This window comes from Orycteropus afer, unplaced genomic scaffold (genome assembly GCF_000298275.1).
Source record: "Orycteropus afer afer isolate SDZICR_OR568_19922 unplaced genomic scaffold, OryAfe1.0 scaffold00036, whole genome shotgun sequence".
In the NCBI taxonomy this organism is placed as follows: Eukaryota; Metazoa; Chordata; class Mammalia; order Tubulidentata; family Orycteropodidae; genus Orycteropus; species Orycteropus afer.
Genome location: NW_006921623.1, coordinates 12,126,902 through 12,193,727, shown reverse-complemented (window position 1 = coordinate 12,193,727; position 66,826 = coordinate 12,126,902). Strand labels below are relative to the sequence as shown.

At 39.0% G+C, this 66,826-nt stretch overlaps 5 protein-coding genes across 5 annotated transcripts in view; 3 read left to right on the top strand and 2 right to left on the bottom strand.

The window, feature by feature from the left end:
* DLAT (dihydrolipoamide S-acetyltransferase) overlaps nt 1–3,095 on the top strand; it is a 29,178-nt gene extending 26,083 nt beyond the window's left edge. Inside the window, exons 12-14 of the mRNA XM_007936548.2 lie at nt 1,818–1,980; nt 2,206–2,342; nt 2,966–3,095. Of these exons, the coding sequence (XP_007934739.1) occupies nt 1,818–1,980; nt 2,206–2,342; nt 2,966–3,095 (430 nt within the window). The remainder of the gene's footprint in view (nt 1–1,817; nt 1,981–2,205; nt 2,343–2,965) is intronic.
* A 4,858-nt stretch (nt 3,096–7,953) lies between these two features.
* On the bottom strand, nt 7,954–16,466 carry PIH1D2 (PIH1 domain containing 2). The gene is made up of 5 exons (XM_007936547.2): nt 16,290–16,466; nt 13,715–13,838; nt 12,875–13,120; nt 10,577–10,842; nt 7,954–8,112 (listed from the first exon to the last, which is right to left on the bottom strand). Exons 1-5 carry the CDS (start codon nt 16,464–16,466, stop codon nt 7,954–7,956), a joined length of 972 nt encoding a protein of 323 aa, XP_007934738.2.
* Nucleotides 16,467–19,286: 2,820 nt separating this feature from the next.
* NKAPD1 (NKAP domain containing 1) lies at nt 19,287–28,497 on the top strand. The gene is made up of 5 exons (XM_007936545.1): nt 19,287–19,355; nt 24,114–24,214; nt 26,510–26,659; nt 27,483–27,536; nt 27,990–28,497. Exons 1-5 carry the CDS (start codon nt 19,287–19,289, stop codon nt 28,495–28,497), a joined length of 882 nt encoding a protein of 293 aa, XP_007934736.1.
* A 2,148-nt stretch (nt 28,498–30,645) lies between these two features.
* Nucleotides 30,646–33,415, bottom strand: TIMM8B (translocase of inner mitochondrial membrane 8 homolog B). The gene is made up of 2 exons (XM_007936544.2): nt 33,332–33,415; nt 30,646–30,813 (listed from the first exon to the last, which is right to left on the bottom strand). Exons 1-2 carry the CDS (start codon nt 33,413–33,415, stop codon nt 30,646–30,648), a joined length of 252 nt encoding a protein of 83 aa, XP_007934735.2.
* Nucleotides 33,416–33,604: 189 nt separating this feature from the next.
* SDHD (succinate dehydrogenase complex subunit D) lies at nt 33,605–44,536 on the top strand. Its single transcript, XM_007936542.1, has 4 exons — nt 33,605–33,656; nt 37,559–37,666; nt 39,777–39,921; nt 44,371–44,536. The coding sequence occupies exons 1-4, from the start codon at nt 33,605–33,607 to the stop codon at nt 44,534–44,536; spliced, it is 471 nt and encodes a 156-aa protein (XP_007934733.1).
* The last annotated feature ends 22,290 nt before the right edge of the window (nt 44,537–66,826 follow it).

Sequence of the window (66,826 nt, the reverse complement as noted above, 5' to 3'; positions counted from 1 at the left end):
TACTAGTGCTGGAGCAAGATGGTATCTCATTGTTGTTTTGATTTCCATATCTCTAATAGCTAATGATCCTGTTGTTCTAAAAGTTTTATGACTTTAGTTCTTACATTTACGTCATTGATTTTTTAATTAATTTTTACACAGGGTGTAAGGTATGGGTCCAACATCATTCTTTTTGCATGTTGAGTTCCAGTTGTCCCAGCACCATTTGTTGAAGAGAATGTGGTTTCCCTATTGAATGGACTTGGCCTACTTCTTGAAAATCAGTTGATGATAAATGTATGAGTTTATTTCTGGATTCTCAATTCTATTTCATTGGTCTAAATGTTTATCCTTATATCAATAATATATTTTTGATTACTGTAGCTTTGTAATTGGGAAGTGAGTCTTCCTACTTTCTCCTCTCTTTCAAGATTATTTTGCTATTTTGGGCCACATGTAATTCCATATGATTTTGAGGACTGGCTTTTCCATTTTTACAAAAAAGGCTGTTGGAATTTTAATAGGAATTTGTATTGTATCTGTAGATCACTTTGGGTAGTATTGGCATCTTAACAATATTAAGTTTTCTAATCCATACATTTATTATTTAGATCTCCTTTAATTTCTTTCAGCAGTGTTTTATAGTTTTCAGAGTAAAAGTCTTTCATCTTGGTAGAATTTATGCCTAGGTGTTTTATACTTTTAAATACTAATTTAGAAAGGAATGGCTTTCTTAATTTCCTTTTCAGATTGTTTTTGCTAGAGTATGGAAACACAATTGGTTTCTTGTACCCTGCAACTTTGCTAAATTTATTAGCTCTAGTAGCCTTCTTGTACTCCCAATTCTTTGTGATTGTCTATGTATAGTATCATGCCACATTTGTGAATAGTTTTACTGTCTGATGTGGGTGCCTTTTATTTATTTTTCTTGCCTAATTGCTATGGCTGGGAGTTAACAGCACAATGTTGAATAGCAGAAGTGAATGTTGGTATCTCCTTGTCTTATTCCTGATCTTAGTTCAAAAACTTTGTTTTTCACCACTGAGTTTGAAAAATCTCTTGCCAATCCGAGTTAGTCACTGTTATTGAACGTGCCTTTCAGTTCTTTCCTTTTAGTATGATATTTGGTTATTCCATGCAACCTGTTCTTAGTTATTCCTTTCCCTTGCTATGTCTGATGATAATCATCACAGCAGCTAAAATTTAATGAGTGCTTAAGCAGTTTACGTTCATTACCTCATTTAATCCTCATGAGAACTTTTTTTAATCCCCCCCCTTTGTCTAGTTTTATTTTCATTAAGGAGGTAACATAGAATTCAGCAGTGACGAGAACTTTGTGAAATAAGTGCCACTGTTGTTTCTATTTAACAGATGAGGAGCTGAGGCACAGAAAAATTAAGTAACCCAGGCACCAGGGGCCATAGTTTCAAAGGCTCTACCAGGCTCTATCAGACCAGCAAAACTGGTCCCTTTTTTTAAAAATAATTTTGAGTTTTGTGCCACATTATTCTCCCACTCTATCTAGGATCTCCTACATAGATTCCCCTCTGAGTGGTTGACAGTGGTAGCCAGGTGCCATCTAGCTCTTCTGGTCTCATAGTCATATAGGCTGAGGATCACATGGTGTACCAGTACCTTGGACTAATTGTTTCCATGCGTCTTTGGTTTTTTTCATTCTTCTTTGCTCTGGATGAGGAGAGACCCATCGTTGCATCTAGATGGCTGCGTGCAAGCTTGCCTTAAAATATTTTAAAATATCTGCATTGTTCCTTAACCTGGCACATGGGCTCTTAATAAATATTGTTGTTGATTATTTAAATTTCCTTCTTTTCAAATAGAAATCATGTTGTTGATATCAGTGTTGCCGTCAGTACTCCTGCAGGACTCATCACACCTATTGTATTTAATGCACATATAAAAGGACTAGAAACTATTGCTAGTGATGTTGTTTCTTTAGCAACGAAAGCTCGAGAGGGTAAACTACAACCACACGAATTCCAGGTAAGGTATCACTTATATACCTTCTGAATGTTAAGAATGATGTTATTTTCAAAGTCCACATGATACATTTTTGAATTTTTTACCTTTTGATTCTGCCATGTATTCTGACACAAGATCCTGAAAATAAAGAAAAATTGAATAACATTTGCAATATGTTTCTGATTGATGTTGATAAGCAATTAATTTCATCCACTTTTAATTTTTTACAATCATTTTGTCCTCTAGGGTGGCACTTTTACAATCTCCAATTTAGGAATGTTTGGAATTAAGAATTTCTCTGCTATTATTAATCCTCCTCAAGCATGTATTTTGGCAATTGGTGCTTCAGAAGATAGACTGGTTCCAGCAGATAATGAGAAAGGGTGAGTGCCAAAGAGGGTGGGAGTTGTGAGCCCATTTTCATTACATTATACCTGTTTTTGAGTCTATTTTACAGGTATTTATTAGGATGGTATATTGAAGCTTCAGGTAGAATTAGACATAAGTATAGAATGAAGTTCCTCAGCAGAGCAACTATTCATATTTTAATAAATGAAATAATTCATATATGGGAATGGAAGCTTAGTCACTCTAGATTAGGGGTCGGCACACTTTTTCTTAAAGAACTACACAGTAAACATTTTAGGCTTTGTGGGCCTCATGGTTTCTGTTGCACATTCTCAGCTTGCCATTGTATCATGAAAGCAGTGTAGGTATTACATAAATGAGCAGGCATGGCTGAATTCGAGGAAGCTTTTATTTGTAAAACAGGTAAGGTCCAGTTTTGTTCTTGGGCTGTGGTTTGCTCTTCGCTCTAGATGGCTGTTTTCTTTCTTCAGGCTATTAATTTGAGGTAGAGGGTAGGGAACATGAACAGTAGGTGGAAAGCAGTGTTATCTGTTTGAGATTATGGAGTAGGAGTTAGCATTTGGACTGGTTAACTGGCTAAAATCTAATGACTGTTTTCAAAGTACCTAATAATGTTTATGTTTTTATCTTTTTTTAGATTTGATGTGGCCAGCATGATGTCTGTTACTCTCAGTTGTGATCATAGGGTTGTGGATGGAGCAGTTGGAGCTCAGTGGCTTGCTGAGTTTAGAAAGTACCTTGAAAAACCTATCACTATGTTGTTATAATTAACCCAAGAATTTCCAGACTGTCCTGGGTCACATTGTTCATTCTTACCAAGATATTTATGTTATTAAGTAGATGGTTCTTTTTATTTTAACCAGGTATTTTTATTACTGAGTCTGTCCCAATAAGTTATTTCTAATGGGCATTACTGAATTTTTCTAATGCCAGTTATCCTCACTATACACATTGGAAAACTGAATGCCAGAATTTAAGCTATGTGCTCTTAGCCAAGGGACATGTGGCCTAGGTCTTTATTGATATGAACATCCACTAAGAATTGTAGTAAGGGCAGAATTGTCATCCACTGTTGAGACAGGTACATGAAAGTAATTTGGGTAAAGTCTTGAAATTCCAAAATTTAATTTCCTAAAATGTTGTACATGGATTTGAGAGAGAGAGAAGGTGTCAGGAACATTAGGTCTCTTGGAGAAAATACTTGACTTGAAGTTTGATTTTGGAATTTTACCTCAATTTAAAATTTTTAATTTCATGATCTTAGTTTAGCATGTATAGGGGAGGGTAGAGAATTCAAGGAAAATAAGTAAAATTTCCCCCCAAGTCAGCATTTTCTTAGACATCTCCAACCAATTGTTCCTTGTTCTTTTTTCTATGAGTCTCTAAATGGTTGTTTTCTCATCTTGAGATGAAGAAGGTATAAAGAAACATAAACAAGTTACTTGGTATAAATGAAAACTTGTGTGGGTATTTATTTAAACAAATATGTAATTCTGAGATCAGAAGTCTCTAATTACCTCCAAATACAATGATACAGAATTTAACAGAAAGGAATTGTGAAAGTAGAATCCTTATTCCAAGACTGACTGGTGGTTACTTAGAAATTAACCTAATTATCAAATTTCTGTACTCAAATATGGAAATCTTTATCAAATAACTATGGAATAAGTGTACAAATATAAAATCTGGTTATGAGAGTTGGTTGTGTGCCCAAATCCATTTGTTACCAAGTCCTATCTGAAAAGAGTGGAAAAACTATTATTAGTAAAGAATACAGGAACTAAAAGAAGTTGTCATTTCTACTCGGATAAAGTAGAAAATGTGAAATATGTATATAAAGTACTCTGCGTCGTTCCACCCTACAGTTGTCCTGTATAAAATAAGAAAACCCTAAATCCTATTGGAGATAAAAAACTATTTAGGTTGCTTACCTTATGTTAAAGGATCACTGGTGGTACAGTATTTAAGTGCTCATCTGCTAACCAAAAGGTTGGCAGTTTGAACCGACCAGATGCTCTACTGAAGAAAGATCTGGCAGTCTATTCTGTAAAGATTACATCCTTCGAAACTGTGGGGGAGTTCTACTCTGCCCTGCAGTGTTGCTTGAGTCAGAATCAACTCGCCAGTAACAGGTTTGGTTTTGGTTACCTCCTCATAATAGCTTACTTTTTTCCATTTTGTTATTATCTACCTTTCCTTTGTGGGAAAGAAGGGGATGATATTCAAGATAATAAAAATTAACTGGAACATTATCACAATTCCAGACTTTCTGTTGAATTGATGAGTTTTAATAAATGTCTGGGATTGTTTATAACTATTTAAAATAAATCTGACCAGTGCTGCCTTGTATATGTAATAATGTGTAGCTAGCCCTGACATTTATTCTAAGTTTTTCAGTGTTGAAACTATTTCTAAATGTTCATTATTACATGGTGCACAAGTACAAGTGACACTCCATATATTCCACAAATATTCACCTTACTGTACTATTATAAAAACAATACACTAATCTTATTGTAGTAATTAGTAATTTTGGCTTGAACTGAAGATTACGTAGAAGGAACAAGCTTATCCATCACAAGGGACCATCATCTTTATGAGCCAAATCTAGTTCAAACATAAGAAACTTCAGGGTTAATTAATTCTTTGTTTATGCTTATTGCTTTATTGTTCCCTTGAAAGAAAAATGAAAACCAGCTCTCAATTAAAAAAAGAATTGTTCTGAGTTAAAAATCTGAGTTGTAATCTAAACCCAGATATTTCTGTTACCAGGACTGAGACAAAAGGCTAGAAAGTGTTTTGGGCTCCAATTTTACTATTAAAAAATTAAACTATATGTTTTCAACATATCTGGTCTAATTTTTGATCTGTTGGAAATAATTTATCACATTGAACGATTAAGATCCAGGGACAATTATATACTTACAGGCTCTCAATAGAGACTAACCATCAATACAGATAAATTCTGAGTTTACAGAACTGGTAAAATAAGGACTGAGTTTATGAAGATGTAATCTTAACACTTAAATATCAAGGAATTACCTGAAGCACTTCATGTTGGACTGTGGTACATATTAGCAAGATGAAAGTGTGGTCTGGCTCTTTTAGATATTTTACTCCAGTTCTGAGCTTTCTAAGTATGAAATTGGGGATCCCAAAACATGGTCTATAAAAGCAATTGACGAAAATGTGAGAGATTACAGGACTGTATTGCAAAGGATTAGTCATCACTGAGTAATGTATAAGAATGTCCAGATCCTAGAATATATAGGGAAATCATCACTAGTGATAATTTCTTTAAAACCAACTTTGTGGATATAGCCAGTTTATATCAAGGGTACTATTAATATCTATTTCAAATAATTTCCATTTTTGAGGAAGAAAAATGTAAAATTCAAATTTAAACCAGTCTGCATTTCATTATTAATACCCTTCCTGGGTAGAATTTGGCTTTTTTCAGGGAGGGGGAAGTGAGAGATGATTTTATGAATATATAAAATACATGGAAGTAATATGAATGAAATTATCTTGGAGAATAACTGGAATGTAATAGCACCTGAAAACAACAAAATATAATATTGTAACATTAATCATCAAGTTGGGTCTGTTTACGTGTTTTATTAATGAGTACACAGACAGCAAGATACTGACATCAACATGTAAGTAAGTGCTTAGAGTGCAAGAATAGAGCTTCCATCAGTTCCATTTGGTTAGATAGGGAAAGTTTTTAGGAGATACATTTGGCCATGATTTTGTAGAAAACACAGGGTGAAGGCATTCCAAGCTTTTGTTTTAGACAACAGTGAAGAGATCATGTAAAAAGACCATGAGGAGCTCTGGTAGCGTAGTACCTAAAGCACTTGACTGCTAATCAGAAGGCTGGAGGTTCAAAGCCACCAGCCACTCCTCGGAAGGAAGGTTGGGCAATCTACTTCCGTAGTGATACCGCCTCAGTAACCCAAGGAGGGATCACTATGAGTCAGGTCTGACTCGACAGCACATAACAACAACAACAAAGAGACCATCCTTAAGGGTAGTTCTACTCTATACGGTGACTGTAAGTCAAATTAGACTCCTCGGTAGTGGGTTTGGTGGTGGTGGTGGTGGTTTGTATTTTAAGGAGACTATAGGTGCCTGTAGGAGCTCTGGTAGCGTAGTGCCTAAGGCACTTGACTGCTAACCAGAAGGCTGGCGGTTCAAACCCACCAGCCACTCCTCGGAAGGAAGGTTGGGCAATCCTACTTCCGTAGTGATAACTGCCTTGGAAACCCAAGGAGGGGTCGCTATGAGTCGGCCGACTTAACTTGACGGCAAATAACAACAACAACAACATAGGTGCCTGTGTAGTACAGCCAGTGAATTAGCTTGATTACTAACTGAAAGGGTGGTGGTTTGAACTCACCCTGAGGGTCCTTGGAACAAAGTCCTGGTGATCTGCTTCCTAAAGGTCACAGCCTTGAAACCCTGTGGAACAAGTGCTACATACAGATAAGGTCACCATGGGTTGGAACTGATGCAATGGTTAACTAACAACAAGGGGAGTATAATGGCTTTGTTAATTTTAGGACCTACAGATTTGAAAATTTCCAGAAGGTAAATCAAACTATTAGAATTCAAATTCAGACCATGTTTAAGAAAATTCCATTTGATTTTAAATGTCACACAAATTATGTGTATTACACATACAATATTAGTTTCTAAAGTTTTACAGGAATTTTAAATAAGGATTTGTAAAAAACCTTATTTTGCATTAGAAACTAGCCATTACAACAGAGCTATTTTGTATCTGGGAAAGGTGATAGATGCTTAAAGTTTAATGTGTGTATTGTTTTTTCTGGATGTGAGTAGGAAAGTTGGTCCTTTGTACTGAGCATTCCTTTGATGATAACTTAGATAAATGGGAGTTGAAAAGCATGTCACTTCTGTCCTTTTGATCGTTTTCTTAGCAGATGATCCCCCAAATCAACTCATTTTCCTCACTCATAGATAGATATATTTTGCATCTTATGTGCAATAACAGCCAGTTACTGTATCTTTGTAGTCTAATCTGCAGACAATGCTGTATCTGATATGAAAACCTCTGGCTGGGTATCTTGGACTCCTGGCAGAGCTGTTTTATAGAAGTACAGAGGTTCAGAGAAACACTGGTTTGAATAAATATACATTGGCCTGTACTTTTATTGCTTGGGAGACTTCCAATGTTAGTTAATCCCATCCTGGTAATAAAAAACTTCTTGCATGGTCTGAGATTTTTTTTTTTTTCCTGATGAAAAGATTTACTACAGACTTCAAAATAAAAAAAATAATAAAACTTTCAACTAGTAAATGCGGCATCTTCTCATGTCACTTAAAAACAAACAGTATTTTTCAAACGATATTTAAGTTACTTCAGACCATTATATGTATCTTCAAAACAGGTACATCATGGCAGTATCATACTTCGTAGCTTCTAGTTGATGCCAAGTCTACTTGAGAAGGAGAAAGAGTAAAAAGGATATAACTGAAGAGGAAAATCTCATTTCAAAAGAAATTCTTGGGAAATATAAAAGTAGTGTTTAAGATAAGCCACTACCTCTTTACCTATAATGAAGTTACTATAATGCAAATGCCCTTAGCTCTGAAAACCTACAACACAAGATGCTCTTGTCTGAACAGCAATGGCATTGTGATGATTAAGGTAGCTTTTTCTTTGAAAAATTTTGCTGTAGTCATTTGAGTATCGATGGATTCCGGAAGATTCAGATGTAATCTGTACTTCTCAGAGGCCTCGATCAATAAATCATCCTAAGAATAAACCAAGAGGGATTTTAAAAGATGAAAATGGAAAAATAGTCCCTGGTTAAATTTTGTTAGATTACTGTCCCAAGTAATTCATTTCTCTTTCATAAGACGATCCTACTTATTGCTGTGTGGCTTCTAACGAGCAATTTGAGGTTAGTTTTTGTTGAGCAGCAAGCAGCACAAAAAATTACTGGAGACTGGAAAGTGATCATTACCTGTGTAGTGATCAAACACTTAGTAAAACGCACAATCATTTGGAAGGCAAATAATTTCTGACTTTAAGTAAATAAAAAGGAAACGAATGTTGGTTGGGTTATTTTGTTAGCTGCATTTAACAAGGTATCACAAAATACACTTAGAAAAGAATTGCCTTGTTTGCAGTTAGAACTGAAAGGGAGCATACAGAGCCCAGAAATTCTAAGTCTTGAGGACTGAAAAATGAAATTAATTTTTAACTAAACTCAGTGCTGTTGAGTTGATTCAAAGCCTAGAGCTAACACTCCTTGGGTTTCCAAGGCTGTATCTCTAGGGAAGTAGATTGCCCAGTCTTCTCTCCAAGGAGTGGCTGGTGGGTTTGAATCTGACTTCTGGTTAGCAGTCAAATGCCTTAGGCACTACACCACCAGAGCTCCCTTTTTAACGGTAAAGATAAAACTAGGGCTTTGAACCGGTTCATTCTGGTTGGACCCCTTGCAGAGAATTTGCATATCCACCTCAGATATACTGAATTAGAATCAACATTTTAACAAGATCCTTATGATTATTATAATCACCTGAGGATCTTGTTAAACTGTAGGTTCTGATTCAGTATATCTGAGGTGGAAATGCAAATTCTCAGCAGAGGGTCAAACCTATTCCATTCCAAGCCCTGGATAAAATGGAAATTATTTGATCAACAAAGTCTGATCAAGGCAATCTAGAGGCAGAGACTAAACCACAGATGCCTTTATGTAACCCTTTGTTAAAACCTCTGAATGGATTAAGGTGGACCTTAGTAAATCCCTTCATTTGGTCAAAATGACACAATTGAGGAATAAATCTTGAAAAATAGGCATGTCTAAAAAAAACTTCTAGGGTGTAGCACTGACTGAATCAAACCAATAAAATAATCTCAGCCTGGATTAAAGGAATCTGACTTGAAAAAAAATTCTTTTTTCAACTTTTTATTGGGATTTGGGTGAAAGTTAACAGAACACATTGGTTTTCCTGATTTTAAAATTTAAAGCAACCTCAACCAGAAAAAAAACAAATCTGTTGAGCGTCTAAGGATGGCCTATTCCCCAATGCTATCAGATGTGACCCAAGAAGATAATGAAAAAAGGAAAACATTCCCCCAAAATGGATCTGAAGGTCATGGAGAACAAAGAAACCAGGGAGCTAAGTAATTGAGTAACCTTGCCAAGGGACCTAAGCATGAACATTCCCTACTTCCAGAGGCCATAGCAATATCTACCTGCCAGGCTTTCAGAACTGCTGTGTACCAGTAATTGCTACATGCCTCATATTTTTTACTATTTCTTGAGACTATTTATTGTGGTTATCCTCTCCTTGTTCTTCATGTATGGTGATGGGGGCTGGGGAAATAGATTACAGTACTTGTCTTGGTGGTTCAAAGGTCTGTGGCTCAAGAGAAGCAGAATGCAGACCATTAAGGCAACATCCTATATTTTGAAGTTACCTCTGGATTGAAGGTGTTGTCCTTGGGAAAAGAAATATTTGTGACTAACAGAATGGACTGTGATGTATTACAGTGTTGTTCCCAATTACTCTTTCCGACTCTTGTAAGAGGATTATACATCCCTGCCATGTGACTTCCTGTGAGAAGCATATACTTCCCAGGCTTATTTGATGTAGGATGTGGTTATATGACTTCCTACTTTGGCCAATGGAATGTGAGTTGAAGTGATATGTGTTGTGTTCGAGTTTTAGAATCCATTGCATGGTTCAGCCATTTCTGTTGTCCCTCTGCCATGAGAATGGCATATCTGATAGGAACTGCTTCTTTCTGTGGATCTTAAAATACATAAGACTTATGGAACAGAAACGTCCTGTGGCAGACATGTAACCTGAGCAAACTTAGAAGCTTTGGAAGATTTTGGAGTTGCTACTCAAAAGTACTAATGAAAAACAGTTTCTGCTGCTTACAGGCTCCTTGCTCTAGGATTCAGACACTGATTGGGGAATAAAAAATAACTGTCATAAAAATTTAAATTTGGTATATACATATACCTGAGTAGCACAAATGGTTAGTGGTGGTTCAAACCCACTCAGTAGTACCAAGAAAAGCCCAATGTTCTGCTTCCATAAAGATTAAAGCCAAGAAAATCCTATGGAACAGTTCTACTCTATAATACATGGGGTTATCATGAGTCAGAACTGACTCTACAACAATGGGTTTTTTTGTTTGTTTTTTTCTTATTAGAGCATAGTATAGTGAGTGCTGACAAACAACATGTGTTCAACTTACCTCAGACACACTAAGGTCACAGAGAGAGACTGAATGAATACCAGGTAACTCCACTGTCAGTTCAATTATCAGAGGTTTCTCATTCTGATCCTTCACAGTTTTTAATTCATAGGTTGGGGTCTTCATCTCCACCTGGGTCTCAGTACTGCAAATTTCCTCAATCAGACACCCTGCTTTGTCTGAACTTTGGCCGTTTGGCAGTGTAAGCAGAGGAAAGTGATCTGGACTGCTTACAGTACTGTTTCTTATCTGTTCAAGGGTTAGTTCTTTATGAGGAAAAACAAAAAAAAGGGGAGATAAAATTTCAAAATCTATCAGGCTATGAACTATGTATACCTGTATGCAATATTAGCCAAGGTGGCAAAGAAAGCTGCAGCTATATTAGTTTGGGAATTTTTTTTTCTTTTTGTTGTTGAGAATATACACAGCAGAACATATACCAATTCAACAGTTTCTATAATTCAGTGACATTGATTACATTCTGCAAATTATGCAACCATTCTCACTCTGTTTCTCCCCCATTAAAATAAGCACACTGCCCCTTATTTTCCTATCTAATCTTTCCAGTTGCTATTGTTAGTTTGATCCCTATACATAGATCTTAAATGTACTAAAAAAAAAAAAACCCACCAAACTCACTGCCATCGAGTCAGATCCAACTCATAGTGACCCCTCCTTGGGATTCCAAGGTGGTATCTCTACGAAGTAGATTGCCCAAACTTCCTTCCGAGGAGTGGCTGGTGGGTTTGGACCACCAGCCTTCTGGTTAGCAGTCAAATGACTTAGGCACTATGCCACCAGAGCTCCCAAATGTACCATTTAAGCTAAACTACTCTTGGGTTTTAAGAACACTTCAGGGGATATTTTTGGCTTAAAGTTTAAAGATGATCTTAGGGCAAGTTTCAGGGGTTCATCCAGCCTCCATGGCTGCAGAAAATCTGGATCTATGAAAATTTGAAATTCTGTTCTGCATTTCCCCCTTTTAATCATGATTCTTCTATGGAATCTTTGATCAAAATGTTCAGTAATGGTAGCTGTTTTGGTTACCTAGTGCCACTCTGACAAGAATATATCACAAATGGGATAGCTTGAACAAACAGGAGTTTATTCTCTTATAGTTCAGGAGGCTAGAAGTCTGTGTTCCAAGTGTCAGGCTCTAGGGGCTGTGTGAAAGCCCCTTGACCTTGGGCTTCAGTTCTACCTCTTGCTCCCGGCCCACTGAAGCTAGAGGCATCTCTTCACTCAGGCAGCTACTGGCTACAAGCCCAAGGTCAACATATAAAATGGCATAGTCCTGATGTTACCAAACCACATGGCAGGCCATTGACTCAAGTCCATTGAAAGTCCCAAGGTTGGCAGAGCATGGCAGGCTGCTGAACATCAACAGGGTTACATGGAGGGTTCAAGTGTGCCATAAGCTAGAGACCATTCCCAAAGCTGTTTCTTATATACTGAAAGCAGACCACAAATCCAAAGCAGCTACTCAGCTGCTCCAATAGATTCCACCATGGAGTTAATTACCAATCTTAGCATGGGAATAACTACATTCAGCTGCCCAGCCACTCAACCAGGCCCAGCCAAGATGACACACAAATGTAACTACCACAGTAGCCATCCAGTTCTTCTGGTCTCATGGCAAAGGAGGCAGTTGTTCACAGAGGCAATTACTACATATGCCATATTCTCCTCCTATTTCTGACTCTCCTACTTCTGTTACTCCAGACGAGTAGAGACCAACTGTTGTGCCTTGGATGGCCACTTGCAAGCTTTGAAGATCTCAGGAAAAAGGAGGTAGAACAGAAGCACTAAACACTTTATTAGGCCAATTAACCGGGATGTTCCATGAAACCATGACCCTAAACCTCCAATGCAAGGAAACAAATCCCATGAGGTATTTGGTTGTAAATAAGCATGTCAGTAGCATTTTTTTTTAAATATATCACACAACTTTTGCTAATTCAACTTTCTACAGGTGTACAACTTATTGAGAGTAATTATGTTAATCAACTGTGCAATCAATCCTACCCTTAATTAATGTGAATTTTCCACCACCATAAACTGAAACTCAGTACCCCGTAATAGTTTGAGACTCTTAAGTCAAGGGAATCTTAAACCAAAGAATTTGGTTTAAAAGTCTGCAGTATTTTGAAAAAGTTTTAGGATATTCTAACATTTCTGGTATCTAATCTTCATATTTGCCAATCTTAAGTCTTTTATCTTTTAAAAGTGAAACTTCTAATTTGCAAAATGTACACGAGATGCTTTAGTTTAATTTTCCCTTTCCATTTATCAACTTACCCTTCTTCACTTTCTCTTTTAAATCTGTGAAGTCATTCTGGATTCCCATGAGATTCTGTTTCATCTTTTGAATGCTTCCTTTTATTTTAAGTTTTGCAATATGGTAGGAGTGTGAGAGAGTGAATTGGAGTCGCTCCTCAATACATGTCATAGTCATCCGTATCAACTGATCTTTTTTCACTTGGTCCTTTTCTGCTGCCTGGAGAACGTCAGAATGGTAGGCAACATCAATGACTGTGTAAACACCTGTAAGTGTAATTCAGAGGGTGAGAAGGTATGAAATGAAGACAACTTTACCTTGTTTCACTAATGATATTGTCAAGTAAAATATTAAACCATAATCCTGATAAAGATAGAAAGTATAAACTGCATCCCTATATATCTTCAGAGGCAATCATAATGGCGCTATATACAAATATTACAACTAGTCCATTTTTCGGCATTTTTATATGGTTAAAAATAGCTCATACTGATAGCAAAACTAAAAAGTATTCAATTTGCATAAAACCAAAAAAACCAAACTCACTGCCATCAAGTCGAATCTGACTCATAGCAAACCCTCCTTGGGTTTCTGAGGCAGTATTACTACAGAAGTAGATCGCCCAATCTTCTTTTGGAAGAGTGGCTGGTGGGTTTGAACCACCAGCCTTCTGGTTAGCAGTCAAATACCTTAGGCATTATGCCACCAGAGCTCCCAATTTGCATAAAGGGACACCAATTTGTCATTAACGATCTCATTACCAAATAAGATATTTTACTTAGACTATCTTTTACCAAGTAAAACCTGATCCATGCAATACAAATTTTTAAACATGCTTTCTTTCCCGTAATTCTGTGTACCTGATGTCTCAGAAATATCTTCTGGCCTGCCAACACGTATGGGTACAGGGTGAGTCGCTGACTGGGGAGCTGGGATCCTTTTCCACTGACATACGTTAATGAAAAGTGTTTTTTCTCTTGGTTTCTAGAAAACAAATAATTTTGCATATACCAAAAACAGTTCATTTTTAAATATTATCCTAAAGGCAACTCATCACAGCGTTGGAAGGGGAATTTTAGGACCCAAGTAATTTCATGTATTAAAACTTTTTAAATTTATTATTATTTTGGACTGCTTCTAATAAATTCTACTCTTTCTACTTGATTTCTCTAAAGGTGCCATCTTTTCATCAAGAATTCAGTTGCTGTACTAGGAGGGAACTGGGCGGAGGGAGAGGGAAGAGGAATTGATCTAAGCAGTTGTTCCAGGTAACTTTGCTTAATCACCTATCTCACCACTCCTTACTCTCCTAAAAGGAGCTTTGGTAGCACTGTGGTTAAAGCATTAGGCTGCTAACTAAAAAGGTAGGCAGTATGAACCAACCAACCACTCCATGGGTGGAAGATGAAACAATCTACTTTTGTAAAGTTTTACAGCTTTGGAAACCTCCTGAGGGTCGCTATGAGTTGGAATCAATTCCATGGCACTGGGTGGGAGCTCTGGTGGCATAGTGTCTAAGGCATTTGACTGCTAACCAGAAGGCTGGTGGTTCAAACCCACCAGCTACTCCTTGGAAGGAAGGTTGGGCAATCTACATCTGTAGTGGTACTGCCTCGGAAACCCAAGGAGGGGTCACTGTGAGTCAGGTCTGACTCAATGGCAGTGTTTGGTTTTGGTTGGTTGGAAGGAGCCCTGGTGGCACCAGGGGTTAAAGTGCTCAGCTGCTAACCAAAAAATCAGTCCACAGGAGAAAGATGTGGCAGTCTGCTTCCTTAACAATTTTAGCCTTGGAAATCCTATGGCAGCAGTTCAACTCTGTCCTCTACGATTGCTTTGGTTATCCTCCTAAGCCAAATAAGTTAACTTTATTTGAAAAAGCTCCAACCATGTGATTCTCTACTAACTGATTACATTTCTTTTTATTCTAGCAGAAAAAAAATGGTTCTTTTATTTATTTATTTATTTATTTATTGTGATTTGGGTGAAAGTTCACAGAGCAAACTCACTTTCCATACAGCAGCTCACATACACTTTATCTCAGACTACAATTTACCACAATACAACAGCTCCCCTCCCACTTCCTCCCAGTTACCTCTTCCCTGTGTCCTTCCCTCTCATGCACTCCTACCCACCCCCAGCTGTCTCCCTATGCATACACATTTGATCTCTCCAAGGAATGTATTTATCTATTGTACATATTCAGCTCATATACCTGTCTTTTGTTTGGCTGGAAGCCACAGGAGTGTGTTCAAATCCAGACCTGAAAGGCAGCTAGGGGCCATAGTCTCAGTGGTTCCATCAGGCTCTATCAGACCAGCAAACCTGGTCTTTTTTTTTTTTTTTAAATGATTTTGAGTTTTGTTCCACATTGTTCTCCCACTCTATCCAGGATCTCCTACATAGATCCCTCTCTGAGTGGTTGACAGTGGTAGCTGGGCACCATCTAGTTTTTCTGGTCTCATAGTCATATGGGTTGTGGAACACTTGATGTACCAGTCACTTGGACTAATTGTTTCCATGAATCTTTGGTTTTCTTCATTCTTCTTTGCTCTGGATGAGGAGAGACCCATCACTGCATCTAGAGGGCCATTTGAAAGCTTTTAAGATCCCAGTCGCTACTTGCCAAAGTAGGATGTGGAACAATGTTTTTGTGTAGTATATTATGCCAGTTGAGCTTGATGTCCCTTGTGACTATGGTCCTGAACCCACAGGTCCAACTATTCGCTCCCTCCAGGTAGCTGGCTGTGGCCAAGAAGTGACCACAATCTTGTCCCTTGTCAGCTCTACTATATACCTAGGAATTCTTATAGAACATACAAATACACTTGTAGAAACATTATCTGCCAATCCTATACATGGTCTTGGGCACACTCCCTCCTGCATGGACATACCTAATAGTTCAGTCTATCCACCTATATATCTGCTTATATATCAATGTTTGCCTTCAATGACAATCCAGTACTGTATGTGCAAAAGGGTTCAGCTTTGCTGTCTGTACCTCCCACATACCTCTCTCTGTTTTCCTCTTCCTCAATCCCTTGTCTCTACCTGTCTAACAGTGTTCCCCCCCCCACCTCCCCTCCCACCCCTGGTAACCAACAAAGAAAATTTCCTTCCATACATAAACTTTTCCTTGACTTTTTACAATAATGGACTAATATAATATTTGTCCTTCTGTGACTGACCTATTTCATTCAGCATAATGTCCTCCAGGTTCACAAAAATGGTTCATTTTTGAGATCACTAAAATATATTAAATATGACTTTCCCACATTTACTCCTTCAACATAATCTTCCATACTACTTTTCATTTTCTATCTAAAATGACAAGTTTTCCTGTGTTAAAATAGCTAGAGCTAAGAGTAAGCTAATCTTTGGTTATTCTGAGAGCATTTCATCCATGACCTCCCCATCCCTGGGTCCAACTATACACACCAGGATCCTAGTCTGTAGACAGAACTGTGGTTCTGGGGTGGCAAAGAGCTGTTTCCCCTCTTTCAGCTGCTGTTGAATGAAATTCTCATAGCGCTCAGGGTCACTTTCAGCCAGATCATCCAGGAGGTTCCAGAATTGAGTAACTTGGGTGAGAAGACCCTTTGAAGATTCTTCCATGATTGATAATGGTGAATGGGCCTCTTAAACCTATGAAAAGACAAGACTAAAAGGAGGGAAAAAATCTGTGTGGCTATTGATTCATTTCTTCTTTCGGAGGAGGAGGAACTGGTAAGGAAGTCCTTTAGTGAAATCTTAACACTGTGACTCAAAGATTGTGGATCAGCAACATTGTACCTTTTCTTTATTCTCCAATTATCTAACACACCTTCCTAAATTCTCAAGTTGTCCTCTCAAATCAGGCCTTACCACTCCCTAAAACCTCAAGTACATACAAGGCTGAGCAATCATTTTCAGCCTAGTGCCTAGTGGTTTTCTTGTTCCAATAACCCAGTATTGGTTGATTGAGGCCTCCCTAGTCTTGCAATGTGTGTGGGGTGAGGTTCACATGAAATTTCATTTCCTCAAGTCATACTATAATTTAATAGTTAAAAGCATAGCCTTTGGAATTAGAATACCTACCTTCTAATCTTAATTCTATGAGTAACTATGTGGCCTTGAGCAGTTAATTGATGTATGTGCCTCAGTTTATTTTCCTGAAAACTATAACACCTTTCATAAAGGGTTATTGTGAGGATTAAGTAAGTTAATATAAACAAAGAGATTGGAATGCTTCATAAACACTACATGAGAGTAATAATATCCTCTCTATATCTTGGGTAAGGAGCTCTGGTGGTGTAGTGGTTAAGGCATTTGGCTGCTAACCAAAAGTTGCGTGGTTTGAACCCACCAGCTGCCCTGCAGAACAAAGATGAGGTAGTCTGCTTCCATAAAGATTTACAGCCTTGGAAATGCAATGGAGGTCGCTATGATTCAGCATCAACTGGATGGCAGTGAGTTTGGTTTTGATTTTGATATTTTGGGGTTACCTACCCCACCCCCTCAACCGCCCCGCTCCCACTGGAGTGATGTTCCACACTCTCCAATGAATAAGGAAAAGGGGAGGTTGGTATTATTCCAATACTGTGCTATATTAAGGTTAGACTAAATAGGAAATTTAAGTAACTGACAATAATTGCAAAGATTCATGAACCCACCACCTCTTCTCTCGGTTTCCAGACAAACCGCGACGCCAGTTACCAGGGTAACGACTGGGTGCAACGTTTAATTGGGTCCGGACAGCTTCACGCAGAAGTTCTTTTTACATGCATCTCCGAAATTTCCCTTCTCCCGTGCTGGACTTCCTTTTCAGCTGGGCCCGACCCACTTCTTTTCCAGGAACGTGCCTGCCTCCCATCGGCACTGGTTTATCTCTGGAGCGTCTTGGAAACCCTCTCTGTGGGAGACTTTGGGTCTCCAGTTGTTGGGAAGAATTTGTCAGGAGCACGACTTCCGGCGTGAAAGGGAAGCCGCCTCCTTTTTCTCTTAGATCGCCTCCTCCCCTTACCCCCGCCACGCGAGGCTGCGGCGCACGGTATGGGTGTGTTTGTGTGTATTTGTGTGGGGAGGGCGTTTGGAGGGAACGTTACCAAAAACTCCGAGGCCGCAGAGGGGCAGGGATCTGGGTGACAAAGATGGGAGTATATTCTCTGCCTTCGCCTCTCAGACCTCAACCCCCGCTTCAGACACCCTAGACACTGCCTGGGGCCCGGCCAAAAGGTCTGGCGCTTCCAGAGTGCCCCCATTCTTTCTGGGGAGCGAAACCCCACCCCTGGGCCCCATCCCAGCGGAGCTTGAGTGGCGAATGCCCCCGCCAACGGGGCCCCGTCGGGATTCCGCGCCGGCGCAGCCTCGGGCCTCAGTCCAGGAGGGAGATCTGCCCTCTGCCTGTTGGTCTGGGCTGGGGGAAAGGCTGCCGTGGCCTGGGCCACGGGTGAGGTCAGAATAACCGGTGGGAAGGCTGCGTTTTCACGAAGGACTCGGGTGAAGCTGCAGAGCTGCCTTTGAGCCCCGACTCCTTGGCTTCCTGAGTCGGAGGAGATCTTGTAATGGAGTGGTTCTTCGTCTCACACTAACAAGATGCCTGATTTCCTCAGGATCGAGGGGTGAGTGAGTGGTGGGGTGGTTGGCACAACGCCCCTTATAGTGCTTACGTGAATATCCTTGTCAACTAGTTTTTGGAGGCTTCTTTACAAAATAGGGAATAAATGCTCCTGTTCAGAGAAATTTAGATTCCCTCTGCATCTGATGTTTTTAGGCTTTAGTTTTTGTTATAGTTCACATTAGTGGTCACTGACACTCTCAAAATCTAGGTATTTGCGTCATCGCAAACAAGTTTTTTGATTTGAGAGTTGTTTTCTAATGTGGACATTGACTTATTTTGTTTGCCTGTGACTTGTGGCCTGGGGCAAGTTTAGCTTTAAGGGAACATCATCTATAAAGGAGCTCTGGTGGCACAAGGCCTAAGTGACAAATAACCAGAATGTTGGGGGTTCAAACCCACCAGCCGCTCCGCGGAAAAAAGATGGGGCGATCTACTTCTGTAAAGATTTAACGACTTTGAAACCCAGTGGGGGTCGTTATGAGTCGGAATTGATTCGATGGCAGTGAGTTTGGTTTTTTTTGGTTCATCTATAAAACAGGGATGAAGACGCTTGCCTCATAAAAAACAAGAGTTGTGAGGATTAATGAAATGATGCCCGTGAAAGGACTTATTTTTGTACAGTCTTGTGCAGTTTCCAAGAATTCTAACAATCTCCTTTCATCCTCACATGAGTGTGGTCAGGCATTTTCCCCTTTTGATGGTGAAAGAAAAACTATTACTCAGAACTTCTGACTCCTAGTTCAGTGATTTTAACCTCATGCTTCTTTATAAAATTTTAATAAAAAATAATAAATAAAATATTAAATATTACTTATTGATTCATTTCAGATTGAAGAATGTCCCGGGTTCCATTGGGGAAAGTCCTCCTGAGGAATGTCATCCGGCACACAGATGCTCACAATAAGGTGGGAGGTAGAACTTAGTCATTTCCTTAACAATTATTGAGGGTATAGGATGTGTCAAACAGTACATTGGCACAGTTGGGAGATACAAAAGTGAATAAAATAGGTAGTTATAATAGTTTAATAAGTACTATAATAGAGACATAAACAAAGTGCTGTAGAACACTGAGGAAGGAATAATGAGTAATGAAATAAACCTTGGGGAACTAGAAAAGATTTTATAGAAGGGTAGGATTTGAGCTACTGAAATTTGAACTGTGTCTGGATGAAAGAGGACAAGTTTACCATGTGTAAAGGATCATCCTGGTGTGGGTTTTTGTACATACCTATTTATATGTGCTGTATATATTCATATATATAATAAAGCACTAAGGGGCACAGCTGTGAAAACGTCTTAGATATAACTGAACACCTCATAGGACTGAGCTACTGGGCCTGAATGCTAAGGACTGTACTCTAGTGGTGTAGTGCCTAAGGCATCTGACTGCTAACCAGAAGGCTGGCGGTTCAAACCCACCAGCCACTCCTCGAAAGGAAGACTGGGCAGTCTATTTCCGTAGAGATACTGCCTCAGAAACCTAAGAAGGGGTCACTATGAGTTGCAATCGAATTGATGGCAGTGACAGTAAGTACTTTCAGGGGACATCTAGATCATTGGCATAACACAGAACATAAAGACCATGCTCTCCATCCTAGTTTGGCAAGTAGTGTCTGAGATTATAACAGTTTGTGAGTGGCCATCTAAGGTACAACTATTAGTCTCTTCTTCCCTGAAGTAAAGGACAGTGCAGAAAGCCAAAGACTAAAGGAAGCAATTAGTCCAGAGAACTAATGGCTTACATGAAGGACAGCTTCCTCTAGCATAAGACTAGAAGAACTAGATGGTGCCTGGCTACCACTACCACTGTTCCGACCAAGGACACAATAGAAGGTCCTGGTTAGAATGGGAGAAAAGTGTAAAACAATTCAAATTCATGAAAAAGACCAGACTTACTGGTTTGATAGACTCCAAAAACCAAACTCACTGCTGTTGAGTCAGATCTGAGTTATAGTGACCCCTCCTTGGGTTTCCGAGGCAGTATCACTGTGGAAGTAGATTGCTCAACCTTCCTTCTGAAGAGTGGCTGGTGGGTTTGAACTGCCAGTCTTCTGATTAGCAGTCAAATGTCTTAGGCACTGCGTGACCAGAGCTCCCTGATAGAGACTAGAAGAAGCCATATTACTTCGTTCCACAGTCAACATCAATGGAAGCAGCAGTCAAGAAGTCAGACGACATTGCACTGGGCAAATCTGCTGCAAAAGACCTCTCTAAAGTGCTGAAGAGCAAAGATGTCTCTTTGAAGACTGAGGTGTGCACCTAACCCAAGCTGTGATGTTTTCTTTCACCTCATGTGCATGTGAAAGTTGGACAACGAATAAGGAAGACCGAAGTAGAGCTGATGCTTTTGAGTTGTGGTGTTGGCAAAGAATACTGAAAGTACCATAGATTGCCAGAACTAACAAATCTGTCCTGGGAGAAGTGCAGCTAGAATGCTCCTTGAAAGTGAGAATGGCCAGACTTCATTTCACCTACTTCCTTTAGTTTTTGGTTTTCTTCACTGTCCTATCTACTTTGGTTATGTTGTCAGAAGGGATCATTCCCTGGAGAAGGATATATGCTTGGTAAAGTGGAGGGTCAGTGAAAAAGGGGAAGGCCCTTAATGAGATGGATTGACATAGTGGCTGCAGTGATGGGCTCAGGTGTAGCAAGGATTGTGAGGCTGGCGCAGGAGAAGGCAGTGTTTTGTTCTATTGTACATAGGGCTGGCTATGAGTTGGAGGTGACTCGACAACACCTAACAGCAACAGAGGAACCCCTGAAACTACTGCCGTATGTCACATTTCCAAAATGGAACTGAAGCTACTCCTAGAGCCACCTCTCAACCAAATAATATATGGGTCTATAAAATAAACAATAACACCCGCAAGGAAGGTGCTCCGTAGAACAACCAGCTGTATGAGACCAAAAGGGCAATATTTGCCCCAAAACAAAGATGAGAAGGCAGGGATAGACAAGGAAATCAGATTAATACATGGTGGAAATGGGGAGAGTACTGACACCTTGCAACTGATGTCATAGAATAATTTGTATATGAACTAATTTGCTATGTAAACTTTCACTTAATGCACAATAAAATGTCCAAAAAAAAAAAAAGACTATCCTGGATAGAGGGAACATCATGTATTACCATGGCTACAAGAAATAACATAAAGCACTTGGGGCATGGCAAAAAATTGTGTGCATGTGGAAGATAGGGAATGTGAGAGGGGTATTGGGAGAAGATGAAGTCTGAGTGGTAAATTAGAGTCAGATTGTTTAGTCTCCTGTGTAATGATTGGGAGATTAGACCTTTTCCTGTAGACAATAAAAAAGCCATCAAATGTTTTTAAGCAGGGGTATCACATGATCATATTTGTATCTTAGAAAGATGATTATCAGCTGGGTAGGGCATTGATAAGATGGGGAGGGACAGTGGGGAGATAAATTGGGAGGCACCTGCAGTGTTCCAGGTGAGAGATGATGAGGGTTTGAATGAAAGCAGTGACAGCAGGGGTGAAGAAGAGGAATTAGGGTGTAGAATCTAAAGAATTTGGTGACTGATTGGATGATGATAGTGATAAGAATGGGATCAAATATAACTAACTTGTATGACTGGGTGGATGATGATGATACCAGTAAATGAGATAGAGAACAAAAGAAAAGGGACAAATATCAGGGGAAAGATAATTAGTTTGGTTGGTTCAGTTAATTGTGAGGTGCTTATAGGATGTCCTAACAATTGATAATTCAGACTTGGAGGAAAGGAGAAAAGTTGGGACTAGACATAATGATTTGGGAATGTAGTTAGCTGCTCCATGGGAGAAAGCCTGGCAATCTCCTTCCATAAAGATTGTTGTTGTCGTTACGTGCCATCAAGTCAAGTCGGACCTGACTCATAGCGACCCCTCCTTGGGTTTCCGAGGCACTATCTCTGCGGAAATAGATTGCCCCATCTTCCTTCTGAGGAGTGGCTGGTGGGTTTGAACCACTAGCCTCTGGTTAGCAGTCAAGTGCCTTAGGCACTATGCTACCAGAGCTCCTTTTTTCCATAAAGATTTCAGCCTACAAAACCCTTTGGGGCAGTTCTACCCTGTCACATGGGATTGTTAGGAGTTGAAATTAACTGGATTACACCTAACAGGTTGATGTTAGAAGTCATGAGGGTAGATGAGATCACCTAGGGAGAGCACCTAGGGAGGTCACCCAGGGCCAAGGATCCTTGTTTGGTTTTCTTCAATGAGGTGTGCAGACACACAGTTATTTATCATCTTAGCTCGATCATAAAATGTTACTACTATCATATCACCTGATCTTTTGATTGTGGGTTACAGTATGTTACTTAAGCAGCTTCTACAACTGTGTTACCCACCCTAATTGTATGGTGATCTTAGATTTGAAAGTGGTGGCTAAGAAAAATTTAGCACAGCTTTTAGAAAATTACGCAGAAAACTTAGAATTGAAATGTATTCTTTTCAGTTGGCAATTTTTGGTCTGCTTTTTAAGAAATTCTCTAGTAACTATACTGTTTATTTTGTTTTGCTTTATTTCTGACAAGAAGTACGTGTGAAAAGAGACTTAGCCTAGAGTTTAAAGACATGTCATTACTAGTTTTAAAACTTTGTCAAATCATTTATTGTCTCTGAGCTTTTTTTTTCTTTTCAGTAAAATGTAATAATGGTACCTGCTGTGCTTCCTTCATAAGTTTGCATAATGTTTGCTTAAGATGATATGATGTCATAAAGCATTTTAGAAACATGAAACTATGTCCTAATGTTTGCACAATTACAGAATTGGTAAGGTGGTGTATATATATACATGGGGTTGAAAAAGTTCTATTATTGCAGAATCCTAAGCATTTGGAAATGTACTGGTTCTGACTGCTTAACCACTCTGCAGAGAACCAGAACTTCTTTCTCAGGTCTCTGATAATAACCTACAATTAGTTGTCACTTATTGACTATCTGATTCGTTCCGCATTTACGACAATTCTGAAAAAATTATCAGGTGGTGCCTCCATTGGTCTACGTCCACACTCGACCCCAGGGTGTCCTCCATGAGGATATACTGGACAGCCCAATGATGACCGGGCCATGTGAGGCATGGTGGCCGACCTGCCATGGGATGCTATCTCTGTTTGTATGCAACACTTGGTCTGACCAAAGAGGTTGCCGGGCAACAGTGGGATGATGCAAGGTCAAGGGCAGGCAGAGGGAGCCCAGGCAAGGGCCTGAAGGTGTGGGAGAGGTCAGTTCAGAAAAATAGAAGTGAAGGAGAGGGAATGGCATTGAGTGGGGCTATGGGGCTTGGGTGGACAAAAGACAAACAGAGTCCCTTCCCAGGACAGACTATGAGCAACACCCACGTACTATCCCCAACTCCTACATGCTTTGGGTGGTGGGGAAAGGGGCCCACTGGACTACACACATCCCAAGATGGGCTGAGGGCACTTGATGGGGCAGTGAGTGAAAGGAGGGCATCACAGTGGTGAAGGTAGAGGTGGGGGGGAGACTTTTACATAATGCCAATTTCACATAACCTAACAGTATCAATCAGTGAGGAGTGGATGTAGTTGTGACCCAGTAATTAGTGTAGACTTTCAGTTACTCTTCTGTGATGTAAAGTGTTATTTTTAGTAATTTATTTTTATCTTATCTCCCTTTTTTTTTTAAAAAAAAATCTAGATTCAGGAAGAATCAGATATGTGGAAAATAAGAGAACTGGAGAAACAGATGGAAGATGCTTACCGGGGAACCAAAAGGAAAATGTTACCTACCAGTTCAAGGTGGAGTTGCAGCTTTTAAGAACCAAAATAATTCTTACCTTTTACAAATCATCAACTTTGGTTTAAAAACGTTTGATATGCTAAGAATAGATGATTTACATCCAGAATTCAGTTCTGTAAGTCCTTAAACCTTTCCTCTCTCTTAAATCTCGACCCAATCATAAAGGTAATGGCCATGATGTATATGATTCTGTTCTTTGTCTTTCATGGAAAATTTAAAAATTCTAACTTGAGTAAGTCAGATCTAACTTGAATAAGTTAGTAAATGTTAGAGTTCTGTAGGTTCTGCCTTGATTCATGTTTTTTTTTTTTTTGAGGGTGGGGTGTGGTGGTAAAACATATGTACCATAACATTTACTTACTATTTTAACCATTTTTGAGTGTACAATTCACTAGCATTAAGTATATTCACAAAGTTGTATAAATTCACAATGTTGTGTAAACATAACTACTGTTTAGTTCGAGATCTAAAGTTACCCAAACAGAAACTCTATACCTATTAAACAACTACTCCTCATTACTCCCTCTCTCAGCCCTGGTAACCTCTATTCTTCATTCTATGAATTTGCCTATTCTCAATACTTCATGTAAGTAGAATAATACAGTATTTGTCTTTTTGTGACTGGCTCATTTCACTTAATGTTTTCAAGGTTCGTCCATGTGGTTACTTGTTTCAGAACTTCACTTCTCTTTATGGCTGAATATTCCATTGTATGTATATAAGAGGAGCCCTGATGGCTTAGTGGTTAAAGTGCTCTGCTGCTACAGTGATGCTCTGTGGGAGAAAGCAGCAGCAGTCTGCTTCTTTAAGGATTTATAGCCTTTGAAACCCTATGGGGCAGTTCTACTCTGTCCTTACAGGGTTGTGAATTGGAATTGACTTGATGGCAATAGGTTTGGTATGTATATACCACATTTTGTTTATCCATTCATCTGTTGATGGACACTTGGGTAGTTTCCACCTTTTGCTTATTGTGAATAGTGCTGCCATGAATATTGGTGTCTGTTTGCATTCCTGCTTTCACTTCTTTTGGCTATATACCTAAGAATGGAATTATCAGTTATAAGGTAATTTTATTCTTAACATTTTGAGTAACTACTTCCACTTTTAACTTAGGTTTTGTATTGGTATCTCATGGTGACTTAGCAGACCCATCACTTCTTTCCCCATTACTTTCAGCCTTTTCTTTACCCTACTTTCTTTGCCACATCACATAACCTTTTACATAACCTTTTTAAGTAAGAATACTAAGGATTATGCAGGCTTGGTTGTCTTCTACTTGTGGAGGTATAGTAATAGTTGGGAGCATCTCTTGGGGATTATATACCTGTGAGTATAGGAGCTGTGGTGTGTGAAAAGTAACTATAGTATAATTTGATTTCTGAAGCCATCTTGGAAAATCAGTAGTTAACAGTAAGGTATTTTAGGAGAGTGAGTGTGCCTGGGGTTTGTGGACTTTGGCATATGACTGGTTGTGTGTGAATGGCTTCAGACAAGAAGTATTCAAGGTGTCCGTGGTAAAGGAGGCAGTCTTAAGTTTGTTTTCACAATGAAGGTTTAATTGTGAAGATTCAAGCAGCACAGTTAGTACAGGTTGTTCAATTCCAAGTGGCCTTTCTGGGAACAAAATACTGCTCTTTTAGAGTAAACTCTATATTGATGCTTGTCATGGTCAATAAACTTTAGAACATAATCTCTTTAGTGGCAGGAATTGTGGTTGTCTCATCTATTGCTGTCTTCTCAGCAGTTAGAACATAGTGGGCTCTTTAAGAATTTCTGATAACTAATTGGGTGGTTTGCTGACTGATTACTGGACACTATAGAAACAGACTGGACCACTGGTTCTCAACTTTTTTTTAACCTCAAGATACCCAGGGGTTATGCCTTGTTTCCACTGTTATTGTGACCATACTACAGCAATGAGTCACTGGTTTGCAGGGATGGAGGGCTATTTCAGAATCTCTGGGTAATTTGAAATGTCTCTAGTTGTGATTATGTTGTTTCCTTCTTTGCACGCCCTCTTACTTGAGAATCAGTGAGTTATAGCATGCCACAGTCCAGAAGTGATTTCCCTTATATTTTACAATCTGTTCCTCTCAATGCTTTGTTTGTTTTCACTGGACTTTACTGATGCACAGAGAAGAACAGGTATCTTCTTCATTTTTTGTCTTGTTTAACAGAAAGTATCAGATTGTTTTGTTCTTCCCTTAGCTTGTTCCATGAGCTTTGTGAATGATGTTCCATAGAGTAACCTCACAGATGGTTTTAAATTTAAAAGTTTCTTTCTCTTACAGCCGGATGCGTAGTGATGGTTTTGATGAAGAAACTCAGAGAGACTACTGGAGGCCAAGGCATGAAATTTCTGGGACACTGGAAGATGATTTTCTTAAGGCTAAATCTTGGAACAAGAAGTTGTATGATTATGAAGCTAATATGCCAGACAGGTTTGTGTGTCAAGTTCCTATGACTTTCAGTGAGATCTGGCCTGAAAATGTGTACTTTTAAAGATTTATTATCCTTACAAAAACCTGTCATCTTCATAGCGGCATTATTCATAATAGCCAAAAAGTAGAAACAATCCAAATAGATGTCAATTGATGAATAGCTAAGTAAAATGTGATATATTCATACAATAGGCTACTATTTAGCAATAAAAAGGAATGAAATACTGATAAACTACAACATGGATGAACTTTGAAAACTTATGTGAAATGTCTAGAACAGGCAAATCCATGGAGACAGAAAGTAGGTTAGTTGTTGCCAGAATGGAGGGGTGAAATGGAGTGTGACTACCATTGGGTATAGGCTTTCTTTTTTGGGTGATGAAAATATTCTGAAATTAAGTGATAACAGCTGCACAACAATATACTGCAATTCACTGAATTTTACACTTTAAGAGGGTGAATTTTATGGTACCAATAAATTATGTATCAATAAAGCTATTATTAATAAAAAAGTTAATAGTCCCAGTTTAGAAGGCATTGTTATGGTAGAAATGCTGCATAGCTAAAGAAGAGTATCAAAGTCCCTTAGTGTTTCTTAAGGAAGAGAATGGCAAGTTTTCTTAATGGACAGAAATTTTGAATGAGTAGTATGCAGCACAGAAAATGTAGCCAATGAGGTTACTGTGCAATAAGGTAGGTTTGGCTCTACCATATCTTTTTTTTCTGTGTGTATGCATGTACTCTTAGGTCTCTAATTTTGTTTTAATTTCTAAAAATGTATGCACTGCTTTAACAACAACATGTGTAACATGTTACATTACAGATGGGGTCACAGTGGTTATAAAGAGTTATACCCTGAAGAATTTGAGACAGACAGGTAAGGCACATAGGGTTACTGAAAAAAAGTTTGAAACTCAGATTAGTACAAAGTCTGTACTATAAATTGAATTCGTAACTTTTACAAAGAATATAACATCATTTATTATTGACAATGTAACTAAAGAAACAACAGATAATTTAGTTGGGAGATAACTGGTATTATATTTTCCCTTTCCCTGATGTTTGGAATGTCTATAGACTTTAGGCTTTTCATTATGTGTAGTATTACATTTAATTACTGAGTGTGGCAAATTAGTAGTATTATCTTCATTTTAAAGATGAGAAAACAAAAACTCAAGAGTAAGAGTAGGTAAAGTCTGAGTAACTTTATTTAAAGGTTTAATTTAAAATTAAAATGTGAACCCAACTCCCTAGCTAGAATGCAGGATATTAAAATGTAAATATATCTTCTCTTTTCTATAGTAAAATTTTCTCTTTTTTACTTTATTAGTAGTGATCAGCAAGATGTTATCAATGGAAAAAAGAAATCTCCTCAGGTAAAATCAACTACCCATGAATCCCGCAAACATAAGAAGTCAAAGAAATCCCACAAAAAAAAGCAGAAAAAAAAGTCACATAAGAAACAGAAGAAAAGCAAAAAGGAAGCCATAGATGTAACAGCAGATTCCTCAAGTGAGATCTCAGAAGAAACTGAAGCTTCCAGTACCAGGAAAAGGAAACAACCACATAAGCGTAAGAAAAAATCCAGGAAAAAGTCTCTCAAAAAACCTGCTTTGTTCTTAGAGTCAGAAAGTGACACTTCTCAGTCAGAAGACTCAGCATCGGGCAGTTCTGAGGACAGTCAGGAAAGAGACACTAAGAAAACCAAAAGGAAAAAGAGAGATAAAAAAGTTCATATCCCTGTGAATAATAGTGAAATACAACAAAGGACAAACAAACGCACAAATTGGAAAGTGGCTACAGATGAAAGGTCTGCCGAGAGTTCAGAGGATGACTGAATGAGAAGGTCCATTCTTCAGTTTCCCACATGACTGTCTTTACAGCCCTACCTAGGGGCTTTGCCAGTGACTCTTAATTCAGCACAGGGGGCCTGAGGTCAGAGGTCTTGTGCCATCTGTATACATTTGGACAGACTTCTATTTTGGCCTGTTAAACTTGATCTCCTTTTACTGTTAATAGGGCATCTGGTATTTTGTTATGAAGGCTCCTTGAAAAGATTATTATTATTTGCAATTAATCATGTTTAGTTTAGAGTCCATATATAGTAAATTAAAGGACCCAGCAAGCTGAATCCAATAATGGCCTGGGCACACCTATTGAAATCTTGAATTTGGGGAAAACAAGAGGTGGATTGGAACCAGTGCTGATTAGAATGGTAAGACAAGGGAATATTGTCTTGTGCTAATCTTCCTTTATATAGCAGGAAACAAAAACTTGACTTGTTTCCAGCTTTGGTGCTTTGACCCTTCTGTATTTTGCTCCTGTAGGTGTTATCCAGTTTATTTAATGAGAAAATGGTCATAAGAACAAACCTTTTTCCTTCTTAACATCTGTAGATAACTATTGATACAAGGCCCTAAGGTTTTCTCAGTCAAACTTTCCCTGCTGGACAGGGTCTATACTTAATACACCGCTAAATATGCTAATTGGTTAATTAAGTGACGTTTTCTAGTTCCATTGCTGGATATCACCTAAATGGACTTGTGTTAGAGAGTATTTCTTCAGTTATCTTAGATAATCCTCAACCAACTGGAGACAAATTAGGAATTAATCCTGCTGTCTAATGGTGCTCTGAACAGGATTTCAGGGTTGCAACTGCCATTTAAAGGTGGTTTTCATGTTCATTTCTAATCTATTAATGAACTTAAGATTTTCCTTGAAACTTAGTCAGTTCCCAAATGAAACAGGCTTCTCAGGGACAGATCCATTTCTTCCCAGTCTGCCTTTAGGTTAAAGCACAAGGCAGAGACTACAATTCTGATGTCATACTATGATCCCTAAGATCTTAAGTATTAAAAGCCCCAAATATCACCCTTAGAAGATAGGTAAAATACAAGTAAATTTTTTCATTATGGGAGAAAAGCTATCACTTTCTCCATGTGTAATACAGAAAGACATTTCATGGTAGCATAACATACAACACCAGCAATAGAATACAACTACGATGACATTCCATGGGGTGGTAGTATTTTGTAGTTCTCACTACTAAATTTATTCACTTTACAGAACAGATTTCTAATAAAGTGTTCAGTCTTAACTTGGTTGGCCAGAGGTTCCCTATCTCTTAATTATGAGCAGGTGCTACCTTATGGGTTATTTATATGAAATAATACTCTGGCACTGAACTGTCCATGGTCCACAATCTATATTTTTATCCTTGGCATTAATAGGGGCTTAAGGGGATAGGTAAGTCTCTAACCTTTACCTCTTAACCTAAAGCAACTATTACATTCTTGGAGCAAGTGAAATCCTCATTGAAAAGAGTTTTTATCATGTATTTTTAGCATTGTTTCTGCACTATGAAAAGTACTGTTCTGATTGCAAGTACAGACTCCAGAAGGTGGGCATGTGGAACAAGGCATCTCTAGGAACTTGGCTCTATTTTGATCATAACCCTCTCCCCTTCCAATACTGGCAGGCCTGTCTTTTTTCCAACTAGTACTGCATCTTGCCTGTTCTTTTTTTTGGCCATGTTTACCTTTTCTTGGTCATGTTGTTCTTCACCTGTCTCAACCCCAAACTCTCCTTTTTGCCTTAGCTAAAGCGTTGATGGTTCTTTTAGCCCCCTTATATATAGCTTAGAACGGCTCTTCAAAACTAAGATCTCCCATTTGCCCTAGCAGCCTTGGAACATACTTATTTCTAGTGTTCCTACCAGTCAGAGATCTCTGTATTAATTCAATACTAAAATGGGATTAAAAAAAGACTTAAGAGAATTCACATTTATTGAATAACTGATGTGATACAATCTGGAATTTCTGAATTCCAAATAAATTTCACTTTTTGAACATTTGATCTGTTAACTTTTTAGCACCAAGAAGCTTGGCAACACATGATGTTGACCTGACAATGAGATGACATCCTTACCCCACTGGCACTTTAATAATAAGTCCTTTGCTTCTTCAGTCTTGTTCCCAGGAGATGGCCTACTGCCCTCCTTTCTGTACAATCTGGGCAAACCGACTGGTGATGGCAAGGGTAGTATCAATGAAGCGGTCCACACAGCTAGAGAGACAATTTTCAGTGCGAGAGTCTAGGCGATTTCCTGGCTTCTCTACACACTTATCCCAACATAGCTCCATGAAATGATGTACCTAAGAGGAAAGAAAAATAGTAACCATTGGGATATAGGCCCAACTGTGCCCAATTTCATATCTTTTCCCAGTGTCCTCATTTTCTGTTACTTGACAAAAACGTTCTTTTAATCAAAACACCATGGAGTCATTCATTATAGGCTTTCTTTCCTCACTTTATCATCAACATGGCCCAGGTCCTCATCCCTAGATTGCAACAAAATCTTTTTTCTTCTCTGTAATAATAATAAAAAAAACATTTTCTATCAAGTAACCCCAGTGTTTGCTTAAGGAATCAACCTTAAATTTCTCTGCTAGCTGCACAAGGCACACCCCTTTACAACCACCAATCAATACTTTTTCAATGAGGCCCATTCACAGTATGCTCAACTTGACTCTTAATGCTTCTGGATGCCCTCCCTGAAGATTTTCCCATTCTTTAAGACAGTCCAAAATCTTACCTTCTTAAAGGTCACTGATAACTGCTTTTTCTGAACCTGTCCTAAAGTACCTATAATAGTTTAAAATACATGACTTGTTCTATGAATACATATTGTTTTGTTGTTTTCTAATTGTGTCAAGTTCTTAATCAGATTGTGACTTCTCAAGCAGGGCTAATTCTTTTATATTCCCAAAGCACCTAGCACTGATGTGAACTGGGAAGGATGGGTAACGATATCCCCAAAATACTGCATCTTTCTCATTCTGGCCCTGTCTCCTAGGAGAGCAGCCCTTAACTTCCGAACTTGGGCATGGAGACGTGAGAATCTGATAAAAGTTATGGATCCATTTTGCAGAAAAATGCGCATAAAGGCATATAAAATGTGTGTACTTTCAGAATGCTAATGACCCTAATATATATTTTTCAAAAATACATTTTATTGAAATACAATTTATGTACAGTGAGATACACAAAACTAAAGTGACATGGGAAGACTGATATTTCTAATCAGGTTCTCATTCTTCACTGTCTGTGAAACCCTTCCACCTCCTCCCCAAGAAAGGAAACAGATTACTAAGGGCTTACTATTTGGGAGGTTGGGTACCAAACTAAGTACAGGTGGTCTCTAATGATAGGGGATCCATTATGGGGACTTCCTCGCAGGTCTGACAAGTCAAATACCTTTTCCCCCCCCATTACAGCATTACTTCCTTTTTTTTTTTTAAAAAAAAAAAAGTCAGTATCTTCATAAATCTTAACACTGAACATCTGAGAGCAGTGTCAGATTACCCAATAAGCAGGGCAAGTACAGGCTTACCTGTGCTGACGATAGTGCGTAGTGAACAAATTCATGTTTTTTTCACCACATCAAAGATTCTGTTTTAGGTATGGCTGGCATCTGTCTCTCTAACCCCACAGCCCCTTCCTACAGAATCAAAGCCTCTTAAAATTTACAATCCCTGACAGGGTTGGAGTACTCAGTTAAGTAAGGTAAGCACAGGTTTACTTGTGCTTACTTAATTGGGAGCTCTGGTAGTATAGTGGCTAAAGCACTTGACTGCTAACCAGAAAGCTGGCGGCGGTTCAAACGCACCAGCCACTCCTCGGAAGGAAGATGGGGCAATCTACTTCCCTAATGAAAATGCCTCAAGAAACCCAAGGAGGGGTCAGACTCGACCGCACATAACAACAACAACAACAACACTTAATCTGTTGCAAACAATTTCACCACATCGAAAATGTGTAACTCTTCACTACTAAGCACAAGTAAAGCCGTGCTTACCTTGCTTATTGGGTAATCTACCCATGACTGACGTCTGAAAATGATTAACATTAGCAAAAACATGCTGCAACACTGTGTTGAGTACGTACTCCTAACGATAAAATGTACAAAATAATCTCCTAAAAATCAAATGATAATTGCAGTTCTTCCTAACTGGAATACCTCGTAAATTCGGGACCACCTGTATTCAGTCAGCCCAGACGGCTAGTACATCCTCCACTTAAGAGGCGTGGTTAATTAGCCCAAGGTCAGGCAGCTAGTAACGGATCACGCCGGGGTTCGACCCCACGACTAATGGCTCTAAAACCCTTTTTTTAAACCAATAATCAACGCTACTTCAGAGTCCACCTTTTCATAATACGTAATGTTCCAGTATTTCTTCGGTTTCAAATAGATGATTGCATATGACCCTTAACATCCGGTGAAGCAGGAGACGATGACGAAATCGAGGGTCACAGAAATTGGGTTCCTTGTCTAACAGAAATGCATTTAAGGGGCCGAAGTAGGATTAGAATCTAGAGATCTCGCTGCCGTGCTAGACTCCCGTTCATTTGGGTCGCCCAAACGTTTCTCCCCTGCTTTACACCGTCTTCACCTCACTGCGGACTGGCTCAGAAGGCATCTGAGCACCACCCACGACCAGCTGCAGGAGGGCCAAGACTTGTCTTTTTTGGAGACTGGGGCGTAGAAGAGATTAAATAGGGAAAACTGCCAGTGGCCTCATGGTGCCGCCAGTGGAGAGCTCGCGGGCGCCAAGAATCTATGCTTTACTTTTCTTCCCCTTTACCCTCCAGAGCTGCTCCCCGTCCCACTACCTGTGCAGTGAACTGCGCCTTCTGCTGTTCGGCCGCCACAAGGCGCTGCAATTCCGCTTCATCTGCCTCACCCAGCTCCGCCATTGTCCATAAACCGCAGCACCTTCCGACAAGTGCGCGTGCGCATGCGCATGCGCAAGAACGGCTGGCGCGCGCCGCCTCTGCCGACTTCCGGTGAACCCAGGTTTCTTTTTCCTTGTTTTCTTTGCGAAGTAGGCGTTGATACGCAACTGCTTCCGGGTTGTTGGGTGACCTTGAGACCTAAGAACTGAGATGGCGGTTTTCTGGAGGCTGAGTGTCAGTTGCGGTGCCAAAGGAGCCCGAGGTGAGGCATCCTGACCGCCGAAGGTGCTTAGCGCAACTTTTAGCGGGGGAAGGGAGGAGGGCGAGGGATCGTCTGCAGAATGGTGAGACTTCTGGAGGAGAGGGGAATCCCTCCTTCCCTTCGGTTGCTCTGGGACCTGCTGGAAACTACTGCAATGACCGTTGTCCCCCAAGGACCCAGATGTTAACCTGAGAGTATCTCACGTATTCTGTGCTGACGTGGTGAGCAGATAATCTGAAAAAGAGCTGTTTCTGTAAGTCATTGCCCTGAAGAATCACATACCTCATAGGCGTTCTCCTTTTTTCCCCATGCACTGTCCTTCGAATGCTGACACCCGAATCTGAAAGTAGGGTTAGGGTCTGAGGCCCAGTGCCTGGTTTGCCCATTTCTCTTGTGGTGTGTGAGTGTTGGGGTGGGGAGAAAAGTTCGATAATTATTTAACTGGACATTTGTGGTATACCAGACACTGTTGTCTGCTAGAACAACAAATGGACTACTAAAAGAACTAATAGATCTGTCCTGGAAGAAGTGCAGCCTGCATGCTCCTTGGAAACGAGAATGGCCAGACTTCGTCTCACCTACTTTTGTAATGTTATCGGAAGGGGCCATTCCCTGGAGAAGTATGTCATGCTTGGTAAGGTGGAGGGTCCATAAAAGAGGGGAAGGCTCTCAACGAGATGGAGTGACAACAGTGACTGCAGCGATGGGCTCAAGTATAGCAGGGATCGCGGAAATGGCGCGGGACCAGATGGTGTTTCATTCTGGTTCTGCTGTGCATATAGGGTCGCTGTGAGTCGGAGACGACTCCACGGCACCTAACAACACAACAGACACTGTTGTAAGATTGAGCTACAAGTGTGAATGAAACTTGCTTCCTACTCTCAAAGAACTATCATTATTATAGGGAAAAACACATGATTATTTAATTTTAACATAAAATGAATGATTGTGCTGTGCACAAGAGTCCAGAGAAAGAGCATCAATTTAGTTCTGTGTTTTGGAAGGAGTCTCTGGGTGGCTCTCAGCTACTAACTGAAGGGTCCCAACGGCACCTTGCAAGAAAGGTTTGGCCATCTACTTCTGAAAGATCACAGCCATTGAAACGCTATGGAGCACAATTCTATTCTGACACACATGCGATCTCCATGAGTCAGAATGACTGGATCACAACTGTTTGTTTGTTTTGGTGTGATTATCTTGTCTTGGTTCCTGAAGAGGGTATGCCTGGTCTGAGTGTTGAAGATAAGGAAGGACAAGAGAATAAAAACATTGTAATTAGAGCTATTGTGATTAGCAAAAGCAGTGATAACCAGTGACTGTCAAGTTGATACCGACTTATGGTGTCCCAGGAGTGTCAGAGTAGAACTGTGCTCTCTAGGGTATTCAGTTGCAGATTTTTCAGAAGTAGATTGGCAAGCCTTCCGAGCAGCCTCTAGTGTATTTGAACCTCCAAACTTCTGGTTAGTCGTGGAACACCTTAACAGTTTACATCTCCTAAGGACCCCAAAGCAATGATGGAAGTTTTGAAACAGCATGACATGAGGAAGAAACAAAATAAATTGGATAGTATTAGAGCTTCAAGATTAAGGTGAGGAATGATCAATCTGGAGAGAACCACATCAAAAAGGATTTACTAGTCTGGATAAGGAGTGTGGACTTGGTTTGTGAAGGGGAGCCTTTGAAAGTTTTGACCTAGATTTGCCATTTAGATAGATTATGTTGGTAGCAGTATGGTAAGTAGTGATGATGGGAGAAGGGGCAGGCTAAGACTGAAGTTAAGGAGACAAGTTAGGATCTTGTGATAGTTGTCCAGGCAAGGATGGTAAAGTCCTGAATTTAAAAAGTAGTGGGAAGAGGAGAAGATAGTCTCAAGAAACATTAAGAGATACGTCAGTAGAACTTAGTGATTGAATTTAGAGGGAAAGTCCTACATGACTTCCAAATTTCTGGACTAAAAAGTGGCTGGAGGTGTTATTAAATAAAGTGGGAAACATACAAATGGCAAATGTGTCTTGGACAAGAAAGTAAGTAGAAGGATGATTTAAGTCTTAGGCATGGTGAATTTGAGAAGCATGTAAGGTATGTCAGTGAAGAGGCCCAGCAGGCAGATAAGCTTCTGATACTTTGAAGAGAGATCAGAGCTAGAGATACAGATTTGGGTGTCATCAACTTGTAGGCAGTAGCTATAACCAGAAATGGCCTGTAGTGGACAAAGGGATCAAGGAGAAAAATGGACAGAGCTGAGAAAGCCAACATTTAATACTGAATGCAGGAAGAGACTGATAAAGGATGGTCAGAGAAGCAGAAGAACTAGAAGGGAGTTATATCATAGAAAAAAGAGGAGGAGCCACCTATGCCAGGTGATGCAGAGAGGCTCAATAAGATGAAGATGGAATAGTACCTATTGGATATTACCACATGAATCATTGGTGACTTACCAAAACGGATTTGGTGAGGATAAAAACTTCCAGAGCATTGAAGAATGATTGGGAAGCAAGGAAGTGGAGATGATTTGGACAGCATTTTCAAGAAGCATGGCATGAAAGAGAAGGAAGAAAGACAAAAAGGGAGAGAGTGCATGGGAATTAATTAGACAGAAGACATGGAATTAAGGGAAGAATTGAGTATGTTATATGAGTTGAAAATGGCCAGTGGGGAGTAATGAGAAGTTCAAGACACAGGAAAGAATAAGAAGCAATTGCCTTTTGTTGAATGTTTGTAACATTCTAGGTAAGGGTAGTAATAGTTCAGTGGTAGAATTCTTGCCTTCCGTGTGGGAGATCTTAGTTCAGTTCGTGGTCAGTGTATCTCATGTGCAGCCACCACTTGTCTGTCAGTGATGGTTTAGTGTGTTGCTGTGATGCTGAACAGATTTCAGTAGAGCTTTCAGACTGAGACAGACTAGGAAGAGGGGCTGGAGATCATCTTCCAAAAATCAGCCTCTGAAGACCCAATGGATCACAGCTATCATATCCACATCTGATGATGAGGATGGCGCAGGACCAGGCAGTGTTTTGTTCCATTGTGCATAAAACTCCCATGAGTCAATTCAGCAGCAGCTAATAACAACAACATAACATTGTGGGAATTACACTGAACACTTTGCATACATCATTTTATTTCCAACACAATATTGTAAAATAATATTTCCATTTTACAAATGAGGAATTTGAGGCTTAGAGAGCCTGCTTAAATTGCCTCTTGTAGCTGGTAAGTAATGGACAAGAGTGAATGTAGGTTTATTTTTTTAACCAAGAGGCAGGGTCCAAAAGGGACAGGACGGGATGGGTTCAAGAGTACATTGGAGGAAATGGTTTTGAAAAGGAAGAAGGTAATAAATGAACTTCCCAAACTAGATTAAATTTCTTCAGCACAAGGACTTTTGTCTTTGGTTTCTTTTGCTTCAGTGTAGACCACAGTCTTGTGTGTAGTAAATGTTTGTTGAATGAGTAGGTAGAAAGGCACTACTATTTGTTTTTAAAAAAATTAAAGTGAGACCCTTTTACAAAAATGATTAATTGATTCTTCAGTCTATTAATAGATATTTAACCATGCCTTATTGCTCTGGTGGTATACTGGTTAAGGCATTTGGCTGCTAACCAGGAGTTTGGCGGTTCAAACGCACCAGTCATTCCATAGAAGAAAGATTTGGCATTCTGCTTTCATAAAGATTTACAGCTTTGGAAACCCAATGGAGGTCGCTAGGAGTAGGAAAGGACTCGATGATGATGAGTTTAGTTTGGTTATAACAACCCAGTGAAATAAGTATTATCCTCATTTTACAGATGAGTTGTTATCCCTTATTTTTGGACTTTAGTGATTTGCCCTTGGTCATTTCAAAAGTCTGTTAACGCTGGTAAAAGTAGAGGTATTTATGACTTCCCTAATTTTTCTTTCCTCAGCTCTGTTCCTCCGGACCCCAGTAGTCAGACCTGCTCATGTCTCAGCATTTCTCCAGGACCGATCTACCCCAGGAGTGCAGCACATTCACCTGTCCCCCAGCCACCGTTGTATGTTCTCTTCATTGCCATTCTTTCTGGGCCCTGGCCATCCTCTCTGGGCTAATAATCATGCCTTTGGCAGGACTTGGAATTTATTTGGGAGACTCAGGTTTAACTGTGGCAAATGAAGATCTACCCTACAAATTTGGGTGGACAATGCCAGTATAGTTGAGTGATGTCATTACAACTCGTGAAGCTTTTGATCTAAGTCTTTTTAAAACTTTATTTTTTTAAAACAGTGACTCTGTAGGAAGAGTCTGTCTGTTCAATAGAGTTTAGTCACTTTTAACTAGCTAATGAAGAGGAACCAGATATGGATAATTTAGAATAGTATACAATTTAAAAAGTTTTATGTTGTAGAATGCATATAAGCAGTTGACTGCTTATTTTTATTTAGGTTGCTGCTAAAATCATGGTATTTCCTAGGTGAATTTTATTTAGATATTATTAAAGTTTGTCTTAGAACTGTAGGTAAATAATTGAATTAACTGTATGTGTACTTTTAAAGTCTAGAGATGTGAGTATTTTACAGAGAAACAGATTTTTCTTGATTTTCATAGTCAACCACTTATATAGTTACATCTGCATTATGAGAGATTAGGCAAATATAGTGCTTTTAATATTATTTATCTTTGAAAGTCTTTTTGTCTTTGCTTAGTTCAGTTAGATTTGGCAGATTGAATTTAATTTGGCAGGAGGAGGTTCTCGGGGCTGCAAGAAATCATCTGAAGTTATATGTGTAGTTTTTTATATATGTATATTTTCTAGGAAGAAGCTCTATCCCTTTTATTAGGTTCCTACTAGCAACAGTCAGTAAGTGACACCAACTGTAAAAACGGCAAGGAGGCCACATGTTCTGACCTCCTCTAATCTCACAAGAGGAAGACAGCAATAACCCAAGGCCTATTACTGCAAGGCCAAACATGCTGCCTCCCTCCAGCCCTCTCACCAACCGTTCCTCCCAAAGCACCCACCACCTCTCTCCTGGGTTTGATAATTTGCTGCAGTGGCCACACAGAACTCACAGATTATGGGGTTTATTAGGGAAGCACCAGGCTACAACTCAAGTTCAGAAAGAACGTTCAGTCTCTCTCCCAGTCCATGTCCCTCAGCCAACAGTCTCTCAGTCTCTTTCCCAGCAGTACTGGTCCCTCGGTGTCTCACTCAGCGATGCGTGTCTCTTGCGTCTCTTTCCCAGCAGCATATGTCTCTTTCAGCAGCACGTCTTCCTCAACCAGCAGTCAGAGAGCATTCTGCCTCCAGGAGACTTCCTTTTGAGCCCGGCAGGGTGGCCAAACTAGCCAATCATAGCATCAGAACTCTAAGCACCTGAGAGAGAGTAGGCACCTCCCAGAACACTGTTTTGTGCCACTCCCAACAGAAATACTCCAGGTGGACAACTTCAGCAATCAGGTGCTCCTCAGTTGCTCATAGAAAATCCCACCTTGGAGTTTACAAAGACTTATGGGTAGAAAAGCCGCACTAAATAATTTACTACACCACAGTTCCCAAAGGGGCCTATAACTGAAAACAGAGCCTCTCAAAGAAATGTTTAAAATCCATATGGTTTTTCACTTTTTTGAGAGAAAATTTCATGTTCCGTATCAGTTTGGAATTATTTTTAAGCAATGGGACAGAAGGACCATGATCTTATAATTGAATCAGGATTTTGCTTCTCCCTGAGTTGAATGATTTAATTTTGTATTGAGATAATTGTTAATGTTCATTACTTCCAAAGAGTATAAGGTGTAAGTAGACAAGTAATATTTTAAAGGAACTCAGATATAATTCACTTCTATTCACAAGGTGTCTGCCCACATCACTGAAGTCCAAGATTGGCTTAACTGCAAAGATTTCTCATCCATATAAACAAAATGGCTCTGTCTTCTAATTCAGAAATGAGGGCATTGAGACACTCTTGTGCCAGAAGACTTCAAAGAAGGGAGATAACATCTCTCTGAGTCACTTGTTTTTATATCTTACTCTGTATGGGCTTAAAGTTAAATTTACATGCATGCTGTTACCTATTCTGTCAGTTTGGGTTATTTTCTAGCAAATACTGAACATGGGAGGTGTGTATTTCCCTCCTCATCTCTTTTGAATTTGGTCCTCTTTATAGCTGGTGGCAAGGCTGCATCTCTTCACTGGAGTGGTGAGAGGGTTGTCAGTGTTTTGCTCCTGGGCCTGCTCCCAGCTGCTTATTTGAACCCTTGCTCTGCGATGGACTATTCCCTGGCTGCAGCCCTCACTCTCCATAGTAACTGGCAAGTACAACTGAATTCTTCTTCCTTCAGTACCATTGGATCTTGATCATATGCCACCTCCTGAAATGGATGAACATTGACCAATTCTTTTTAGTATAGTGACTCTGTGTATTCCTTCCATCTTTTCATGTTTCCTGTGTGGTAGTTAAATTTGTATGTCAACTTGACTGGGCCTGGTTGAGTGGCTGGGCAGCTGGTGGTAGTTATTCCCCATGATGAGACTGGCAATCAGCTCCATGGTGGGATCTGCTACAAGCAGCTGAGTAGCTGCCTTTGGGATGTGGTCTGCTTCCTGTATATAAGGAGAAGCCTTGAGGATAGTCTCTAGCTTGTGGCATGCTTGGACCCTGCATGTAGCCGTATCATGGTTCAGCAGCCTGCCATGCTCTGCCAACGTTGGGACTTACAGTGGACTTAAATTAATGGCCTGTTGTGTGGTATGGTAACATTGGGACTGTGCATTTTTACTTTTCATCCTTGAGTTTGTCAGCTTCAGCAGCTAGGATCTGTGTGAGTGAAGAAACACCTCTAGCTCCAGTGGGCTGGGAGCAGGAGGCAGAGCTGGACCCCAGTGTTGAGGGGCTTTCACCCAGTCCCTAGAGCCTGGCACTTTGAACTTGGACTCAAAGCCTCCAAACTATAAGAGAATAAACCTCTGTTTGTTAAGGCCATCCCATTTGTGGTATATTCCTGTCAGAGCAGCACTAGGTAACCAAAACATCTTGGGTAATTCAATATTTTGCCCATAGAATCTTTCAATATTGCAACTCGAAGCTTGAATTTTTTCTTCATTTCTTTCAGCTTGAGAAATGCCAAGCATGTTCTTCCCTTTTGGTTTTCTAACTCCAGGTTTTTGCACATTTCATTATAATAATTAACTTTGTCTTCTTGAGCTGCTCTTCAAAATCTTCTGTTTAGCTCTTTTACCTTGTCATTTCTTCCATTTGCTTTAGAGGAAGTTCAGAGTGTCTTCTGACATCCATTTTGATCTTCCTTTCCTGTCTTTTTAATGACCTTTTGTTTTCTTCATGGATGATGTTCTTGATGTCATCCCATAGTTCCTTTGGTTTTCAGTCACTGGTGTTCAGTACATCAAATCTATTCTTTAGATGGTCTCTAAATTCAGGTAAGATATAATCAAGGTCATATTTTGGCTCTTGTGGACTTGTTTTAATTGTCTTCAGCTTCAACTTGCATATGAGCAGTTGATGGTCTGTTCCACAGTCAGCTTCTGGCCTCGTTTTGGCTGAAGACATTGAGCTTCTCCATCACCTCTTTCCACAGATGTAGTCGCTCTGATCCTGTGTACTTCCTCGAGTGAAGTCCACATGTATAGCTGCCGTTTATGTTATTGAAAAAAGGTATTTGCAATGAATAAGTCGTTGGTCTTGCAAAATTCTATCATGCCATCTCCAGCGTTTTTTCTATCACTAAGGCTATATTTTCCAAGTTCTGGTGATTCTTCTTTGTTTCCAACTTTTGCATTCCAATCAACTGTGATAATCAACACATCTTGATTGTACGTTTGGTCAATTTCAGACTGCAGAAGTTGGTAAACCAAGTCTTCCATTTCTTCATCTTTGGCTTTGGTGGTTGATGTGTAAATTTGAATAGTAGTAGTATTAACTGGTCTTCCTATTTCCTATCACTGACAGCATTGTACCTCTGCATAGATCTTGAAACATTCTTTGTGATGATAAATGCCATGCCATTCCGCTTTAATTTGTCATTCCCAGCATAGTAGATCATATGGTTGTCTGATTCAAAATGACCAAAACCAGTCCATTTCAGCTCACGAATGCCTAGGATATTGATTTTTATGTGTTCCATTTCATTTCTGACAACTTCAGTTTTCTTAGATTCTTACTTTGTACATTCCATGTTCCACTTATTAATGGATGTTTGCAGCTGTTTCTTCTCATTTTGAGTCATGCCACATTAGCAAATGAAGGTCATGAAAACTTTACTCCATCCATATCATTAAGGTCATGTCTACTCTGAGGAAGCAGCTCTTTCCTAGTCATATTTTGAGTGCCTTCCGACCTGATGGGCTCATCTTTTGGCACTATACTGGACCGTGTTTCAGGACTATTCATAAAGTTTTCCAGTAACATATTAGGCAGTGTTTCACTGCTATTCATAAGGTTTTCACTGGCCAAATCTTTGAGAAGTGGATGGCCCCTTCCTTCTTCTGAGTCTGTCTTAGTCTGGAAGTTTCCCTGAAACCTGTCCCCCATGGGTGAACTTGCTGGTACTTGAAATACCAGTGGTATAGCCTCCAGCCTCATAGCAACATGCAAGCTACCACAGTACAACAAACTGACAAGTGGTCAAATTTTACATGTATGTACTTAAAAAAATGTATAATTTTTAATATAAATTTATATAATTTTACATATATATAAATACAAATACTTTGTACATATATATGTATATACATATGTATACATATGTTCTCCAAGAAAATTGAAAACGTGTCCACATAAAAACATGTATATGAATATTCATAGCAGTATTATACTGGCTTAAAAGTGGAAACAACCCAAAATTTCTTTAACTGATGAATAGATAAACAAAAAGTGGTATATTCATATAATGGAATATTATTTGGCCATCAGAAGAAATAAAGTACCAATACATGCTACAACATGAATGAACCATGAAAACATTATGCTAAATGAAAGAATCCATTCACAAAAGGCCACAAACTGTGTCATTCCATTTATGTGAAATGTCCACAATAGGCCAGTTCATAGAGACAATAGACTAGTACTTGCTAGGAGCTGGTAGGGAGGAGATTATAAGGGGTACCTGCTAATGGGTACTGAGTTTCTTTTTGGGTTAACGAAAAATTGTGAAATTAGATAATCGTGATAGTTGCACAGCTCTGAAGTTGCTAAAAACCACTGAATTACACACTTTTAAAGAATGAATTTATGGTATGTAGATTATAAAGCTGTTATTCAAAAGGTAAATTAGATCATTCCTTATTTTGGTCACTTCTTTGCTTAAAACACATCACTGTTTTCCCATTATATTTCATATAAAACTCAAATTCCTTATCATGGCGTTTAAGGCCCTACAGGACCTGCCCCTGCCTTCTTCTCATCTCTACTTTACGCATGTGCTCCAGCCACAATGGCCTTTTTATTATTCATCAAAGATGTTCAGATCATTGTCACTTTTCTTTGCAGTGTTCTAATTCTATCCTGTTTAAAATATTTTTCATTTTAACTTTTTATTGTCATTTGGGTGAAAGTTTACAGAGCTAAATTGGTTTTCCATTCAACAATTCATATACCTTTTGCTTTGTGACGTTGATTGCAATCCCTGCAATGTAATAGCACTCTTCCCACTTTCTCCTTGTGTTTCCTGTTTCCATTTGTCCTTTTTTCCTATCCCTTCCTGCCTTCTGAACTTCATCCCTGGGCAAATGCTGCCCTTTTGTTCTCATATAATCGATTGTTCTAAGGAGTACATACCTTCTCAGTGTTATTGTTCACCTTGTAGACTGCCTGTTGCTTGGCTTAAAGTTGAGCCATGGGGTGATGAGTTTAATTTCAGGCCTGAAGGGTGTCTGAGGCCTTATTCTCAGGTGTTCCTCCAGTCTTTATGAGACTAGTAAGCCTGGTCTTTTTTATGATCTTGAGTTTTGTTTCATATTTTTCTCCTACTCAATCCAGGATCTCCTATTGTGTGATCCCCTTTCAGAGTGGTTGACAGTGGTAGCTGGGCACCATCCAGTTCTTCTGGTTTCAGGGTCATGGAGGCTGTGGTTCCTATAGTCTTTTAGTCCTTTGGATTAATTGTTTCCACGTGTCTTTGATTTTCTTCAACTCTATTTTGTTCCACATGGGGAGAGACCAACAGTTACACCTTAGATGGCTGCTAAAATATGTCTTTAAAAGCACATACCTATTTACTTTTTCTTATACTTTCACTAGAGTATTTATTCCATAAGAGCAAGGATGTTGTCTTATTTACTGTATTCCAAACATTTATAACAGGGTCTGGCATATAATAATATCCGCTCAATAAATATTCTTTGAATTAATGAAAAACTCCATAGAGTGTTTCTTTTAGTTTGAAAAAAAAAGATTTTGTAAATAGACATTACTGTGTCTCATACTGAGACCCTGAAAAATCAAATCCTAAGAATAGGAAGATTATTTACTATATTATTAGGAAACTCTTGTGTCTTTTCTTTTGATTTATGATTCTTATTACTGTGACTTGCTTTGGATTAGCATTAAAAAAAGAATAGAAAAAATTTCATCTATAAAAATAGCTATACGAACTCTCCTGAAGTAGCAGACATTTATAAGAGTGACAGATAGGGAGAGACATTGCATTTTGAATGTGGGTGATTATTTTTTGTAACCTTCTAGCTTCACTTGTGATTTTCATTTGTATTATGATTTTTAATTTCAATTTTTTTATTTTTTTTAGGGGCCTTGGACAAGTTGTTACTGACTATGTCCATGGGGATACATCACAGAAAGCAGCCAAGGCAGGCCTCTTGGTACTCTCTGCTTTAACCTTTGCTGGTCTTTGTTATTTTAACTATCATGATGTAGGTATCTGCAAAGCTGTTGCTATGCTGTGGAAGCTCTAACTTTGACATACCTTAATGATTGTACACCTCTTTGCCTCTGCTCTGTCATGCCATTCATCTGACAATGAGGAGAAAATAGCAGATACTTCCATTGATGAGACAGCCCTCTTCTCCTACTCACATGATTACTTTCAGAATTTAATCTTTGAGGAAAAAGTTTGAGAGTTATATTCACAAAATAGTGAGACTGAGTCCTATGTTCTGATGAGATAATGAGATTATCTCCTAACTTCTCACATGAGTCACAGTATAACTAAACATTGTATATGAGCTTTTGCCTTATAATGTATCAGTCTCTTAATGGGAATTCAGTTTATTACTATCAGTACATTATGATCAAACCTCTGCTATATTTGTTCTGGCAATGATAGACAAGGGCAAAGACTGTTAACTCATAAATAAAGATTTAGCAGACACTTAGACTGTTTAATTTTGAAAACTTACTCCTCTATTCCATTGATGCCAGTGACTGATGGTTACATATCCTAGGGAAAGTTTAAAATTAGAAAATGCTGATATCGCACAGTACTAATTTCTAAATCCTAGAAGGAAGAGCTTAGAGAATTTTTGAATATGAAAGTTCCATTTAGAGAAGAGGTCCCCTTGTAGATATATTAAAATATTGTAGATTTTCAATTGAGACTTAGACTTCAAATGTCTTAAATAACCTGCCTATAAGTATAGAACTACGAAGTACCAGACTGTTATTTTCTTACTTTGGCCATCTTTAATGTGAAGATGTATTTGATGAAAATAAAAAAATTTAATAAAATGCTACATAATAAAAGTGTATTCTAGTGTATTATGTATTAACTGTTTCTGGTTTTAAAATCTTTAGGTGGTGCACACAGTTAAGTCTTTGATTACTGTTTGAAAGGCTGGCAGTTCAAACCCACCCAGAGATGCCTCAGTGGACAGGCCTGGCTGTTTGCTTCTGAAAGGCCACAGCTTTGAAAACCCTTGTAGAGCAGTTCTTTGGAATTGATTCGATGGCCACTAATAACAATAGAGATTAGAGCTACGTCCAGATTGTGGTGTTTTGTCAGTGTCAGCATGCAGATTTCAAATTATGTTCTGTATGCATTTGGTCTAGTCTAAGAGGAGTTGTCATGGGAGGGAAAGCTGAAACTTGCCATAGCAATGACTGGGCAGCTAAGACAACTATTGAAGCTGACTAGAAGAGCTGAGTCCAAAGGGTAAGTGTCCATTAACGTCTGTCCAAAAAACCAAACTCGTTGGTGTCAAGTCAGTCCTGACTCATAGCTACCTATCGTAGGGTTTCCAAGGTGGTATCTACAGAAGTAGATTGTCCAGTCTTCCTTCTGAGGAGTGGCTGGTGGGTTTGAACCACCAGCCTTCTGGTTAGCAGTCAAATGCCTCAGGCACTACACCACCAGAGCTCCTATTAACATCTATAGTAGGGGGCTAAAGATAAATTTCTCTAGGTGCTTATGGTCGTTATAAGAAATCAGATATGCATGAAGAGTTTGGGAAGAGGTGATTGATTCTGATTTGGATGTGGGTTAGAGGAAGTTTCAAAAGGGAGTGATGCCTGAATAGCAGTGGTATACCAAGAGGTGAGGGCACCAGTCAGGCCTGGCAGGTAGGATTATTTTATTACTGACATTGTTTAGAATTACTTGTGTACAATGATGATAAAAGCAGACTGATACTTGGTTTCTTTTATTGTTTTTGAATTCCTCACATACATTGCTCACCCTTAGTGTTGTTCCCACCTACCTCCCACCCCTGTTCACCACTGCTATATGATAGAGTGAAATGATATTTTCCATATTGTCACAGTGTGGTGGGCAGTGATTCTGGATAATAGGAGAATCCTGTAGCTATCAATGATGCCATAAGTCCTATCTTAGGTCCAGAAGGGTGTCTACTGCTAATAATCTTCATTAGCTGGTAAACTGAGAAGTCAGAGTGAAGGTTGGTTGGGTACTGACTGCCCTAGATCCCCAGTTGGTTTGATAATTGGGATAGAGCTGACCTGCCATTTCGGGAATTCAGTGGATTGCTATGAGGTACTAGAGCAGCAAGAAAATGAGGCAGAGGCTAATAGTAGGTTTCTGAGGTGGTTGCAGGATATGACATTAGGAAGGACATAGGCCCCTGGGTAGAGCAAGCGGTTTGTACTTGACTAACTGAAAGGAGGTAATTCAAACCCACCTGTACAGATTATAGCCAAGAAAACTCATTGGAGCAGTTCTAGTTTATAATACATGGAGTTTCTATAAGTAATTGGCTCAGTGGCAAAGGTTTAGGAATTTACATTTAGGAATGTTGGTAAGCCAGAGGTAAAAGGAGTTCTAAAAGGTTAGAGATGTTGTTGTTGTTATGTGCCACCGAGTCGGCCCCGACTCATAGCGACCCCTCCTTGGGTTTCCGAGGCAGTATCACTACGGAAGTAGGATCGCCCAACCTTCCTTCCAAGGAGTGGCTGGTGGGTTTGAACCGCCAGCCGTCTCCAGAGCTCCCCAAAGGTTAGAGATAGAAGTAGGAAACTGAACTTTGACAGTGACAGAGGAAAGTAGGAGTCAACTTCAAAAGATATTGTGGAAGTTAACAACATTCAATTAATATTAAGTATGGCAGGTAATTGGCACTGTGCCAGGTACTGTGGTTAAAGAGAGAAGTTTCTCTCCGCCCTTAAATTCTTAGTCTAACTAGGGTAACAGGTAAATGATTGTAATACAATGTGGTAAGTGGTGTAATAGTTAAGTACATAGTACACAGTGATGTAACAAAAGGAGAGATAAGACTTTGCCTGCAAGTTTCCTAGAAGAGATTTCTTAATCGACGTTCTGAAAGATAAGGAATTAACAGGTGGCCAAGGAAGCTGGGGTGAGGTATGAGGATGACTGGAGGATGGTATATCAAGCAGAGTACATGTAATTTGGTATGACTGCAGCATAGAGGGGGACGATTGTAGAGGGCTTACATGCCTCAGTAAGTAATTGATACTTTATTTCATTGGCAATGAGGAGACATTGTTAATTATGCAAATGATTTTTATTTTACATGGGTTATGCTGGCAGCTGTGTGCAGTATGGATGTGAGGAAAAGAAACGTGGAAATGGAGAGTAGTGGTCCAGAAAAGAATGCTGAGTTCTAAAGGCAGTAGTAGCTGGAATGAAGGAGAGAAGTTCAAGAGAGATTTAAAATGTAGAAAATAGAAATTATACTAGGCTTTAAAAGGGATAGTCTAGGGTCAATTTTTTGTCTTGTGATCAGGCAGATGGAAAGTGGTGTCACTAATTAGAGTAATGAGAATTTCTGAAGGAAAATTAGATGGTGGATGTTGTGGAGAGAATAGGTCACTACTGAAGTTTTAAATCTGAGATATCCAGGAAGAGCGAGGATCTGTAGATACCTATTTCTGGCAATATGGCAGACTAAGTTAAAAAATATTTTGTTATGAAGCATCTAAGAATGTTAGATGAATAATAGCAAAGACATGCTTTAATATGTGTGGCTGAGCTTGCAATAGGAAATTCTGAAGCCAGAAAAAAGTGAACATGCATTTAGAGAGGCAAGTAAATGCTATTGAGGACAGCTGTTGCTCTGGGAACATGGTAAATGACTGTTGTTGTTATGTGCTATCGAGTCAGACCCAACTCATAGCGACCCCTCCTTGAGTTTCCAAGGCAGTATCACTACAGAAGTAGATTGCCCCATCTTCCTTCCGAGGAGTGGCTGGTAGATTTGAACCGCCAGCCTTCTAGTTAGCAGTCAAGAGCCTTAGTCACTCTGTAAATGACTAGTAGCTTAGAATTCTGGTTTTAAGAAGCGACACAGAGGACAGGAGCAAAGCCTTGGACCCAAAGTAGGAAGTTAGATAGAGACTCCTTAAAACCAGAAGCCACAAAGAGTTTTACCCTCAAAGAAAGGATGATGAATTAGAAAAAATATTTTTACCTGAAAAAGCAACAGAGCAAGGAAATATGTTGTCTAGTCTTGGTTCTGGTTGGAGGAAAGTCTCCGCTGAGAAAATGTTGCCAATAGCCAGCTTTCATGCCACTTTGGGACCTGTGTTCATACTATTTGCATGGCCTGACAAAACCACATGCTGGGAACCTTGTGTTTACTGGGGTTGGTAGTGCCCTAGAAGCCTGGTGGGATTTGGGATTTCTTCACATTTTTTCTGGGTTTTTAATAATTAAAATGAGGAAGATTTTGCCCCTGTAAGCCTCTTAGATAAATATTTTGACTAATATTTTTGTAAAGTTTGAACCAATTTGTCATCATTTGGGTTATACCAATGTAAGTATTATAAGTCTGAAGGAGTTTGGGAGACACAAAGCAGGATGAAACAATTCTGACAAAACCAAAATCTTTCACATTACCCAGCCCTCAGTCCCTAATGAGGGCAGAGTGTTGTACTTTAAATCAGTCCTTAATCCAGAAATCAAATGAGCAATTCTCTTTATAATACTACTGCTAGTAAAGCTAGTCAAGGCTCTTGTATAGTAGCCTAAGAGCTTCTTTTAATTTTAAAAGTATTAACTTTTTTAGTATGAGCTTTAAACTTAACAAATTTGCTTTGGGTTTTGGATTTTCTTCAGCAAGACACTAATTTCTGTTTGTAATGTTTGGTTGAGGAGTCTGAGGAAGTTAAGAAGCCCCTTTACTTGCACAATATGCAGAAAGCATGAGCAATCTCAAAAGGGTATCTATAGACAGTACAGATATTAACTCTTAATCTTTTAGCCAGATGACATAAGGGGCTATCAATTCAGCTATCTATCTGAGCTATTGGTTACAAAATGTTCCAAAATAGAATATTTCAAAGTTACAGCTTATTTAGCACAAAGTAAATGTTGATTATTTCAAAGTTACTATTTTAGATAATAATATTATCTCAGAAAATATTACCTTAGGAAATAATATTTGATAATATTATCAAGTAATATGCATATCAAGGCTGTACAGGAGAATATCAGTCAAATTAAGACTGGACATGCTTAGAGTTTAAATAGCTATTGGACAATACTGAGATTTACCTTTACCAGGAAGGGGAAGTAGGGCAGCTGAGTTTGTTATTTTTTAAATTTGTTGCGATTTGGGTGCACATTTACAAAGCAGATTCATTTCACTCTCAACAGTTCATGCACATTTGGTTTCACGCCCCTGATTACAATCCCCAACCATAAAAATCTCCCTGTGACTACCCCTTCCCTGTGCCCTTTTTATCTGTGCATTCTTGTCTGTCCAGCTTTCCCTCTGTGCGTGCTGAAGGGGCAGCTAAATTTATACTGGAGCAGCATTTAATAGGAAGGAAGGAAGCGGACAATGAAATAGTATTATAGGCTTACATATAGGCTTATATGAGTTCCTAGTTTTGAGTAAACATCACCAAAAGACAATCTCATCTTTCAAGTATGAACAATTGAGAAGGGTTTAGCATAGAAATTACTATCTGGGAAGCAGAGGCAGGTGACAAAAAACTCATACACAAAGAAACTTGGTAAACACTAACATCACCTAAGGGCATAGGAACTTTCTTTTTAACATGTTAATTGATAGTCACTCTGTAATACATAAAAATGAAAGTATATTAAAATTATGCTTGGTGACTAATGTTTTGTCTGTCTTACTTAGAAATTGCCTGAGTATCCAACAATGATGTATTAATTAACTTAATTTTTAACAGTCCCAGGTTTTAATGTTAACTAAGTATCTTGGAATCACAGTTAAAGCTGACAGATGTTGCCGCCTAAGAATAACTTTCATTTTATAAAGATGTCATCTTTATTAGCTGAAAACATACTTTTTAAATTTTAGTTTTAAATATATGGTAGGAGTGATGTTAACCTATATGAACAGTAAAACCAGCAGAGGAGATTTAAGATGGTCAGATTAATTTGACTTCATGAGAAATAAATGTAAGTTTTGTACAAATGAAAACATTGTGTTATACTTTTACATTATGACAAAATCAGGGAGAAGGCATTTGACTGTTTTTAAATCAAAATTATTCAATTAATTTGAGTCATTTAATCAGGACCATTAAACTTTTCCTGATACAGTTTGTAATAGGAATTAAAACTCTTCAAATTGTGTGTGGTTTTTTTTTGTAGAGGAGAAATGTTTTTATTGGAATGAGTAGGGACGGAAGAAGTAGAAGAAACTGGCCAAGTTGCTTCCAATTACAGATCTGCTAAAGTTGGTCATGGTTGGTGCATTATTCCTTCAAAGGAGTTTCTTCTAATTCATGAAGGTCTAGGGCAAGAGAGATGGAGATGATTCAGCAATTAGAACTGGGCACATTTTGCCAGGCGGCCAGCCAGCTCTGCCCTTGACCTCTGTCTCAGGTTAATAGTGTTAATGGAAAGCATTACCAGAGAGAACAAGGGAGCAGGGCTCTGGCAGGTCATTTTCCATTAGGGACTGCCAAAGCTGATGTCACCAGAGACTTTTATGTTGCTCTCACCCTCTCATTTTTTAGGTGCCAAATGGTGAAATAATCCTGTTGTGCTTATTTTGCCACAAGTGGTTTCTTATCACTTACTCATGTGGCATCGAATTTTCATAAGTCTATTGTATTAACCAATTTAGTTTGTTTGTTTGTTTGTTTTTGCAATTGTGACTTGGGTGAAAGTTTACAGAGCAAATTCACTTTCCATACAGCAGTTCACATACATTTTGTCTCATGACTGACTACAATTTACCACAATGCAACAGCTCCCCTCCCACTTCCTCCCCATAGTTACCCCTTCCCTGTGTCCTTCCCTCCATGCACTCCTGCCCCCTGAGCTATGTCCCTGTGCATACAGAGCCCTTCTATTCTCCCATGACGAACTGTTTTGAGTTAATGAGGTTTTTTTAAAAAATTAAATTTGTTTGCGTCTTAATAACCTAGCAGACAAGGCTATTACTTTAATGTACAGGTAAACTTCTTTCCCTCTGAGGTACATCTTTAGCAAGAAAAATTTTTCTTAAATAGTTAGTGTATTTAAATCATAATACATTTATTATTATTATTTTAAATTTGTAATAATCTTTAAGTCAATCAGAACAAAAACTCTTATATTTTAATTATAATTAATCTGTTCCTTCCAGATGATTTTTTTTTCCTCAGAAATTATTTCATAGTTACAAAACAGAAAAATGTTATCAGACTTACCAGCAGGATAGGAACAAATTGTGTCAAAGTAACAGGATTTCCTGTAGAAATAGAGTCACTTGTATATATTAAGAATATTGATAATTAAGGTAACAAAAATAAATAAATACTATTAGGAGCTCTGGTGGTGTAGTGCCTAAGGCATTTGATTGCTAACCAGAAGGCTGGCATTCAAACCCACCAGCCACTCCTTGGAAGGAAGATTGGGCAATATACTTCCATAGTGATACCATCTCAGAAACCCAAGAAGGGGTCACTATGAGTCCAGACTGACTGAATGGCAGTGAGTTTGGTTTTTGTATTAGGCCCTTTGAAGGAAAATCTGAGAAAAGCCATGATTTTGCTGCTTCTTCCACCCTCATGCACTTTCAAAAATAACATCTTTATTTAGGTACAAATTAAACAAATTAGGTACAAAGCAGTCTTTTTTCCAATGCCCTTATTCTTTATAATGAACACATTGGTTTTTATTTGTTTTCACAAACAGCCAAACACCGAAGGAGTTGGGAGGAAGAATGAAAAGAATAGGAGGAGAGAAAAAAGAAGAAATATATGGTAAATGACCCAAAATAGGATACTGCAGTGATTGCTGGGAAGATGAATGGATTAAACTTTCTGGTCAAAATATAATGATTCTTAGATGATAAAACAAAATCCAGCTATATTCTGTATAAGAGATTTACCTAAATTATAAGGACATAGAATAAAAGCAAAGAAACAGAAAAAGGTATACTCTTCTAATACAAACTGAAAGAAAGCTGATATATTTGTCATTCAAAATAGACTTTAAAGAGAGTCTTTACATAATAACATAAAGAAGTCACCAATATAACACTTCTGAACCTGTATGCACTTAATAATCATAGCCTCAAAATGTATAACAAAACTTGTCAGAATTACAAGAGAAACTGTAGGAAATTTCAAGGGTCTTCACAGATTGATAGATCAATTATGCAAAAATTAGTAATAACAAAATTACAATAAAATTAACAACCTGATTGAAAGATATATATAGAACTTTGAACCTAGCAGTTAGTGAAAATGCATATTGTTTTTTTCAAGAAGAAACCTCACCATGTAGATAGGCTACAAAAAGCCTCAACCAATACCAACAAATATTGGACAGATCACATTTTATGACCATAATAAAATTAGAATTTTATAACAATAAAAGTGGCCAAAAATACTCCCTGGAGCAATATATTTACAAAGTGACAAAAGTATTTCAAAATATTTATAGGACAAAATATACATTTTAATGGAAATTAGATAATAGAAAATGTTACAACAATAAAAAATGTGTAATGAAACTTGTTTTACATTCTTAAAGGACGTGTTTATATGTTTAAGGCTTATAAACATAGAAGAAAAGACTGAAAATCAATGAGCTAAGTGTCCAACTCAAGAAGGATTAAGTACAAAAGAGAAAGTGCAATGAAAAGAAGGATTTGACTATAGACAAAGGCTGAAATCTCACTTGGAAATCTGGCCTCAGCTATTTACTTCATTACAGTGAATGTGACCAAGTCACTTCCAACTCATAGCGACCTCCATTGGGTTTCCAAGGCTGTAAATCTTTACAGAAGCAGACTGCCTCATCTTTCTTCTTCAGAGCAGCTGGTGGGTTCAAACCACTGACCTTTTGGTTAGCAGCCAAATGCCTTAACCAGTAACCACCAGAGCTCCTTTAGATCATCTACCATGCCCTTATTGTTCAGATTGTTTTTCTGGGCAAACATGGCTCATTAAAGAAAGTGTCTATGCATAGCTGTGTGAAGACGAGCTATCGACAGGGTTTTGCCTGGATATAATTTTCATGGAATGCCCTGCATAGTTAAAGTCTTCTTCCCAAACTACACCTTTCAAACGTCATAAAAGCTTTTAACTTTAAAGGTAAAACGTGTTTCTACATTTTAATGGAAACTGTAGTTTGACTTAGAAAATTGTATATAAATACATGGATAAATAGATGCCAAATTATTAACCATGGTTACATTACACATATTTTTGCAATGCTTGATTATTTTAGCAATAAACTTATAGCAGTAACAAAAGCAGATTGAAAACATAAACCAAATCAGTTTATAAATGGTGTGCTGAGGTTTGCCCCTTTCTACTCTGCATCCTTTCATAAAAATTAGCCAGGTGAGTTTCAGTGGTGAGAACATGTAGTTTGATGATTTTAATTTTTGTTTTCAGATTGAAGAGTGTTGGTATTTGGAGCTTTGATCCTCACTCTCCAGAAAGTGTTCACTTATTTAGTTAACTTTTCAGCACTGGGGACATGGAGGCAAATACGTTGGTAATGTGTGAATTTTTAAATGCTGATATAATGGAGGAAAAAAAATAATGCACTGAATAACCACATCTGAGAGAATGGGACAACAAACAAAGAGAAATCTTCCAAAAAGGTCACTCTTTGCTGTCAAATCAGAATCATACCAGAAAAAAAACAAACTCACTGCCATCAAGTTGATTCCGACTCATAGCGGCCCCTCCTTGGGTGATTGAGGTGGTATTTCTACGGAAGTAGACTGCCCAGTCTTCCTTCTGAGGAGTGGCTGGTGGGTTTCAACCACCAGCCTTCTGGTTAGCAGGCAAATGCCTTAGGCATTATGCCACCAGAGCTCATAGTGACCCTATAAGGCAGACTGCCTCATCTTTCTTCCAGACAGCAGTTGGTGGGTTTGAACCTCCAACCTTTCAGTTAGCAGCTGAGCACTTAACCACTGTTCCACCAGGACTCCCTCCAAAAAGTTTAGTTATATGAAAATCCCTTTTGTTCTGTTGAACAAAAGTGCAGAAATACAGAGATTGACCTACAACCATGTTTAGGGGCAAAGATTGAAGAGAACTGAATTGCTCTGCAAAATAGAATAAGTAGATTTTTAAATTCCCAGAACTAATCCAAGAAGAACCTGGAAAAAGAATAGGAAGCAGAAGAACAGATGAGAGAAGAGGTGGCAAGGTGAGTGAGGCTGAGATCTGGGAGAATATGGAGGACTAGCAGTCACTGTACCAAAAAGAATTGGTCAACGTCCAACCATTTCAGAAGGTAGCATATGATCAAGAATCAATGGTACTGAAGGAAGAAGTCCAAGCTGCACTGAAGGCATTGGTGAAAAACAAGGCTCCAGGAATTCACAGAATGCCCAATGAAATGTTTGAACAAGCAGATGCAGCACTGGAGGCACCCACTCGTTTATGCCAAGAAAATTGGAAGATAGCTACCTGGCCAACTGACTGGAAGAGATCCATATTTGTGCCATTCCAAAGAAAGGTGATCCAACAGAATGTGAAAATTATTGAACCGTATCATTAATATCACACCCAAGTAAAATTTTGCTGAAGATAATTAAAAAACAATTACAATAGTATATTGATAGGAACTGCCGGAAATTCAAGCCAGATTCAGAAGAGGGCACAGAATGACTGATACCATTGCTGATGTCAAATGAATCTTGGCCGAAAGCAAAGAATATCAGAAAGATGTTTACCTGTGTTTTATTATCTATGCAAAGAATTTTGACTGTAGATCATGACAAATTGTGGATAACATTGTGAAGAATGGGAATTCCAGAACATTTATTTGTGCTCATGAAGAACCTGTACATAGACAAAGAGGCAGTTGTTCAAGCAGAACAAAGGGGATACTGAATGGTTTAAACTCAGGAAAGACGTGCATTGGAGTGTATCCTTTCACCGTACTTATTCAATTTGTGCTGACCAAATAATCCGAGAAGCTGGACTATTTGAAGAGGAACACAGCATCAGAATCGGAGGGAGACTCATTAGCAACCTTTTATATCCAGATGACACAACCTTGCTTGCTAAAAATGAAGACGACTTCAAGCATTTACTGATGAAGATCAAAACTACACCCTTCAGAATGGATTACACCTCCACATAAAAGAAAACAAAAATCTTCACAACTGGACCAATGAGCAACATCATGATAAATGGAGAAAAGATTGCAGTTGTCAGGGATTTTATTTTACTTGGATACACCATTCATGCCCATGGAAGCAGAGGCAAAGGAATCAGACACATTGCATTGGGCAAATCTGCTGCAAAAGACCTCTTTAAAGTGTTTGAGAGCAAAGATGTGACTTTGAAGACTAAGGTGTGCCCGACCCAAGCCACGGTATTTTCAATAGCCTTATATGTGTGTGAGAGGTGGACAAAGAGTAAGGAAGTCTTCATAAGAATTGATGCATTTGAATTGTGGTGTTAGTGAAAAACATTGAATGTGCCATGGACTGCTAGAAGAACAAACAAATCTGTCTTGGAGGAAGTACAGCCAGAATGCTCTTTGAAGTCTGGTCAGACTTTATCTCTTGCACTTTGGTCATGTTATCAGGAGGGACCAGATAGAAGGATATCATGGAGAAGGATATCATACTTGATCAAGTAGAGGGTCAGCAAAAAAGGAAAAAACCCTCAATAAGTTGGATTGACACAGTGGCTGTAACAATGGGCTCAAACATAGCAACAATTGTGGGGATGGTGCAGGACTGGACAGTGTTTCATTCTTTTGTACATAGGGTCTCTACTAGTCGGAACCAACTCTACAGCACATAACAATAACATAACAACGAGCAATCAGTGACAAGAATTCCTGATCATGGAGTGACCAAAAGATGAATAAGGGAGTCCACGTGCAATTTGAAGATTTCTTTCTTTTTTTGCATTTTAACCATATGACTTCTCTTCTGTTCCTCAAATTTTCAGTAACATCTACTATCCCTTGCGAAAGTGTATGTTTTGTTGTGTTGTGGAATTGTGTTAGGCTGAATTTCTATGAGAGTCAAAGCAATAAGAAGAGAATGTATATTGGATGACAAGCTGATCCACAAACCACACCAATTCACTTGGAGAAGGAGTTTGGGAAACCTTCCAGCACTTCTCAGAGATTTTTAAGAGTGGAGTGGGGCTTCGAACATCTACCTACAGAGCTGGGAATACTAGATATCAAGGGACAAAAACAACTTGTGATGACTTCTGGGTTACACAATGCAAAATTGCTGTCCAGTGTTCCTTTACATTTGTCACATCCAGGCTCAGCCTCATGCACTGTTTGTCTGCTACCTACAAGGTATGATTAAAATTAACTCCCAAACCTAGCCTATCTGAGCTTTGTCTTCTCTCCTACCTGAACTTCATTCATCTTTTTTCACTCTCCTAGTTAGAGAGCACAAGTGAGGCATTATTTTAGTAAAGCCCTATCCACTTTACAGTGTTACTATAAAGATTTTAAAAGATGTTAAAATACTTAGGACATTTAACAACACTATACCAATATAAACTTACATTACTGTGCTATTATTATTGTTTCTAAATGATGATAATGATCGTAAATACTAAATGATATCTGTAATTATGTACCAGGTGCTGCCACTTTCCTCATGTAATACTCATGACAGCAGTATGAGAGAAGAAATGTTATTTTCATCCCCATTTTACAGATAATGACAAATGCCCAGAGCAAAGAATTAAATACTGATCTACCTAACTCCAAACCTTGTCATTTTAATCATTAAATATAATTTTAATGGGTTGACTTACAGGTTAATGGTCACTTTCGAAAATAAACCAGACAGAAATACACATAACTCTATAAAAAAACAAGCAAAGGCCATAGGTAGACAAATGGCGTTTAAATATATGAAAATAACAACACTTTTACTCATAAAAACTCTAGTGGTATAATGGTTAAGGCATTTGGCTACTAACCAAAAAGGTTGGTGGTTCGAACCAACCAGCTGCTCCATGGAAGAAAGATGAGGCTCTTTTCTTCCATAAAGATTTACTGCCTTAGAAACCCAAAGGAGGTCGCTATGAGTCAGAATCCAGAATTCACTTGATAGCAGTGAGTTTGGTTTTTAGTTACACATAATGAGAGAACTGCAAATTAAATTAAAATCACAATTAGATACCATTTCACTTGTGAGATTAGCAAAGATGAAAAAGTTTGGTAACAGTTGAAGTTGTAGTGAAGCAGGCAGAAAAACAGAAAAGATGAAGCAGAAAACCAACTTGAGGATCCTGTGACAAAGAAGTGTTAGAATAAGAGTCATCTGATATTTTTCCAGGTTCTGTTCAACAAGAATGTAAGTATTCACTAGAAAAGAGAGTTTCTGCACCCCAGGAGTTCATAGCTTGGTGGGGAAGACAGATAAGTAAGCAGACGTTTATAATACAGACTGTAAAAGGCTGTGATGTGAATATGCTCACAAGGTAAGTCTGAGGAGGGAGAATGTGGAATGGGATTCACACAGCATTAATTTTTTCCACATGGCATTTCTAAAGTTATAGTGTGGGATATGATCAATTAAAAGCAAAACTCCTAGGCTACCCTGTTGAAAGGTGGCCTAATTGTAGTAAAGGTGAAGAGAAGCCAAAGAACATTTGCTACAATGAATTGAAGTTAAGATACTGTGTTAGAGAGAAAGCTGAGTAATGTCATGGTCTCAGGTGCATAAGGAATAAGAATCTGAAGCAGAAGCATGACCACTCTTTGGCATCTCCTGTTCTTTGTCTGGAATGACCTTCCCCACATTCTCTGCCACCTCTTCTTCGTCTTTCTATTCATGTTTGTCACCCTCTAGAATTGCATGTGGGCATTCTACAGACACCATTGTGGCTCAGAACATTTACATCCATCTTTTTTTTTTTTTTTGCTTTTGCCTTAAACCTCTTTTCTTAACTTACTTATACTTGATCGACTAGAGAGTTTTATAGTCTATTTTGGTTTTATTTGGTTGTATGTTATTCTCAAGAAGTTACCCCAGCTTTAACATTAAAATTGTTATCTGAATTTTATTTATATATTGATGTACGAGTTGGTGGCCCTTGATGGGTAAATGTTTTGCTACTGTTATATAATCTGAAGCTTTTCTGACAGAAATGTGTGTGTGTTTGTGTGTGTGTATTTTGTAGTTTTCCAACAATGCTTCCAAGTAAAGACCAAACCAAACCAAGAATGCTATGGTTAGAAGCCACGGGAAACAATATTATCATAATTCTTCCTCAATAGTAACAAAATAAACATTTTTCCAAGCCTTGAGATTTGACTCTCAATTTCATATAATTTTCATTTATTCAATCTCAGAAAATGCACACTAATCATTTTTAAAATTTTTATTGTGATTTGGGTGAAAGTTTACAAAGCAAATTCATTCCATATACCAGTTCATACACATTTTGTTTCATGACATAGTCTGTAATTCCCCATAATATAACAGCTTTCTTCCCACTTCCTCCCCGTAGTTACCTCTTCCCTGTGTCCTTCTTTCCTGTGCATTCCTGCCCCCCAACCCTAGCTATCTCCCTGTGCAAACACTGCCCTTCTTTTCTCCCACGATTGATTGATAGCTCTAAGGAATGTATCTACCTGATGTAAATGTTCAGCCTATATGTCTATTGTTTGGCTGGAAGCCATGGGAGTGAATTCACCACCAGGGGCCATACATACTCTTGGAGGTCTCACTGGACTCTATCAGACCAGTAAACCTGGTCTTTTTTTTTCAGGATTTTGACTTTTGTTCCACATTGTTCTCTATTCAGCAACTCCTGCATTGATTCTTTTGTGAGTGGTAGCCGGGCACTATCTAGTTCTTCTGATCTCATAGTCGTATAGGCTGATGATCGCATGGTCTACTAGTCCCTTGGACTAATTGTTTCCATACATCTTTGGTTTTCTTCATTCTTCTTTGTTCTGCACTAGGAGAGGCCCATCATTGCATCTAGATGGCCACTTGCAAGCTTTTAAGACCCCAGTCACTACTCACCAAAGAAGATGTAGAGCAATGTTTTAGTGTAGAATGTTATGCCAATTGAGCTTGATGTCCCCTGCAACCATGGTCCCAAGCCCACAGGTCCAATTACTCATTCCTTCAGGGTAGTTGGCTGTGGCCAAGAAGATATAACTTTGCCCCTCCATGCTAATCATTGAAATAGTTTTTTTTCCCTTCTTCTGGAAGCCTAAATAAGCACTTTTATAATTTGTATTTCAATATCAGCATTGTGTCTGTGAAACAACTCTCTGGAAGAAGTTTTAAAAGGATATGAGAGCAAGAGGACTAGATCTAAATTAACCTCATATAGATCAGGGAGCTCTGGTAGCACAGTGCCTAAGGCACTTGACTGCTAACCAGGAGGCTGGAGGTTCAAACCTACCAGCCACTCCTCGGAAGGAAGGTTGGGCAATACTACTTCCGTAGTGATAACTGCCTCGGAAACCCAAGGAGGGGTCGCTATGAGTTGGGGCCGACTCTATGGCAAATAACAACAACAACATAGATCAGATGGAAGTCGGAGAGCAGGAATGTACTCTTGATTAATGATAGATTTAGCTGAAGATAATCTTGCATAGATACTAGTGATACAAAATAACCACAATCATTACAGAAGCAACAGAAGACAGAGCTGGAGTAATCCCTTAGAGACAACCAAACACCCTGGGAGAGAAAACCACTGGGGCTGCCGACTCAGGGCCATAGTACTGGGGGACACCAAGCTCAATTGGCACACATAGTACATAAAAATCTTGTTGTACAACCTACTTTGGTCAGTAGTGACTGGGGTCTTAAAAGCTTTCAAGAGACCATCTAAGATGCAGCTAATGGTCTCCTCTCATCTGAAGTGAAGAAGAGTGAAGAAAATCAAGAGCATTTGGAAACAATTAGTCCAAATATATAATGGACCTCCAGACTGGAAGAACTAGATGGTGCCTAGCTACCAATGCCAACAACAGATCCTAGATAGAGTGGGAGGAAAAATGTGGAACAAAATTCAAAAGCACAATAGTGACCAAAATTACTGGTTGGATGGAGTCTGGTGGGACCCCCAAGAATACCCTTTGGGCCTGGGATAGGACTCACTCCCAAGGATTGGCTCTCAGCCCAAAAGTAGAAAGACTAACATGCAGGACACCCAACCCAGGGCAATGCATCTACCTACTTTAGGAAGATACACCCTTTGGAGCAATCAGCCGTGGGGCTCCAGAAGGGTAGCATTCACATGGAGGGAAAGCTGGACAGACAGGAGTGCATAGTTAAGAAGTGCACAGGGAGGGAGGGTCGAAGGGAGGGGAGGAGAGTGGGTTATGGTTGGGGGTGGTAATCAGGACATGACATCAAATATACATGAACTGTTGAATGTGAACCAAATTTTGCTCTGCAAATTTGCACCTAAAGCCCAATAAAATTAATAAATTAATTAACCTCATATACTATTATAATCTTCTAATTTTTTTTCTGGTTGAAATCTTTTTGTTTTTTTAAATTGTGGTTTGGGTAAAAGTTTACAGAGTACATCAGTTTCTCATTCTACAATCTATACACATTTTATTTCTTGACTTTAGTTGCAATCCCCTCAATGTAACAGCACTCTTCCCACTTCCTTCCTGAGTTCCCTGTTTCTATCAGTCCTTTGTTCCTACTCCTTACTGTCTTATGAGCTTTGTTTCCAGGCAGATGCTGTCCTTTTGTTCTCATATAGTTGGTAGTTCTGAGGAGTATAATCTAATTTTATATTCATATTTTATTTACCCCATTGGATTATGACACTCTTAAGGGCTGGGACTATGTCTTTGATATTCTTGTATCCCCATTCCTGAACTCAGCATACTGGCTAGCACATGTTAAGTGTTCAGGAAATGGTTTTGGAATAAATGAACGAATTGTGGCTTCTGTGGCCTCCATCTCTCCCTGTCTGTGGAAGGAGGTGTTGTAAACAGAACTGATGCATTGTGCAACTAGTGAATGATCAACAGATGCTTAATAATAATGTGTCATTGTAAATAACTTTTTTTTTTTGGCAGTAGCAGTTGCTTCTTATAAAAAACTAGACAAAAATAATAGTAATAATGGTAACAATAAAAAGCTAGACATCATGGCCAAAAAATGCAGAAAAGCAAGACTCTACAGCTTAAAAGAAATGTTATGGCAAAAAAGAATATGAATAAGATCAGAAATTATAACCTGTATCCATCAAATATGGTGTTTCTTTAGGTAGCATATTAAATCTGTCTATCATCTTGGAAAACATTGGCATCTTTATAATTTCGTCTTCTGGCCACAAATATTTCTCCATCTATTTTAGGGTTCCTCTATTTCCTCTATTAAGTTTCATAAATTTCTCTGTATAGCTTTTTTATTACCTAAATTAAGTTTCTCATTATTTAATGCTCCTTGTTACTATTATACAGATATATGGAGCTCTGGTGGTTACTATTATAAATGGCACTGTATCTGTTATTATGTTTTCTGACTCATATCACTCATATATATATTGAAGTTATTATTATTATTTGCTAGGTGTATAGAAAAGGAGCTCTGGTGCGTAGTGGATAAGGCATTTGGCTAGTAACTAGAAGGTCAGGGGTTCATAAACCACCAGCTGCTCCAAGGAGGGAAGATGGGCCTATCTACTTCCATAAAGATTTACAATATCAGAAACCTAGTGGTGGTCACTATGAGTCGGAATTGACTTGATGGCAGTCAGTTTGAGTTTTTGGTTTAGGTGTATGTAATGTTTACAATTTTGTGGAATTAATTGATCTGTAAACTGGTTGCTGTCGAGTTGCTTCTGACTCATAGCATCCCTATAAGACAGAATAGAACAGGCCATAGAGTTTCCAAGGCTGTATGTAATCTTTACAGAAGCAGACTGCCATGTGTTTGTCTTGTGAAGACCCTGGTGGGTTTGAACTGTTGGTCTTCTGGTTAGTAGCTCAGCACTTAACCACTGTACCATCAGGGGTCCTTTCAAGTGTACAGTTTAGTGATATCAATTACATTAACAGGAGCTCTGGTAGCGTAGTGCCTAAAGCATTTGACTGCTAACCAGAAGGCTGGCAGTTCAAACTTACCAGCCACTGCTTGGAAGGAAGGTTGGGCAATCTGCTTCCATAGTGATACCACCTTGGAAACCGAAGGAGGGGTCGCGATGAGTTGGGTCTGACTCAATGGCACATAATAACAACAGCAAGAATTACATTAACCATATTATGCAACGATCAGCCATAATTATTACCAAATTTCCCATCATATACTGGAAGAGTTTTAACTCAAATTGCAGGATTATTTGGAGTGTTTTAGAGGAAGCTGATGGAAATTATGGAGTTGCTAAGGCCTCCCCACACCAACCACTTGTTAGTACCACCACTGCTCTCACAACTTGATAGAGGTCCAGCCTCAGTCAAGCCAAAACCCTGCTAAGACAGCTTTGTTGCTGTGTCTACTTTTCCTTCCCCTGACTCACAGGGTTATGAAAGTCCTCAGGAGTTCTAGACTGCTCGATTACACTGCCATCCTCCTAGCTTCTCCAGAGTAATTTGTTCTATTCTGCCATTGACACTGTATGTACTAACTAGATTGATTTTCTGTTTTGTTTTGTTTTAAATCACTACTAGTTTGTTTGAAAGTGGTAAGAATCCAATTCAAATTTGCAAAGATTAAAACAAACAAACAAAAACAAACCCACTGCCATCGAGTTGATTCTGATTAATAACCACTCTATAGGACAGAGGAGTTCTGGTAGCATAGTGCCTAAGGCACTTGACTGTTAACCAGAAGGCTGGTGGTTCAAACCCACCAGCCACTCCTCGGAAGGAAGATGGGGCAATCTACTTCTGTAGTGATACTGCCTCAGAAACCCAAGGAGGGGTCGCTATAAGTCGGGTCTGACTGGACGGCACATAACAACAACAACTATAGGAGTAGAATTGTCCCATAGGGTTTCCAAGGCTGTCAGTCTTTATGGAAGCTATGGAAGCAGACATCTTTCCTGTGAGCAGAAATAGAATTTACTAACTCATGGAATCCAAGGAACTAGAAAACCAAACCATGGAAGGGCAGGAGGCAGAGTCTTAGGGACTATGATAACTAAGAACTCAAACTCTGATAGGCTCCCTCTCTCTGCTTTCGATCTCTTGTCTCTGCTGTTTGCTCTGGGTAAGCTTCATTTCCTTTCACTATAGGTTTTTTTTTTTTTTTTTCTCTCAGGGGGCAAACATGGCCTATGGCAACATCTGAGTTTTGTATCTTACAACTTTGACCTCTAAAGAGATGGATTCTGTTCTTAAATGCCAGTTCAAAAAAGTACAAGCTGAGCTTGACCAATCAGCTTGGCTAGACTTGTATCAGTGGAGGGGGTAATGTAATACCCATCTGGTCACAGGTCCACCTGTATGGGGAGGGGACATGTTCCCACAGAAGAGGCAGTCATTGCGAGCTGGGTAGCTTCATTGCGAGCTGGGTAGCTACCTACCCCAAGAACTGGTAGCTTTACTGCCCCTGAGGGTCTAGACTGACTCTGATCTTTGTCCTACTATGCTTCTCCAGCTGTTGTTAGAGACAGACCAAGAAGAAAAATTAAAAAAAGAAACAGACCAAGAGCTGGGGGCTATATATATATATATATATATATATATATATATATATAATTCCATATTTTAATTTTGTCAAATCTGTTACATCTTCACTAAATCATAGAATTATAAAATGATAGTGCTAGAAGAAAATAAGATGTAGGCTTCCTATCCCCCCAGCTGCTGCAAGAAGCCCTTAAGAAATTATTTCAAATGGAGGTAGAACAGAGTTTAAAGGTAGAGAAAAAGAAGATGAATGATCCGACACTGCAACAACAGAAAGACAAATAATCCAATTCAAAAATGGGCAGAAGACATTAATAGATACTTCACCAAAGAGAATATTCAGGTGGCTAACAAACACAAGAAGAAATGTTCACGATCATTAGCCATTAAAGAGATGCAAATCAAAACAACGAGATACCATCTGGCCCTAGCACTAATAGCAAAACAAAGTTCAACAAGAAAGAAAATAACAAATGCTGGCAAGGATGTGGAGAGATTGGGATTCTCATACATTGCTGGTGGGACTGTAAAATGATACAACCTCTGTGGAATTGTGGCGATTCCTTAAAAAGTTGGAATTAGAAATACCATTTGACTCAGCCATTCCATTACTAGGTATATATCCGAAAGAAGTGAAAGCTGGGAGAAGAACAGACATATGCACCCACGTTCATTGCAGCACTATTTACAACAGCAAAAAGATGGAAACAACCTACATGCCCATCAAAAGAAGAATTGATAACCAAACTATAGTACATCCACACAATGGAATAGTATGCAGCACTAAAGAATAATGTAGAATCTGCAAAACACCACATAACATGGATGAACTTGGAGGACATTATGCTGAGTGAAATAAGTCAATCACAGGACAAATATTGTATTAGTTCATTATTGTAAAAAGTCAAGGAAAAGTTTGTATATGGAAGGAAACTTTCTTTGTTGGTTACCAGGGGTGGGAGAGGAGGGGAAGGAACAGTGCAAAAAAAAAAAAAAAAAAAAAAAAAATTGGGTAAAAAAAGTAGATGAATGAGCTGAGTTCTGGATCTCCCATCCTGACCCTAGAGTTAGCTCTGTTTTCCCCCATTTTATATATCTGGTGTTCACACAACTTATTATTTGAAAAAAGATTATGAAGCCAAAAGAAAGAAAGAAAGAAAACTACTAATCCATCCCTCACAGAGTAACAGCCTTGTGTAAAAGCATATGGTATTTAATCTGCTGCAGAAGCAGAAGTTCCAGTAAATTGTCAAAACTAAACAGCAGAGCTATTCAGGGTCTAGGCTTGTTCTTCCTTTTTTATCAAATAAATGTTTATTATGATTTGGGTAAAACTTTACAGAGCAAATTCATTTTCCACATAGTAGTTCATACACATTTTATTTCATGACCTTGTTACACTCCCCACAATATAATAGCTCTTTTCCCACTTCCTCCCTGTAGTTACCTCTTTCCAGTGTCTTTCCCTCCCATGCACTCTCACCACCCCCCTAAGCTGCCTCCCTGTGCAAACACTGCCCTTCTGTTCTCCCATGATTGATTGCTCCAAGGAGTGGATCTACCTGATGTAAATGTTCACCCCATGTGCCTGTCTATTGTTTCACTGGAAGCCACAGGAGTAAATTCAGTTTCAGATCTGAATGGTAACTAGGGGCCATAGTCGCTGGGGTTTCACCAGGCTCTATCAAACCAGAAAACTTGGCCTTTTTTTTCCCCCCAATAATTTTGAGTTTTGTTCCACATTGTTTTCCCACTCTATTCAGGATCTCTTGCACCGATCCCCTGCCAAGAAGTTGACAGTGGTAGCTGGGCACCATCTAGTTGTTCTGGTCTCATGGTCATAAAGGCTGAGAATTGTATCCATGCGTCTTTGGTTTTTTTCATTCTTCTTTGCTCTGGACTAGGAGAGGCCCATTGTTACATCTAGATGGCTGCTTGCAAGCTTTTAAGACACTAGTTGATACTCACCAAAGTGGGATGTAGAACAATGTTTTTGTGTAGAATGTTATGCCAATTGAGCTTGATGTCCCCTGCAACCATGGTCCCAAGCCTGCAGGTCCAACTACTCACACCTTCTAGCTAGCTGGCTGTGGCCAAGAAGGGACCACCACATCCTTGCCCCTTGTATGGAAAATGAATTTGCTTGGTAAACTTTCACCCAAATCACAGTTTAAAAAAAAAAAAAAGAAAGGAAAAGAAAAGAAAAGAAAAATACCCCTACTCACTTGTTCACATTCTGATAACCTTGTTAGAGACCAATGAACAGATCATGTCAGCATGCAGATATAGTAGTGACATGCCCCTGTACACCTGAACCTTCTTGCAGCTCATACATGTAGAAACATTGTCTGCTAACTGTATACATGGTCATGGGCACACTCCTCCCTGCCTAGACATACCTGATTGCTCACCCTGTTCACCCATCTATCTACCTGTAAATCAATGCTTGACCACAGGCTTCTTTGTAAGATGAACATCTTTGTGGGGAAGTAGGTGGCGTGGCCAGTCCTCGTAAGTGTCTACTTTGTCCTTCAAATCAATTGTTTCAGAGCCAACAATAGGCATTTATAGCAAGAATACGGCCTTGCCAAACACGGGTATATGGGTGGATAGATGGGTGGACAGGCTGAAATATTAGTATCTATATGAAGGGGAGAGCGCACCCCAAAACATGTATAAGGTTGTCAGACAGTGGTCCAATAACTTTATGTGTATGATCTGAATTCCCAGGTGTATAATGGGGCTGACAAGGGGCAGGGTTTTAGTCACTGCTTGG

Coding starts and splice junctions, on each gene's coding strand:
- SDHD (XM_007936542.1), top strand. CDS start 33,605: ATGGCGGTTTTCTGGAGGCTGAGTGTCAGTTGCGGTGCCAAAGGAGCC. Junction 37,667..39,776: donor CCTGTCCCCCAGCCACCGTT/GTATGTTCTCTT, acceptor TCCTCTTTATAG/CTGGTGGCAAGGCTGCATCT. Junction 39,922..44,370: donor CTCACTCTCCATAGTAACTG/GCAAGTACAACT, acceptor TATTTTTTTTAG/GGGCCTTGGACAAGTTGTTA.
- NKAPD1 (XM_007936545.1), top strand. CDS start 19,287: ATGTCCCGGGTTCCATTGGGGAAAGTCCTCCTGAGGAATGTCATCCGG. Junction 19,356..24,113: donor ACACAGATGCTCACAATAAG/GTGGGAGGTAGA, acceptor AAAAAAATCTAG/ATTCAGGAAGAATCAGATAT. Junction 27,537..27,989: donor GAAGAATTTGAGACAGACAG/GTAAGGCACATA, acceptor TTACTTTATTAG/TAGTGATCAGCAAGATGTTA.
- PIH1D2 (XM_007936547.2), bottom strand. CDS start 16,466: ATGGAAGAATCTTCAAAGGGTCTTCTCACCCAAGTTACTCAATTCTGG. Junction 13,839..16,289: donor GTCTACAGACTAGGATCCTG/GTGTGTATAGTT, acceptor TTTGTTTTCTAG/AAACCAAGAGAAAAAACACT. Junction 10,843..12,874: donor AAAAGAGAAAGTGAAGAAGG/GTAAGTTGATAA, acceptor TTCCTCATAAAG/AACTAACCCTTGAACAGATA.
- TIMM8B (XM_007936544.2), bottom strand. CDS start 33,415: ATGGCGGAGCTGGGTGAGGCAGATGAAGCGGAATTGCAGCGCCTTGTG. Junction 30,814..33,331: donor AGGCGCAGTTCACTGCACAG/GTAGTGGGACGG, acceptor CTTTCCTCTTAG/GTACATCATTTCATGGAGCT.